Source organism: Sylvia atricapilla, chromosome 5 (genome assembly GCF_009819655.1).
Source record: "Sylvia atricapilla isolate bSylAtr1 chromosome 5, bSylAtr1.pri, whole genome shotgun sequence".
Taxonomy (NCBI): Eukaryota; Metazoa; Chordata; class Aves; order Passeriformes; family Sylviidae; genus Sylvia; species Sylvia atricapilla.
The window spans coordinates 33938076-34010164 of NC_089144.1; the positions used below are offsets into that span (position 1 = coordinate 33938076).

Below are 72089 nucleotides of genomic sequence, written 5' to 3' on the forward strand. Positions count from 1 at the left end.
GCTCCTTGGGTTTGGTTTGAAGGGAAAAGAATTAAGCTGCAGCATTTGAGTGAAACTGTTTTTATTATTGGAATCACAAGGGTTTTTTATAGCCAAGAGAAAATCTACCACGACTGCCACACAGTGTGACTCAATCTTAAATATCAGGAACCTTAATTCTGTCAGCACCAATTGGACCTGAAGCATGTTCACTGCTTTGTTTTGACTTTTATGTAGACCTATTAGCAAAAGGAAACTATTTCGTTTTTGTGATTCAGTGCACACTGTTTTTATTATTTCCTTTAATTCTTCCTCAGTTAAAGTCACTGTGCATCAAATAGTCCTCTAGTATTTCCTTTCTGAGTGTGTTTTGGTGAAGCAGTTGAGCACAGCTAAGCCAAAAACTTGATTTGCTTCTTCAAATCTTCCATTGATGGCAAGAGACGAAGAGGTAATGACAACTAAAACAATAACTGCCCATAGAAATCTGACTTCAGCTATTGTTGAACTTGTTGATCTTTTACAGAAAAATGTAATATGAACTTTAATGGAATATCACTCTCACTGCATCTTCCACCATCGTATTTTAGGTTGTGATTACCACATTTTTCTCCCTCTACTGTAAAATGACTCTTTGGATAAAAGGGGCTGATTGCTCCATTAGCTCTTGGTATCACTCAGCACTTAGGACAACATGCATTTCTTTTGCACTTCATTTGCATTCCTTATACACTGCTAATACCCTGGACAATCTTATACCACTTGATAACCCAGGCAGAAAATATTTTTTTCTGAAGACCTATTTTGTTCTAATTCCTAGAAATAGTCTTGTTCCTTAGGCATTTATATTGAGCATAAATTATGATGACTCTTGAGATGTGGACAATGGTAAATACATTTTAAACCTCTTACATTAGTTTGTCCTGGGAACTGTTGGTAAACAAAATAAATAGACATGAGGTAGATTTCAATTGGAAGTAACTATGAATGTATATCAACACTACGAGATCTAAGAGCATAAAAAAATTGAATGACTAGCTTCCATTTTGTATCATCACCTGATTATTTTTACGCTGAAATTTTAATTCCTGATGGGAAAAAGCATGAAAACCTGAGGTTTCCTTGACTCTATAGGCCATAAACTGTATGTACCAAAACCTTCTCTTGTCAAAAGGGAAAGCAGCATTTAGGGGCAACATGGAGGGAATGAGCAATTCACACGAGTTTGTTAAAAACAGTGGGATATTTTCAGCCATTACTTCTCTGCTTCTTTGTCAAGTGCTCTGACTATTCAGCTTTTTTTGAATTAGTAACAGTGAATGTAGATAACTCTAGTTTCCTCATGTTGATTGTTACTGAGCTTGTGTACATAAAGAAGTTATTCTAGAATAGCCGTACAGAGACCTGTACAAAGAACTATAGCTGTCATCAAATAACTTTCCTGAAGAAATTGTATTTTATGTTAGGAGTAACCACATTATAAACTTTCTGCAAAAATTCCAAAAGACTGTATGTTGGGAACATCTCCACACATATAGTTTATTTTTTAAGAAGCAGATACTGCTCTTACTTTCTAATTGCTCTTATGCCATATTCTGCACACATAAAGAAGGATGGTGAATTGGTGCTTGGCATAAAGATTACTTCGACAATAATATAATTCAAAGGTGTGAGGATGGCATGGAGGAAAGTACCTACCAGAGATGACAGTGGAAGAATCAAGTATTTAATAATGAAAATCTATAACTTTTTGGGGTACCTGAGTGGTTTTTGGATGAGTATAGGATTACTTATGCAACTGAAGTATTAACAATACAGATAGATTTCTGTAGAGAAATCCAAGAAGAAATTATGTCTTTTTTCTTTTATTTCCTGCTATAAAACTTAGAGCCTTAGTGTTTTCACTGTCTCAAAAATATTATATGATGAAGATCCACAGTAAAGCTCAAAATAAAGAGCAAGAATTCCTAATTCAGTAGCCCTAGCTGCAGACATAAAAAATAACATTTGATAACATATTTGACCTCAAATGGCAGTTTCTTTTCAACAGATGCAACTTAATCTTTGAACAGCAGGCACAAGAGTTATCTTGAGGCAGAAACCTCAAACAAGACAATTTTACAGGAGATGTTTTAGCCAGTGGGAAATGCAGAAATAATTGTGACATGTGGCTCTTTTTTCTTCTTTCTTCTAACAGTGGATCATAAATGACCCAGTGCTTTGTCTTGAAAGAGATAAATAGATAGACAGACAGACAGACAGACACAGACAGACTTCTACATCCCCACCTCCCCCCCCAGATTAGAATATGCTTCAGTATAATATTTGCTCCTTTGGTCAGTGCTTAGCAATTGATGTGAAAATGAATTTTCATTCTGGTTGTTTCTAATCACTCAAAGGAACACATTTGTTCTGAGTTACCTATCTGGACCCAGGTGGTTGTTAATGAAAGAGAATCAAGTAGATTTAATGCTGTCTTTGATTACTTCCCACAGTTCCAGAAATATTTTTGCTATCTCAAACTTCACCTGGTTTTCCAATGTGTCAGGATTTTATCGTGCTTGATGCTGAAAATGGCATTCGTGTTGTAAAAGCTAAGAATTTTGACAAGCTGGGGACTCATTAAGGAAATTACAAAATCTATTTTTTTTCCTGACATTTGAAGCACATGAATTAGGTACTGGAACCAAAGAAGGACCCGAGCCTCAGACTTTATATAGTGATAAAGATTTTCTCCCTGCTTGAGGCACCTGCAATACACAGTAACATCTTTTTCCCAACACACTATGTGAGCAGATGTGAAGCCAAAGGACGCCACTCTGGTTTAAAATTCAGTAATGTGCTTAAGTGCTTTGTTGCATTTAAACCAGCCTTGAATCAACCAAGATGGCTCACACAAGCCAACCATGTTCCATGATTCACTGCAGCCTTAAATACCATGGACCACTGCCAACCTCCTCTGACTGCCTTGCAGGGGCACTACTGCACCACCATATGAATCATCTCAAGGAAATATAATTTTGGAGTTGGCTTCTTGAAACAAAAAACTCTTTGCATCAGTTGTGGACAAATAGTTCTGAACAGAAAAAAAAAATTACTCCTGTAAGTATTCCTCTTCTGGTAAAGTCTTGCTCAAGAACATTGGTAGAAATGGGATCTTTCAACTGAAATAAAATACCTGTATTTACAAGCCAACCTTGAAGTATGTACAAACTATTCCTTCAGGATTGTATCATAGCTTCTCAGCTAGATGTCTCAGACTATATACACTGCTGAGGAGTAATGAAACTTCTCTTTCAGCCTCAGCTGCTCATGCTGTGTAAATTTAACATAATAAAAATCTCACACGGTTCTCAGCCTTCAACGGGTTCTCAAAAAGACCCTTTAAACACCACATAAAAAAGTAGAGTGGACAAGAATGAAAGCAACACATGTGAAGGACCTGAGAACAATACGCTTATGTGGTTTTATTCGTGGAATAAACCTGTATCTCAAAAAAACTCCAACTTGGCCACACACAAGACTGGCAGAATACAGTAGGAGCTTTTCCATTTGGTTCTCTGGTCCTTGGCAGCACAGGTTTCAAGAGAGAAATGATGGACTTTTGATCCACTGGTCTGAGAGTAGCTTTTATCTGGGCAGCACTCTGTGATGACCTCCCGATGGAAGATAAGGCTGCAAAACTGGATCTTCCTTCCATCCATGCCCATCACAGCTGTAGAGGGTGTCACTACCCACAGCAGGGCAAAGTGACTGCAAAATGCCAACAGAGCAGCTTTTTCACACTGACTACATGCTGGTGTAAATTATGACATCAGGTAAGGAAAAACAAAGAATGAAGCTTTTTTATTTCTATTGCAGAAAGCACTGCCTCTAGAAACACTGTAGGAGCAATGGATTTCAAGGACATTCTTACAAATCTTCGGGAGACAAAATCATCTTTATCTTGCAGTATGTGAGCAGACAATTGTCTCTCTGCATCTCATCCTTCCAAATGACATTGCTTCTGCAATATATTTGTTCCAGTCTCTCTGAAGCATTGGCTAGTAATGCAAAAATCTTGGAAAAATTACTGATTTTGGCCTCTACAAGATGATAACAGAACAAAGCCCAGATCTAGTACCATTATAGCTGAATATAGAGATGAAATTACTTCCTTACATCACCAGTACCACAAAAGTGGTAAAAAAATTAAAAATCATGTAAGTTACCTTCACTGTGACAGGCAGGAGATGTTTCTAACATAAGCAATATCACTCAATTTCCAATGAATGAAAAGACTAAGAAGTTTTGGAGAACTATTTTAGTTTTGGAAATGACATTACTCTGCATCAGACTGTATCATGTGGGTTGACTTTTGTGGTAGAAGTTATTAAAAAATACCAGATCTCTCAGTGAGAGCTACTGGCATCATTAACCCCCCAAGAGAAAACAAAATATTGGAAGGCATTTTTTAAGACTGTTTTGAAATTTAAACATGTTGTTAAAATTTGATATATGCTTTCCTTTCTGGCATGTAATGATTTCAAAAGTATTATAACTGATTGTAGATGTTTTTGTTTGGGAGCCTCCTCTTGCTTGAATAATGCACATGAGATAACATGAAATTCTTGACTTTTATTCTTGCTTCTTTTGATACTTCGTTTCATATTTGCCTCTCAGATACATAAATTCACAAATAAGCCACCAATACTTGGCAGTCTTCAATTTAATACATATTTATTATGAAGAGAAATTTCACAAACCCAGAGGGTTTAAAAATTCTAATGGTGGCTCTGACATGTTCAAACATATGCTACAGTGTAGATCTCCTAAACTTAGACTATACCTTGCTATGATAATACATGGTTACTAATCCTAGAATTATATGAATAGGCTAATAATAGATGCATTTAAACAACTTTCACACTTTTGACTCCATGTTAACTAATTTTAGCAAACAAATATGTGGTTAATGATTTATATGAATGAAGAAAATCATGTTGAAAGATTCTAAGCCCCACAGTTCAACAGGTTATGGTGGGACTTTTTTGCAATATTCATTCATTCTTGTTTCTGTTCAAATGGCAGTTGCCACCCACAAGGACCTTCAGTGCTGAGCTGAAGAGAACAGTTGTTGGTCATCCTTAATTTGGTGCCTCCATCTCCATGCAAGACTGCCAGAAAATGGGAAGACCCCAGAAACCCCGGCCTCTTCAGCAGATCTGCCTCCCAGGAAAAGTGGAAAAACCGTCTTGGCATAATTGAGCAACAAGTTAGCTAAGTTTAGGTTAAACTTTAATGCGGACAAGGAGTTATGGAGCTTTCTCACATGTTAGCAAATTCATAAGTTCTGGGAGCTGGATCTTGACTTCTAACCTTTCAAAGGTTTCAATTCAAAGCACTTAAAGATTTTGAAGGGGAAAATGGCAGTTCTGTCAGTGCAAACAGTGAAAGCAATCTTACTGGAGCTTTCTAGTCTGTTCCTATGCATGGTACTGTTACCCTTGTTCTCTTCACAAAATTAGGTAACAAGAGGAAAATAAACAGACAGGCTCTAATCAGTACTTGAACTTAGTACTCCTCTGACAAGATTTTGTGCATAATTAATGCTTACTATGTGTCAAAAATACTTCACTTAAAAAAAAAAAAAAAACTAAAAAAAAATTAAAGAACTTTTGAGCTGATTGAACATAGAGTTCTCAGACTCAGAAGAGTCTCTAATAAAGATGAGCAAGCATGTTTCTCCTCCTCAGGGGGACCCGTGTGCTACAGGTATTACATGTCAGATCTAAAAACTGCAGATAGGGATGCCTGAAGAATTGTCTCCTGCAGAGCACATGGAAGCCAGGGGATATTTTTAGGTTCTACTCTGAGAGTGTGGATGAGAGTCTATATTGAGTAATTACTATGAATTTATTTCTCAAACAGCAAATTTAAAAGAAAAGCATACATCATATATTAAGAGTCATTCAGCTTCAACATATGAGTTAAAGACTAATAATAAATCCCTTCAGCAGAACATTCACAGAGTATGGAAAAGATCAAAACATGAGTCAGTTTGTGGCAGCCAACAGGGATACATCTTGACAGGCAGTGGACTGTGTTTCCTGTGCAAGTGATGGTAAGCTGACAACAGGCATCACTTGCTCCAAGAGTACTCACTGAGTCACTTCACCTTGGACAATCCTGCAAATGAGTCAATTTTGCTCCAAGAAATCAGACTCTGCAAAGTTACACTCCATTCCCTCAACTCATTAGTTCCCGTTTAATTTTAGCCCTCTCTGTTCACATCGATGTGTGGCAGAATAATTGTGTTTGTATTTTTTCAACTTTGCAGTTACTGAGTCTCATAAATGCGGGATACAGCACATTCTGTGGCCCGAAGTGAAGCATCTCTAGGGCAAGAATCAAAAGAATTCAGTAGTTGTGTCAGGAAATGAAACAGATTCGCCCCTATGTCCACTTTGACAAACACTGACTCGTAATTAGCCAATGTACTAATATTGAAATCTCTATACTACTGGTATGGTCAAGGCTTTCCTGAAATCGGGGGTCCAGAATAAAGAAAATCCATAATACAGCTACCTCTGGTTCTAATAAGCCTAAAAAGGCAAACACTTAATTGGTATTTTTATAACTTCCGAAATACAGAGAATATTGTTCAATAACAGATGTTCCAATTAAACAAGTGCTTTTAAGTTTATTGAAGACAAGTGTCTCAAGTACAGGAATTGCTGAGATCATTATATGAAGAAATCTGGGTATGTTGACATAGAGGGAAACATAATTGGCTCTGAAGGAATTATAAATTTCAAGTTGTGATAAGGCATGAAAATGCAAATGGTCAAGCAAAAAGTAAAAGAACCTGGACTGATTTTGAAGAGAGTTATTGAGGGAGAAAAAACCCTTGTGCTCTGTTAACCAAGTTCATTTGGCATGAAAATAATACAATGATAAAAATCTTTAAATCTAAACTTCTGGGTCATATTTCAAATCAGATTTCATTTGAAAGAATGATCTTTTTTATTTTTGAGTGGTTGTGGTATGTATTTGAAAATGACCACAGATGCTGCAAAAAGCTGTGCAGTGTTAAGCAATAAGAAGTGAAATTTCTTTTAGCATTATGGTAGAGGGTTTAATTTTTTTTTTACCTTTTAATTAGAACACTGTTATATTTTTTTCCTTTAAGATATTGTGTTTCCTGAAACCTAATCTTATGATGAGGGTGCTATTGGAACTCTGTTCTTTTAGAGAGACAATTTGATCTCATGTGACAGTTGTTTCAGTTCATTACTTACTCAGATGAATACATTCTTTTCAGCACTGTTTTCCTATCTTTCTCCTTTTAAAGCTGATGGAATCAGATACTCAAACACTTTTTTTTTTTTGCTTTGCTTTTCAGAAGTGGCTTATCTGGGTTAGGAAGGCAGTAGATAATGTTTATTCTTCTTGTTAAGTGTGTAGAAATATCTCCTAAATGAAGCCAACAGTGTTTTCAATCGTCCAGAAATTAAACAATTTCAAGTGAAAATCAGCAGAGCAGCACAATTTGGAAAGATGCTTTGGACTCTTACTTGCACATCAACAAATTTTCTGTTTCAGGAAGAAAGAAAACCTTAACTAAAACTTTTGCTTATGAGGTTAAAGACAGCCAGTGATTTATTAGTTCTGAATGCATCCTACTTTGGAAATTGCTATAATTCACTATGAAATGCCACCTAAGTTGAAAAATAAGGAAAACAGAAAATAAGAGGGGAAGAAAAGACCCACCTTTGGCAGAGTATAGTTAGGATTAAGATTCCAAAGTCAAGATTAAAGTTCTACAGTTAACTCACCTTCATGTCTTGGAACATGATAGTTCATACAATGCAACACACTAATAACCTAAAGCCTTGGAACACACATTTACCTATAAGACCATTCTGGTGTAGGTTATGCTACTTTTTAAAACTGTTTGCCTTAATTTAAATACTGTCATACCATTCATTTTTATTTCTTTCATAATTAAATCTGGATCACTTCTTTGAAATCATCTGTGGTTTGTTAATAAAATCAGTCAGTAAGTTTGTAAAACTCTTTTTCCAGGCATCTTTGTGAAAATTCATATGTTCAAAGACAGCCATGTATCTAAGTGATAAACCACAACTGTAAGGTCTCTGGTTCAAATATCTGCTTGCAGCAGTGAGCAGCTTTTGAATTAGAGCAGCAATTTTCCTTTTATTCCCCCAAAACCAGCTGTAAAAAATGATAACCAGCTTTTAACTTGTCATCCAAAAGGATTTCCTTTAAGCTGAGTACAGCTGTGTGGTATAACGCTTTCCACACTGGGATTGAGACTGAGATGCAGCACATTCCCGATACCCTCTGTCCATCGGCGGCCTCACAGCTCCCATGTGAAGCAAAACTGCAAAATAGGGAGGGTTCAAATTCTAGGGCTTCAAATGCATCTCCAACTCCCTCTTCTTCAACATTTGGGGAATGTATTGCAAGTGTAAAGCAAGATAAATCCTTTCAGGTTCCAGCATTTAATTAAGCTTTCAGCTATCTTTCTGAATGAACTGAAGAGCATCTAATATGCATGTCTACAGGGAACAGAGCAGGAGTGCCACTCCTTCTGTGAAGTTGTTTGCTATCAGCTGGAAAAAATCTCAACTCAATTAGTCTCTGTCTGTGTTTAACTTCCTTTGGAACAGTACATCTCCTTGAGCTGAATCCCAATCGTAACAAATGTACTTGAAAAAAAAAAAACAAAACAACTTTCTTCCTCTGTGATGGCCTTTGTTTCTGGTAGTAATTGGGTTTGAGCAGTGGCAGGATAAGGCGAATCTGGTATGGCAAGGGAAGGATGATGACAGAGGATTGAAGAAAAATTTTAAAGGTGTTCAAGGTGGTCTAGCAGACCAGAGCAGAATTGTTCTGGTTTTTTTTCCTCTCATACACTTTCTTATTATAAGTACATGCACGTAGGATTCCCAAAGAGGGAAATAACTTGGCTTAGTGTCTAATTGAAAATAGTAAGGATTTAAAAAGTTAAATCCCAACAGTGGCTCGCAGGGACCACTGGCAATGCTTTACTCTTTGAGAGCAATCAACCAAGCAACCCTAACTACCATGAAGTATTTTCTTTTGTCCGCCTGGTTTTAGCTTGCTTCCGCAGTTTAAAGCATCCATGTGGGCAGAATGTTTTTGGAACAGATGATCTTTCCCCACCTTGTTACCATCCAGTCCCCACTGAGTACCACAGTCGTGAATGTAAATGAAGACCAGGTTACAACATTCTTTTCCTGCACATGTGACAACTGTGGGACACCAACAGAAACAAGTTGTAAGATGCTCAAAAGTCACAGTCACCAAAATGTTTTAGAGTAGTGCTAACCTTGCCATGGCAAAATACGAAAATGTGGCAAATGTCAGACATCTGTACTTCAATTTTTCATGCCTCAGTACTTCGAAGAGAAGCTACACAGTTTTCCTGTGTAAAATATTATCACAAACCATTTTCAGCTGTCACACCCAAGTCACGATTGAGTCTATCTTCATTTGTATTGTTCCAGTCAGCTTCATTAAATACCCAACACAAGCATTCAAGCAAAATGAAGTAAAGCATTTCCCTCTCTAAAAGGTAACCACTAAATTAAGTATTGCGAATTCAAAGGAGTGAATGGCCAATTTGAAAATCAGTCAGTACCGTGCCAGCTCTGCTTCTGAGCCCTTCCCCTCACTGCAGTTCCTCCGCCCACACTGATGCTCCCCATTCTCCTCGGGACACTTTCACTGCTGACTACTCTACCTTCGTCACTCCATCCCTCCGTCTGCAGTGCCAGTAACACAACATCTCTTCCTTTCGCTGTCCCTCATCTTGCTGCCCATTTCTAACCTCCCGCCGAGCCGCTCTCCGGAAGGGCCCCCGTACATGTTAAGCTCTCTGACCAGCACAGCCGCCGGAAAATTAACAGCGTGAGCATGTTCCGAGACACTGGGGCTGGGTGACAGGCCGCGGCGGTGGCACAGTTTACCACCGAGCAAAGAGCACGTTTTCCATTATCTGCTGTGCAAGGCTGCCTGAAAGCTGCAGCAATAAACGCCTTAAGAAATTTTCTGTATAGTTCCAAGTCTTTTTATTTTTAATAATGGGATCAAAAGCCACTTCTTCAGAAGTTTTGATGTACATACATGTAACTGAGGATTACCGCTATTTATGTCCTTGAACTTTAATATGAACCTTGAGGAAGATGTAATGTGCAACTCTTTCCCCAGCTCTCCTAATGCCCCATATCATCTCTCTGTGCACAGACAAATCATAAATTAGCCCCAGAAAAGTAACGAGAGTGACACGAACAGTAATCGTGTACACAAAAAAGCCCCATTCTCTGAAACGGCCTTTGGCTTCTCATGCCTCTGAAAACACATTTTCAAATTGCTTTAGGCAAACCACGACCAATGGAAGCATGCCTTTATTTACCAAGAAAATTATTTTTCACAGCACATTATTTTTCACAGTATTTTCAGCTTTCATTGGATATTTTTCTGAGCGTCAGCTACGACGGGAGCCACCGTAGACCTCTGAGGGGCCCTGGAACAGGAGCTGCGGCTCCTGTCACATTAGGGTACGTCTCGGGCCTGTAATGGCCACGCAGAGCACTGCGCAGCACCTCCAGCCCTGCAGAAGGCGGACAGCACCGAGGCTACAGAGCCTGGCTCGCAGCACCGCCCCAGCCCGCTCTCCCTCAGGAACGCCCGCGTCGCCACCGCCTCCTCCGCGCCACAACGAGGCCCCCTATCCCAGCAGCCACCGCGGCCCGGGACACCCGCCACACTCCAAACTACACGTCCCGGCGTGCACCGCCAATGGCCTCGGCTGGGCGCGAGCGCGGTGCACGCCGGGACAAGCAAGTCCTGGCCGGCCTCACCGACGCCCCCCGCCCCCCGCCCCCCTTCCCCCTTCCCGCCACTCTCCCGCGGCGCCTGAACTTCCCGCGCACGCTCTGCGCCACGTACGCCCTGACGTCACATGGTGTCACAGGGCCGCACGCGCCTCCCGCCCGCCCGCACACCCAATCAGCAGCGCCGGCCTTCGACCCGGCGCCGAGCGCGAGCGGCCGCGCGCGCCTCCCCGCCCCTCCCGCCGCGTCCGCCGCAGCTGCCGCCCCCGCCGCCCCCGGCCCGGCCCCTGCAGCCGCGGGCGAAGTGGAGCCGGCGAGGCCGGGAAGACGCCGCCGCCGCCGCCTTCTGCTCTCCTCCTTTCCCTCCTCCCCGCGCCCCGGCCGGGTCCGTCAACATGGCGAGCGCCTCGTACCACATCTCCAACCTGCTGGAGAAAATGACATCCAGCGACAAGGACTTCAGGTGGGAGCCGCCGCCGCCGCCTTTCCGCGCCCTCCGCCGGCCCCGCGCCCTCGCTGCCCCCGGGGCCGCCTGCGCGCCGGCCCTGGGCCCGATGCCGCGGCGGCCCGGGCGGGGGCAGGTGCCCGGCGGCGGGGCCGGTGCCGCGGGCCCGGGCTGGGCTCGAATCTCTTGGTGCTACCCCGGGAAGAAAGTTCTCGTGAGGGGAGTCCCCCTTCTCGCTGCCCGTGAAGGATGGGGCGCGGCGGTGCAGGCACCGCCGCGGCCTCCAAGCGTGGTGGGCAGAGATTTCCAGCAGCCGGGAGAAGCCGAGCGGCCGACAGGTTTGCTGACTCGCGTGGGGGCAGGCGAGGGTGGAGGTCTGAATTCCTGACCTCGCAGATGCTCAGGAGCCGAAGGGACGAAGCCCTGAGCAACCAGCTGTCGCTGACCCTGCCTTGAGCAGCAGAGGTCGAGTGAGGTGACCTCCTTCGCTTCTTCCCAACTTCAAAAAACATGGTTCCTGTGATTCTACGAATAGGAGCAGGAAGGGACAGCCAGCACGGCAGACTCAAGAGGGTGCAGTGGAGGGCCACGATGATAAAGGGACTGGAGCATCCTCCTTATGGGGAGAGACTGGGGGAGCTGGGTGTTTTTAGTCTAGGGAGGAGAGGAGACCTCATTAATGCGTATAGGTATTTCAAAGGTGGATGCCAAGAGGGTGGTGCCAGACTCTTTTCAGTAGTGCCCAAAGACAGAACTCAGTGGAATGCCCATAAACTTAAACCACAGTGAGTTTTCCTTTAATATGAGGAAGAACTTTGTTACACTGAGGGTGGCAGAGCACTGGAACAGGCTGCCCAGGGAGATCATGGAGGCTCACTCTCTGGAGACTTTCAAACCCCATCTGGACATGTTGCTGTGTCACCTGCTCTAAGTGACTGGATGATGTGCAGAGCTCCCTTCAAACCCAGACAATTCTGTGATCCTAAGCTCACATCCTTCTGGATGCTGCATCTTTTAGACAGTGGGGTTTTGTGCTCCTCGTGTAGTTTGGTACTGCCCCTGTGCATCCAGAGAGAGAAATCCAGTTAAGTCTTATGGGGACAAGACTGGAATTTAATTTTGGGTTCAGGATCTGTCACAGGAGCACTGCTTTTCATTGGATTATTTGCTTGCTTTGTAATAGATTAATAGCAGATAAAATACAAATTATTAGAAAATGAAATAATACGAGTAAACTCTTAAAAAACAGCGGGGGTAATACAGTTACACAGTACCTCTGGCAAAGCATTGGGTTAAAAAGAGTTACATTGTTTTGGTATTCAGCACAACCAGAAATTCAAGTTTGAAGGCTTTACTTGTCAATGAGAGTGTATCAATACAAACAGTGGAAAGGCATAAAATGTACTTGTGTTTTGTTGCTTTGATGCAGCATAACAGTGTTTAGTTTATGATTAAAAGTAGATTACAGTCAAACAAGTTTCTTCTTAATATGTTAAAATCTAAAGAAAATCAGAGGTGGTGATATAGATATAGAGTTAGGTTTTGAATAATCCTGTTAGGTTTTGACAAAGTGTTTTAGCACTGGACATAAATTTCATCTGGGATTTTTGTGTCAGTTTCCTTGAAATTTTAATAGCATTATATTACCTGGAGAGTTCAGATTAGACATTTTGGAAATTAGAAAAGAATACTGATTAGTCTAAAAAGAGACAAACGAAAATTGCCTGATTTCTTTAAATTGTTCTGAAATTTTTTTTCCTCTAAATGTTACAAGATTTTTTACTGTTTTTATGCTAATTTGTTTCTGTGATTAAGTGAAATTTCCATTTTATACTTATGGGGAGGATGACTTACAGTAAGTTTCAGTGGATTTGTGCTAAATACTAATTTTTATGAGTTAAAAACTTTCTATGTAGAACGGGTAGGTTATAACTGTCCAGTGCGATTGTAGCAAACACTTTTTTCTTCTGAGTTACATGTAATTAAAACTTCTTGTGTAGTTCCTTTAGTAGAGCACACTTCAAAAATTATCTGTTCTGGTAGCTTTGTACAACTTTGAAATTCTCAAAGATTAAAAAAAGTTTCTTAACATAGATTAAAATCTAACTTTACAAACCATAAAAAAACGAGTAGTGATAGACCTTTACCAAATAGCTGTTATGGAGTAACATTTTATGAAACTTTATGTGTATTGTGTAATTGCATAATGGATAAAATAGTATTTAGTTCTAGTAATTGTAAATGCATTTATTCTTAGATCACATCTGTTTCAATAGGGACAGTGTAGTTATCTTGCTAGTGTCAGGGAGCAGAGTCAACCATTGAAGCAGGTAGTCTACTCTAAAATGTATTCCTCCTTTTCCTGGATAAACTGACCTGTCCGATGCAGAGCTGGAATATGTACTTCTTGGAAGATGTACATACTTGCAGCTTTATTGTCCACATGGGAACTTGGGCTAAAGTTCTAAAATGAGCAGTCAGGTAAGGTGGCAGTTTACAGTTTGGCTGTGGGAGAAGGAGTGTCCTCACTGCAGCAGGAGAATGACAGCTCTGAGTGCAGGGTGTGAGGAGCTGCTGACATGCCGCCTGCTTTGCGCCACCTGAAGATGTACAGGCAGGGAGAGTTGTGATTTAAAGTCACAGTGAAACTACTTAAAACTATGTTTCTAAATACTAGCCACTTTACGCTAATGCTGCCTGGTCTCCCCACCCCGTCGTGTTGTTTGGGTTGGTTTGCATGTTTCAGTGAAGGAGTCTACCGGGAGAACTCTGTAGTAGTTGAGTGCAGAGGCTGTTGGTGCGCCGAGGATGTGCATGCTCTGCTTAGTTTAGGAGCTAGAAATAGCAGCTGTTGACCACGGAAATGAGGGGAGGTTATTCAGTTTTTAAGAAAACCAGGTAAACACAGCAGTAACTTGGAGACAGTGTTTGAGTGTTCTGCTACTGTGTGACTTGATGTATAGCCTTAAATGAGGTCCTATCTGTTACCTCTACTTAGCAAGTAGCCTTTTTCATTACTGTGCTTAAAAGCTGATGCTTTGCGTCCACAGCCTGTTTTTGTGCACATCTGGTTCCTGTCAGACTGCAGGCTTGCTTCAGTGGGACTGTTGGAGTGAGAGAAAAAGGGGTGAAGTCTTATCTTAGAAACACTTTGAGACTATTAGACTGGAATTATTAAAAGACAGGACAAAGTCCATTATGTGAGGTTGAGGTCCATTATGTGAGGTTAGACATCTGGCATTTGTGATGCATATTAAGATTATCCAGAGTCTTGGCTTTTGTTTTCAGTAAAAAATAGTGTCTGGCACGTCGAGCTGCAGAGATAACCTTCCAAGCATGACCTGAGCTAAAGTGGTGTCTGCTTGAGGCTGATGTGCCTGAAGTCCAAATACCACCCTTAACTAGTGACCTACAGACGCTTGTTTGGAGTTTTGCGTGGGGGTTGGTGTCAGTACCGAAGCCCATGGGATTTGTAATTGGGTATTACATCTGTACTGCTGCTTCTGAGGAGAGAGAGCACTTAGAAAAGAAAAATGGGTTGTGAAACAGACTCCAGAAGGAAAAGAAGCAGAAGGCATAAAGGCAATATTTTTGGAAAGTAATTTTTCAGTATGTCCTTCTGTTGGTGGATATGACTGTTATTAAATAGTAAATTAATTGGTATGAAAGATGATTTTATTTGCTTGATCTCTCAATTAATTTTATTCCTTACTGTGGCACCCTGTATTGTGGACTGCATAAATGTGATCAGCTGTTTTCTGGGCTGTAAACAAGCTAGTCTGTACAAGGCAAGAAAATGAAAACCACATGGCTCATAAGCTTAACTTTTATTTCTACCTTCATTAATTAAACTTTGGGTTTTGTGAATTTTGTGGGAGAATGCATGAGAAACTATATTTTTTTTTCTTGCTTAAAACTTGTTTTAAAATAAACTCAGAGCAGAGATCAGTTGTTTTTAACGAAGTTTTTAAAAAAATGTTGTTTTTTACAGCAGCAGCATAGCTTATGAAAGTACAATTTAAAATCTGTGAAAGTGTCAGTTTTTCTTTGTGGAGATCATGTGGAATATAATGTAAATGCTGGATGTAAAATATGTACCTGTTCTCATAAGAGAAAGATGATAACCTAACTCAGAGTTACTGTCATTTTCAAATAGTTTTTCTTCCTTTCTGTTTTATAAATGCTACTTGCATCACAAAACAGACAACAATAATTCAATGTTAAATATTATTTTGATAACAAATGATGGAAACTGAGAATCTTGAGTCCTGAGCACTGTGAATAATCCATATCCCTTTAGCAATAATTATCTCCTCTTTTGTCAGGTTTATGGCTACTAATGATTTGATGACAGAACTACAGAAAGATTCTATCAAGCTGGATGATGACAGTGAAAGAAAGGTGGTGAAGATGATTTTGAAATTACTGGAAGATAAAAATGGTGAGGTGCAAAACTTAGCTGTCAAATGGTAGGTATTTTTTTTTCTGTGATGTAAAGAATTGTATAATGACTGAACAATACAAAGCACTATTGAAAACTCAAACAACCAGTGCTACACAAAATAATTTTGAAATTGATGTCCACAGAGGAACCCTTGTTCTTGTAGACTATCAGACTTAATTGTTGTAATATAAAAATTTGTGTTTTGTTGACCTTGGGGATTAATATTTGGGGTTTCAGGCACCAAATAGCACATGCATTCCTTGCTGAAAGTATTTGAGTGACATAGTTGTTCTTTGGTGATAGTTCTTGATTGTGAAATAGATACAAAAAGCTTATAGTTCAGTGGTAGTTGCCACGTGGATACTTGATGGTGAGACCTTAGATGATGTGCAGGGAAAGAGTTGTAGTATTGGAGATGTTTTCAAGCAGAGATGAAAACATGAAATGGTAAAGATATGGCCTCTTATCAAATGTGGAACTTACCTCTTCACTAGCATTCAGAATACTGTGCTAATGGTTTTACAAGCTTTACAGGAACTGTAAATGTTTTATGGGATCAGGGTGCATTTACTTGCCTCTCAGAGACTTCTGTTACTTCACTGCTCTCTCTTCCTCACTTTATTGAGCTTTACATATGGTGTGACTTCCAGAGCACCCTTTGAAGAGGGGGTACATTTCTTAAGACTTTTTTTTCTTGGCCATTCTGATTTTTTGTGTGATTTAAAGAGGGCCTTTCTTAAGAGGCATATAATGTTCTTGAGAATGTTTCTTATTTGTGAGCTCAGGTTATTTTTTTAATACTCCATATATACTTCTTATATTCCATGAGGTATGGATTGAAGTAAACGTGGTACACAAGAGCTTGAGAAATTTCACATTGTGACTAGCCAAGTTTGTTTCAGCTTGTTATTCTTTGTAGTTTACCCTGTCAGACTAGCAAAGCAGAAAAAGCCTGTGTGTACCTCTGCTTATGTACTTAGAAGCAGTGCTTGCTTTAGCTTCTGAAGTGTTTTAAGTGATGGTAACCAAAACCTTGCACAGACAAACTGGTGTAGGAATGTCAAGTTTCAAGCCAGATTTTAGCAATATTAGGTATATTAGCACTATAATTGTCACTACTTTTTCGCTACTGTCACCAGGGATGCAGAGTTATTAAATGTGTCTTACCACCTCCTTTTCATAACAAAACAAAATACCCTGCTTCTTTTTTATTCAAACTTCTGGAATGTCTGAATTCCTCATGGTTTCATGGCTTTGAAACAGATTTCTTCTCAATCAGAAGAGCATATTGTTGTGAAACTTGGCTGAGGCTTAGAATTTTCTTTGTGTGCAATAGCATTTTCTGGAAAAGTTACATTTTAGCATACATGTAATACTCATTTCTAATGTACATCCTAAAGCTGTCCTGAAGTTTAGATTAATGCACGTAGGCACATACAGCATGATCTTTAATGGCAGCATTAGAATTTAGGATCTAAAGTGCAAGTAATGCTTACTAAAACATTAAAGAAAGATTGCAAAAGGAAGAGAATTAGAAAATAGATTGCTTCCTGTGTGTATGCACATCCTGCTCTTAGTAACAGTTCTTCGATTTTTAAAGTTTACTTTGGTATATTGATAAAACTCTTGGATATAACTAATGTGACTGAATAATTTTCAAGTTTGGGGTGTTTTTGAGAAATCCAAATAATGTTAAGGAACAGTGTTAAATTTACTTTAATGCGACAACAAACATCATGGAAAAGTTTGCAAATGAATCGTGAACATCCATGTAGAAGGTGGACGTGTACATTCTGTAACACATCAAGTTGTGTTTTATTTGTTTTGGTTTTTGTTTGTGTACCAATCACTTGCAGATATGCTTTGCATACAAAAAAAACCCCCACCACTGTTTTAGAATATTCTCTCCTTAATGCAGGTTCTACTCACAGCAAAGTTTATGACAGTTTTGAGCTTAATGCTGTGGCTGCTTCCTGTTTGCTGTTCTTGTACTCCTTGTTCCTTTTCTCACACTGCTTCTTGCCTGGTTTTGTTATAGACTGGTTTAGGGCCTTAGTTTTCTTCTGGCTTAGTGCTTTCCTTCTGCAATTTACCTGTTGGTAGAAGCATTGGTGGGGGTGAAGGATGGCAGAGGCTGAACACTAGTAAGCTGTAGGTTTTTTTAAGGCAGTTCATGCTGGTATGAAGTCTTCCATCTACTACAACACTGGGTATAAGCCTGATTCATTGGGAAGTTAATTTCAGCCAGCATACTTTTCTTGCCTTTTTTTATTTTAAATATTTTGTGCTCTTCTGTATTTCTGTTTAGGATTTCTTGGCACTTCCAGCTGAGAAAAGCATAAACTGTGTTTTGATCTTTCTTAATATAAATGCTGTGGTGACCTGTAGAGACTATCAGCAGCAACTTTCATCAGACCTTTGATGACGCCTTGAAGTATCAGTTCCCTCTCTCATAGAAAGAGGATTTAAGACAATCCAATGTACTTTCCAATCTGCGCTTGAGATAGATTTTTCCTTGAGGAGGGGAGAAAAAGGGTTGCAGCTTGTTAGAGGAACTTCCTCTACAAGTAAAACAATGGAAAAACCCCTTGCATAAGGGTCACTCTTTGAAGATCTGATTCTCGAGGTCACTGAACAGAGCAGATTTGAAACAACTCGGAGCAACTGTAAAGCAGTATATAATTTTAGGCCAGTGTAGCAACAAGTGAGCAGTGTTCCTGGTTTTGCCTTATCCGCTGCTGCTTTCACACTTGAATAAGAAGAGCTCTATTGGTTAAAATGCTGGTAAACTTTTTTCTTATTATCTCTACAAAGCACACTGGTGATTTTGTTCTTGCTCCTTTCCATTACATTATGCTGTTTTGGGGCGGGATAAGCCATGTAAAAGCAAAGCAGAAGTCAGTTTTTGGGTTCATGAGCATTTGGGTAGCTACCTTGCAAAATGATTGTCCAGTTCATTTCTGAATAAAAATGAAAATTAATGAGCTATATTAGTACTCTTGAAGTAAATTTTTCCTGCCCTAATCTTTGACCCTACAGAAGGGAGCAGAGTTTCATTTGTTAAGCTTGGTAATGCTCTGTTGGCCCAAATTGCACATTGTTTCATGTGTTCAGTGTTGCAGATTCAGGATGAACTGTTTCTCATTTTGACTACTTTGATATTCTGCCATTTAAACCTACACATAGACATTTTTCTTGGTTCACACTGTGACATGTTTCCTGAAACCAGTATGCCAAACTTACCCAAGTCTATCTATGGTGAAAAAGAAAGGTGGGATTAAAGTAAGCGCTTTCAGTGATTCCTCACTTGTGGTACTGTAGTTTCTCTGCTTTTATCAGACTGACTTCTCTGGGCAGAGTTCAATATTGGGAGCTCTGCCTGACGCTGTGAGTCTGAGTCATTAGTGTGAACAGAATGATGCATCTATTGGCTGCTCTGTGGCTGATCCAGTTCAGCAGCTTTACAGCATTTTGTGTGCTTTGGTAATACACTACTGCACATCATGCTCTACTAGTGATTACAATATATTTTTTTTTAATTTGTGAATTTTAATTCTTCCTTGTAAATAAATGTGCTGTTCAGATATGCCAGTTGGAGATTATAATTGATTCTATGTTAGTGTCCAGCTTCCTATTATGGAGCCATGCAATGAACACCTTTTATTTCCAGATGTGTGTAACATAAAGGTGACAGTGTGTTGGTTTTTTTACTTCCACAGGCAGCTGAATGTGAGCTTTATATTTTGAGACAACCTAGTCACGAATTATTGGCTAGTGAAAAGGAAAAGATTGAAGAACACTTAAAACTATCAAAAATGGCCTTCAAGTGTGTAAAATACATGCTTAAGTGCAAAAGCTTTATAGTCAGAACTGATTTTATATGAGAAGGTTATAGTGTATTTTCAGTTTCTGATAAGATTGATTTGTAATGTGGGACTAATAATAAGGTCTATAAATGATATTTACTGATTCTGAAGGCCAGAAAAACTTGAGGGTAGTCTTTTACAAAATTTACTTCACAATTGTTATGTCTGCTTTACTGAACTAATAGGTTGAATAAATCAAACTGAAGATGCCGATTCAGGTAAAATATGACTTAATACTTTCCAGAAACTGTAATTTATAGTGTGTGTTAATATCATTCCAGTGATTTGGTCATCTTTAAAACATTAGCCAAAAAGTGTTTCTGATTCTTAGCTGAGATAAATCTGATTGACTGGCCTTTGCTGTGACTATATTAATTAATAGGTTGCATTTGAAAAATAAGCATATTTAAATCAAAAGAATTCAGTAGTTGTTCAACAGTTCAGGTTTAAAACAAGGGGGTTTTAACCTTGCATACTGTAGTCTGTTGACTGAATTGCACAGGGAAATTAATTTCTCTGGATTACTATGGAGTCATTGTACCTTGGAATTCTATAGGTTTCTGTTTGAGTTGATTTGTGCTTGTGTTTTTAAAACAATTTACTATGCACCAAGAGTAGATGCATGCAACAGTGCTTTGAGTAGCCACAGACTGACAGTCGTGTGTATTTGAAGAGAAACTGTATATAGATGTGTCAATGAATCACGATGAAGGGAAAGCTTGACTGAAGAGTCAAATCAAGTTGTGAAGAAAGCTGTAAGCTTTTTCAGCAACTGGAGAAAATGTTTCAACTGCAGCCAAGGATGGCTTGATGTATTTGTGTGTCAGAGGCAATTATTGGTAATAATCTGTGTTTGCTGATGTTTGTGTACAGATTTATCAGGAGTCTTTCAGTTAGAGGCAGAAAGTCTTTACCAGTATTAGTGTTTAGAAATTATTTTAATAATACATTATTAATTTAACATAATTGAAGCAGTAAAATGACCAGATTACATGGTGGATATGGTCCTCTAAACCTCTCCCTACTCTCAGGGGTTTAATGGCTGTAGAGATAGTTTAATTGAATCTAAAGCAACCAGTACAGTGCTCTTTCCCTGAATTAAAGGGCAGTGTCAGGTTAGGGCATGAGTTCTGACTGCTTTTAAGGAAGGGGGCTCTGTCACAGCTGTTTGTTTCTGCAGAATCTGCTGAAGCAAGTGAGAAACCATCCATTACATCTTCATTTCTGTGCACTTAAAGGGCTTCTTTTTATGCCTTTGATCAGATACCAGTTAGTATCTCAACTAACAGTTTCTTGAAATTATCTGTGTGCTGTATCTTCTAAAAATGTAACCCCAAAATTGTTTTCCTGTTTTTATTTTAAGGTTATCTGTAAATCTCAACTAAATAGTCTGCAAATAGAGTAAATTGCAATCTTTCTGAATTTGTGGCGTTGATGTGATCATAAAGCATCAGTTTCAGATGTCTGTGCCCTAGTTTGACTAATGTCTAACTAGTTCCAAGTTCTCTGCATTAACAAAACTGTGTTAGTTGTGGTAATTCAGTGCCTGGTTTTGGCAAATATGTTTTGCCTTTGCTCTACCTCTACACCCACCTTTCTTCTGCCCCCCACCCCCCAATGTATTTTCAGCAGGTTTTACCATGTGAGTAGGGTGGGTAAGAGAGAAAGAAACCAAGCAGGTTATGGTTTGTGAAGGAACATGGTGATAGACCCCTGATGGCCAAAACGCTGAACCTTATTCTGGTTACTATCATGCAGTAAATTACACTTAGTGCTTGAGTGCAAGGGCTTGCTTGTCCATGTCCCCCACCTGTTTGCATGTCTTGCTTCCTGCTTTTTGCTTCTGCTGGGCATTTTTTGTAATAATTAGGTCTTGCCCCTGTGAATTCTTGGATGTGGGAAAAGAGGGGTAACAACATTGTGGTACATACAACAGATTTGGGGATTTAAGATGTATTTTTGGTTTGTTTTACTGCATAGAGCCATGACCTGAATCCAAATGTTGTATAGAATAAAGAGGCAGTAATTAAGAATATTATTTACTTGTCTGTGAATTACTCGGGCACTGATGGTCAAGCATGTAAACTGATGGCTCTGGCTAGGTTAATTTTTGTTATAAATCTTGCTGTGAACTGAGAAGCAAGAGGGACTCTGGTTTTGAGACTGAAGCAGAACAGCCATACAGAACACACAGCATATTTCTAGCTCCAAATAAAAAAACATGTACTAAATGAATATTTTGCTACTAGATTTATGGAGTCAAGTTATCTGTCTAACCAGATGAAAGTTTTCAGTTTTTAAAATTCTGTTTTGTGTTGCTACCAAAACCAATCTCAAGTTTATGACTTGAATGCAAAATACTGAAATAATATTTTGTTGCAAATTTAATACTCTTCTCTTGTTTTTACAGCCTGGGACCTCTGGTGAGTAAAGTGAAGGAGTATCAAGTGGAGACCATTGTAGATACCCTCTGTACAAACATGCTTTCAGATAAAGAACAGTTACGTGATATTTCAAGCATTGGTCTTAAAACTGTGATTGGAGAACTTCCCCCAGCTTCCAGTGGTAAGGCATTTTGTACTAAAGACTTTATGTAGTTGTATCATTTACTAAGTCAAGAAAATAAAGAAGTTTGGGGTTTTGGGGAAGATAATTCAGTTAATTTAGCATTGTAACTGGTTTCAGTTAGGGTAAAAACATGGAACAAATACCTTTTCAGTTTCTCTTTCTCTGAATGTATTGCCAAATTTTACTAGTATAAGAACTTTTTTTAACTGAAGGATTGCATTAATGTGGAAAACAAACTCAGATAATATGAACTTCAGTATAACAACTTCAGTATAAGCTTCTATTTTAATAGTTGCCTGGTGGAGCACATCTGGCCTGTAGTAATAGTTAATCACATCTTGGTCTTTGGTTGATAATACACATCAAAATAGATCACAACTCCTGAATTTTTCTTTAACCATCTGATTTCTTGTCTCGCTTTCTAGGAATTGTTTTGGGGAGTACCTTGTGTTTCTGGCAGTTATCTGTTAAATTAGTGAAACTCTTACCTCCAGGTTTAAATGAAGGCAGTCTTTCCTCTAAAAGAGACAGTAATTTTGAACGCCTCATCAGTTAATAGCATTACTTTTTTATTCAAGTGCTTTTCAGATATCATAGTGTAGTATATGAAAGAGAATAGAATGATTAAGAAGGCATTTTTAGAGACTGAGATGTATTGAAATAAAAAAAAGCTGTGATTTCAATACCCTTTTTGAAAATTGACATCTAAATCTTATTTCTATCAAGCAGCAGTGAGATGCATAAGCTTTACATAAGCAAGAATTTTAAATAAGTTGTTTTAAGCTTTTACTCTTTTGCCTACACAAAACAAAAGGAGATTTTTGCGTGGAGGTAAAGCTCAAACAAAAACGTAGCAAAGTCTTTCAATATAATTAATATTCCTAATATAAAATTAAACAACATGTTATTTCTTGCTCCCAACTCAAACACAGATTGTTGTCTCTTTTTCTTAGCCTCCATGGTAACACATTAGACTGTCCACTTGTTATGTTCTAATTTTAGTTGTAGTTTAGAATGAACACGATATATAAACTAGATTTACCATCAGTTGGAATGCTATTAATTTTACATTGAAATGTGCAAAACATGACTAGAAGAATTTCCTGCAGGTGAAGATAAATACTAACCACTGTCAGTCCTAACCATGGCATGAGTTCCTTCTCATAATTACTTGAAACAGTGTTAGACAATAAGAGGAAGGGGGAACTATGAGGTTGTTATAAAGACATTTTTACTTGTATTTTAAAATGTTTGCGATAGAAGTTTCCCCCCCTTTCTCAAATGTTTCAGTAGTATTTCAGGTACATACTTTTGAGGTAGCTTGTTGTGCAAAATAATTTTATTTTGCTTTTTTTGCCATTAGTCGTGGCTCTATCTACTTCTGTGCTTTTCTTTACCATATTGTTTATGCCTTTATTTCTACCTGTAGTTTTTTCATTTATTATTCTAGAGTTGTGGCTTTCACTTTGATTGTTTGCCCTTCCAAAAGAGTGTTCTTCTGTTGCGTATAACTTCTGGGACAAGAAGCCCTCCTGCTTAGTATATTTGTACATAGATAGTCTTTCACCTCTAATGCAGAGCATGCATGACATTAGCAAACAGAGTAGCTGTTTAAACCTGTTTTGTTGGGTGGAAAAAGCTTCTTTGTGTAGATTGGGTTGCTTTTCATATTCACAAACATTATCTCTGGTGTTAAAAGCTCTATTTTTTTAATATTACGGAAATGCTGAGGTTTTGTTGTACTTTCAGGTTCTGCATTAGCAGCTAATGTTTGCAAAAAGATCACAGGGCGTCTCACTAGTGCTATAGCCAAGCAGGAGGATGTGTCTGTTCAACTGGAGGCACTGGATATCATGGCTGATATGCTGAGCAGGTAAACATCCCTCCTTTAATATGTGCTGGTGAATGCTCATAAATACTCCTTAAACCTTGAACTTCAGTTTTTCAAATGTTAGAATTAAATTATTCAAAGTCGTATGAAATAATATGATAATATTAAGTATAGATGAAACTTAATTTAGAAAAAAAAATTGAATGTATTGAGGATAATTGGTTGATAGATCAATTATTATTTAGTCTTCTGAACTGGTTTTTTAAGCATATTTTAATGTTTATTGATTTGAGGTTGTATTTTAAACTCATTTCTTCTTTTAAAAAGTTCCAAAAACCTGAAATTTAAAGATTGGATTGGAATCTTTGTGATGTTTGGGAAATATGTGAAGGATTGTTTTACAGTGTATGAACAAGGTTATCTAGATTCAATTGGTTTTGAGTTTGTGTTTTGTCTGTTTTAAGGCAAGGAGGACTGCTTGTTAACTTCCATCCTTCAATTCTGACCTGTCTGCTCCCCCAGCTGACCAGCCCAAGACTTGCTGTGAGGAAAAGAACCATCATTGCTCTTGGTCACCTGGTTATGAGTTGTGGCAATATGGTTTTTGTTGACCTCATTGAACATCTGTTGACAGAGCTGTCTAAAAATGATTCCATGTCAACAACTAGGACCTATATACAGTGTATTGCTGCTATCAGTAGGCAAGCAGGTCATAGAATAGGTAAGAAAAATAAATAAATTATCTCTTGCTTTGAAGTTTTTTAGCAAGAGTAATTGCTTAGCTGATTTTTTTTTCTCTTACCAGGTGAATATCTTGAGAAAATAATTCCTTTGGTTGTAAAGTTTTGTAATGTAGATGATGATGAACTGCGAGAGTACTGCATTCAAGCCTTTGAATCTTTTGTTAGAAGGTAAGTCATTCGTGGATACCTATTTCAAACTTTCTTAAGATCTGTAGTGTGTCATTTGGTTCTAAGCTGTCAAGAGACAGCCTCCTTCATACAAAATACTCTTGCAAGCTTTGAGCTGGAACAGTTCCTATAACTCTATCTTGTAACTTAACTCTTAAGCAGTATGTTATGTCTGTACTCTATAAACTTTCTGCTGTACCATGCCTACTTGTGCAAACAAGAGGTGGGAAGTAATCTAATAATATTTTTGTCCAATATTGATGATAAAAAATTGTTGTCTGAAGGCATATCTGAGTCCTTTGCAACCTTCCAATCTAGCATATTCTGTTTTGAAGTGGCATTGCGCTGTCTGACCTTCCCTTTGAATTTCTGTAGTTCAGATGGATGCCTTGATACTGTCTTGTCTAGTCTCTCCAAAGTACAGTGTGCAACATGAAATCTTTTAGGAATATTTTAGTGCTTCAAAGTAATTTGACTTAGATTGTGTTTTTATATTATGCAGGTGTCCTAAAGAAGTTTATCCTCATGTATCTACTATTATAAACATTTGTCTTAAATATCTTACTTATGATCCTAATTACAATTATGATGATGAAGATGAAGATGAAAATGCTATGGATGCTGATGGCGGTGATGATGATGATCAAGGTATGTTTTCTTTTTGGTTTTGGGGAGAAGATGGGCTTTTGATCCTGTACCGATCTGAGAAAATTGGCATGGGCAGGAATACTCCTGAGTACCAGCATTTTAATGACTTGTGTACTTTGATTCAAATTTGTACTTCTTTTAAACATGGCTAATGAACTCGGAGCAAATGTATAGGATGTTGTTGCTGGAGGTCAGTAATTCTGAGTGAACATAAAATACAAGACAAATATTTTAAAGTACTTGAAAGGTGGAAAAAGGCAGAAGCATGTGGTATGATATAACTAAAGTGAGAACATCAGTTAATGAATTGAAAATACATATACAGCATGGGAAAGGCTTCTAAATACTTTCTACTATTATGTATTGGTACCTAATGCATAAAATCAGAATAGCTTGAAAAAAACTCAGTAGTTTTTGGTAGGATAAAAGTGTTTCAGACTGAAAGGCATAAGGTATTTATTGCTAATATGGTGACAAGCATTGCCAGATGTAATCTTTGTGAAAACTTGGACACACAAGTAATCTGAACTAAGGGCATAAAATTCTCATTACTTGGGGAAGGAGTGAGCTGTATAAGTTGTTTTAAGTCCTGAAAAATCTATTTTGTTTATTTTATACCTTTTTGTTGTTTTTGGGGATGCTGTATGATGCTTCTAGAAAGAAGCAGACAGAATAATTTGTTGAATCTTGATGAGCTAGTATTCACTGTTGCTTTGTTGTTTATGTCATGAATAAAGAAGAATATGCTTTAAATCAGTAGTCAGGCTGGAAATACGATGGGGAGCTCCTTTTCCTATTTGCAGTTTAAATTAATATGTGTTGAAGACTAGTGTGAAAAATTGGCTGAGAATTACAAGTCAGGTTGTTTAGAAGGCTTTTTATATGTATGGTTTTTAATGTAATTTTGAACCTATTTCTTCATGTATTTTATGCAAAGAACCCAACTGCGTTCTTTTAAATTGTTTAAAATGAAACTTGATGCTTTACTTGTCTAGACTTGAACATATGCATAATTTATTTTTTCAAGGGAGCGATGATGAATATAGTGATGATGATGACATGAGCTGGAAAGTGAGGCGTGCAGCTGCTAAATGTCTGGATGCTGTGGTTAGCACACGACACGAAATGCTCCCAGAATTCTACAAAACTGTATCTCCTGCTTTAATAGCCAGATTCAAAGAACGTGAAGAGAATGTTAAAGCAGATGTTTTTCATGCGTATCTTTCACTTTTAAAACAAACTCGACCTGTGCAAAGCTGGCTTTGTGATCCTGATGCAATGGAACAAGGAGAGACACCTTTGACAATGCTTCAGAGTCAGGTTATTTGTGAAAATCTTTGTTATTTTTGTGTCTTGAGAAGACATATTGAAATTGCATCCTGTTCATAAGGATAGTTCATTCAATGTGCTTTATCATGCTTTCCTCACACAGGTCACAGTTTATTCCTGTAGTACTAACAGAGAGAGCAAGCTAGGTAAACTGGCCCAAAAAAAGGCTGCAGTCTTAGAAACTGAAATTGACTCACACAAATGTGCTTATTTAATTTCAGTTGTTTACTCACCTGTAAAAGTTGCATGTTATATGTAATTTAGCCAAATTGCCAAAGCAAAAGTTACTTTGTACATTCTGTATCCAGACATAAGCACTAATGATCAAGATAAAACTTTATCTGCTGCAACATATTTTATTTGCAAAATGAAAAGTATAATGCTGAAAAACATCTTCTAAGTGAATTATTTAAGTGACTTTTCAATTGGTGCTCTTTGCAATTTTTTTAATGCAAGTCACCTTTCAAAACTAAATTACTTTTTAAAGCAATTATTTTCAATCTTTATTTCCCAGTGTTTCTGCAAGTTCTCTAGTTCTGTAGAGAAATCAAGGGGTTAGAATGGACATATTTCTTTATATGCCCCCAGTGATCAGTAATGAAAGAAATGCCAGCTATTGAATCAATTAACAGATGCGTGGTGATTACAGGTTCCCAACATAGTTAAAGCCTTGCACAAACAGATGAAGGAGAAAAGTGTGAAGACTCGTCAGTGCTGCTTTAACATGCTGACTGAGCTAGTAAATGTGTTACCTGGAGCCCTAACACAACATGTTCCTGTACTTGTTCCAGGTATGAGAAACACAGCATCAACTGAAATACTTAGTAATAAATGATATGGGAAGTTCTTAAGTCCCGGCAGTGCTTTTTGCAAAAGCTTTGAAGTGTGGCTTCTGTTGAAAGAAAATGGCAAAATAATCAGCTATTATGTGTATCCATATAAATATTTTAGTCACGTATTTCCATTAATCTTGAAAAGGAGATTGAAGGTTTTTTCTTCTTTATTAAAAAAAAAAAAAGTTAATTTGATTCTTAATTACAAAATCAAACTGCCTTCTTTTCCATCCAAACAGAGAAAAATATTTTCTGTAGATTTTAAAACTTAAAATGTTGAAATTTGAAGTAATGGTGAGAAGTAAGGTTAGAAATGTTAAAGGTTTCAGAATTTCTTTATAAGTAAGAAAATATGTCGTAAACCATTGAATAGCCCATGTGTTTTTATAGAGGAGGCCTAAAAGCTAATTGGTTGAATAGATGAAAGGTGTTTGGAAGCATTCAGAAAGCTAGGGAGCCAGAAGGCATAAATTCAGTATAGCTGCCTTCCTTTGGAAACTTTGAAGTGTTCTAGCAGACTCTATAAATACCTGCCCTAAAAATACATTTTTTGGTTTCTTCCAGGAATAATTTTTTCACTGAATGACAAATCAAGTTCTTCTAATCTGAAGATAGATGCTTTGTCCTGTTTGTATGTGATCCTCTGCAATCATTCTCCCCAAGTCTTTCATCCTCATGTTCAAGCATTGGTGCCTCCAGTTGTAGCTTGTGTCGGTGACCCATTTTACAAGATAACATCAGAGGCACTTTTGGTTACTCAACAACTTGTGAAGGTTATTCGTCCTTTAGACCAGCCTACTTCCTTTGATGCTACTCCTTACATCAAAGATTTGTTTACCTGTACAATCAAGAGATTAAAGGCTGCTGACATTGATCAGGAGGTGAAAGAAAGGGCAATATCTTGCATGGGTCAAATAATTTGTAGCCTTGGTGACAGTCTAGGCACAGACCTGCCTAGTACACTTCAGATCTTTCTAGAGAGACTGAAGAATGAGATCACTCGGTTAACTACAGTGAAGGCCATGACATTGATTGCTGGTTCTCCCTTGAAGATAGATTTGAGACCAATCCTTGGGGAAGGAGTTCCCATTCTTGCTTCTTTTTTGAGAAAGAACCAGCGAGCTTTGAAGCTGGGCACGCTTTCTGCGCTAGATATTTTAATTAAGAATTACAGTGACAGCTTGACAGTTGCCATGATTGATGCAGTTCTGGATGAGCTTCCACCTCTGATTAGTGAAAGTGATATGCACGTATCACAGATGGCCATCAGTTTCCTGACAACACTGGCTAAAGTATATCCTTCCTCCCTGTCAAAGATTAGTGGCTCCATTCTCAATGAACTTATTGGGCTGGTAAGATCACCTCTACTTCAGGGTGGAGCACTTAGTGCCATGCTAGAATTTTTCCAAGCTTTGGTTGTGACTGGTACAAATAATTTAGGCTATATGGATTTACTGCGCATGTTAACGGGTCCAGTGTACTCACAGAGCACAGCACTTACTCACAAGCAGTCTTATTATTCCATTGCCAAATGTGTTGCTGCCCTTACTCGAGCCTGCCCTAAGGAAGGACCGGCTGTTGTAGGTCAGTTTATTCAAGACGTTAAGAACTCGAGGTCCACAGATTCCATTCGTCTTTTGGCTTTGCTTTCTCTTGGGGAAGTTGGGCATCACATTGACTTAAGTGGACAAATCGAGCTGAAGTCTGTGATACTGGAAGCGTTCTCTTCTCCTAGTGAAGAAGTCAAGTCAGCAGCATCATATGCCTTAGGCAGTATTAGTGTTGGCAATCTTCCTGAGTATCTGCCATTTGTCCTACAAGAAATAACCAGTCAACCTAAGAGGCAATACCTTCTTTTGCATTCCTTGAAAGAAATAATTAGCTCTGCGTCAGTGATTGGTCTCAAACCATATGTTGAGAACATCTGGGCCTTACTCCTGAAACACTGTGAATGTGCAGAAGAGGGTACAAGGAATGTTGTTGCTGAATGCTTGGGCAAGCTTACGTTGATAGACCCAGAGACTCTGCTTCCACGACTCAAGGGATACTTGGCATCAGGTGAGTAAGTAATGAACGTATCTATTGGAGCAGATGGCTTTATATGATACGTGTTAATAAATGGATCTAGTTTTGCAAATTGTTTGCTTAAAAAATGTTGTGTTTTGAAGTTTTGCTTCCCTCCCCCAACAATGGAAGGCTAAGGTTTTCTGCTTTTACTAGAAGTTGTTAGTCATACACAACAAGAATAACTTGTTTTCTCCTTTCAGAATAACTTGTTTTCTGCTTTCAGACTTTATATTTCCATTAACAGTGTTATGTTTAAGAAAGAGCTATGAACTTGAAGGGGAATGGGCATGAGCAGCTAAGGGACAAATTAACAAACCAATTGAGACATTTTGACCTTTTTGTGTAAATTATTATATTCCTAATTTTCAGATAAGGACTTCGAAGTTATTAAGAATTAGGAAAGATCTTTGTGCATAATTCAATAATTGGTCTCATATGAAGAACTGTATTCACGTGTTTTCTACACGTGCTTCTGCTGTAAAGGGGAGAATTTTTTTGTAGGCCTATGTGTGATCGTAAATAATCTGTTCTAATAGGCTTATTGCTCAAATTTTCAGTAGGAGATAACATTGCATGCTTATTACAATGTTGTGGTATTTTTCTTGTTTCAAATGTTATATATAGTTATAAATAACATTTCTTGTTTGCTGCTTTTAAGAGTATTAGAAGTCTAAGAGGAATGAGTGGCATTGAGCATGATTTAGATTCAGTTGTTGTTCTGTTTTAATCTTGCATGTTTGCACTTTTGTTTCATATTAGGGTCCTCATATGCTCGAAGTTCAGTGGTGACTGCTGTTAAGTTTACTATTTCTGATCATCCACAACCCATAGACCCACTCTTGAAGAACTGCATAGGTAAGTACTCAACTTATATTGAGAGCTTCTGTGTTTCCAGGCAGGGGAATTACATTTAAAATTTGTTTTTTGTGTTACCAGGAATAAGTATTTTGAAGATAACTAGAATTAGCTGCTAATGATAACTGTTGGAAGAGTTACAAGATATTTCCACAGTAGCAAATTATTTCTGTTAACACTAATTTATTTGAATTCTGAACAGTAAAAATTGTGTCATTAAATATTCTGTGTATTTACTTTGTGATGGGCAATACAAGAAGCTAGTGTTTTTAGTAGGATGGGACCCAAAAGCTGATTTCCTTTCCAATGTTTTTGCCAAATTGTATCAGTTTGATGTAGTAAGATGTACTATTTTTACAAGAAGTGTGGTCTTGAAAATATTTGATATTCAGTCACTTAAAACATGTATGCTTGTGTGAATTATTCTGAACATTACCAGGTTTTGATTTGTAAATATAGTTTGTTATGATTCTGTAATGCTTGTGGTCTGAAAGCATTTGGAATTGTGTGCATTTTTATACAGGGATAAGGTAATCAGAGCTTTAAGTGTAACATCTGTATGGCAAAGACTTTTGCAATGCTGTGGCTTTCTTCTTTTCTCATTTGTATAACAAAGTATTGTAGACTTTTTTAATGTTATGAATTTTTTATGCTAGATTAATTACAGGTCTAAATATTTTTAAAAAAAATTTCTATGCTTCTTAATCTAATAAGAGGGAAAAAATTATGCCTAAAAGCATAAGGTTTGGGAAGAGCAAGATTTTTATTTATAGAGAAATTAAGTCAGTTTACTGTGTGTTATTTTTATCATTGTGTTTTTTTGTTTTTTTGTTTTTTTTTTTTTAAGTAATATATTCAGGAATTATACTTGCAGGTGTTTTTTTTCCCTCCCACTGAAGCTGCCTTGCCCCTTTGGTTTCCTGAAATATTTACTGATTATTCAGTCAAAAAACTATTAGTATCTAGTACTTTAAAAATCACAGTAATTTTGGGTTTTATTACCCAGCTTTTTGGTGGATGTAAGAGTCACTTTGTTTTTACACCTTGTTGGTTTTCTCCTTAGAACATGTTCATTCCTCATGGAAGTTCCTAGTACAGCTTCACAAACATTGAGGATATATTCATGCAGTCTTATTTTAACAAGGCTGTATTATAGAAGTATAGAAAAGTCTAATTTAAAAATGCCGTGAGGTAGGGTGGGATGGGAGAGGTGGTGCTACACTAATATATACTGAGTAGATCTATTTTGTTGTAAATTGGGTATTCTCAGTATATGCCAATTTGGGGGTGAAAAGTCAGTCTATAGTTTCCTTAAGAAGTGTTCTCAAATTCCTGAACTGCAAAAATTGAAATGGATTTTCTAATGCATATTTTGAGAGAATTTTAATAAATAGAGAAAAGGAAAGGTTAAATGTGGTTTTCATTAATTTACATGCTGTATATTTAGAAAAAAGTTTGTGTCATTGTAATGGCCACTTATTTTGATGGTGTTTTTTCTGCTACTGTTTCATTATATGATTTACTATATATCAATTACATATACTTTTTTAAATATACTTTTCATATGATCATAATTAATCCTTTATTTGTGTAATCATGCTGAAATAGCAAGTGTCTGTTAGATTAAGATAATGCCTGCACTAAATACATATTTTTGAAAGTTTAAAACTAACCAAAGATATTTTTAAAGTTGCAGATGAAAAAGATCCTCATAGGTTGCTTTCTGTCTGTGATTGCAGGTGATTTTCTGAAAACTCTGGAGGACCCAGATCTCAATGTCAGGAGAGTAGCCCTAGTGACATTTAATTCAGCTGCCCACAATAAACCATCTTTGATAAGAGACCTCTTAGATACTGTGCTTCCTCATCTTTACAATGAAACAAAAGTCAGAAAGGAACTAATCAGAGAGGTAAGTTAACTGAGAAAAACAATGCTAAATATGTAAGTAGATTATTTTTTAAAAGAAGTGTATTACTTAACTTTTTTTTTTATTATTCCCTGACAGGTGGAAATGGGACCATTTAAGCATACAGTTGATGATGGGTTGGACATAAGGAAAGCAGCTTTTGAGTGCATGTATACTCTATTGGATAGCTGTTTGGATAGACTAGATATATTTGAATTCTTAAACCATGTTGAAGATGGTCTAAAGGATCACTATGATATTAAGGTTAGCTGTCATTTTTCTCTGTGAAAGCAGTGACTTTGTCAAAATAATTCAAATAGTGAATAGACTGAGATAGTAAAAATATTACTTCTTATGCTTAAGTACTTCACTACATTTGCAATTTTCATTGAAGTGTAACTGTTTAAAAGGTTATGTAACATGGTGGGAAATATATCTCCATATATGTGCCAGGCATAACTGTTATTGAATTGGGTTTTTTCCTCACCCTAGATGCTGACCTTTTTAATGTTGGTGAGACTGTCGACCCTTTGTCCGAGTGCAGTGCTGCAGAGATTGGACAGACTCGTCGAACCTTTGCGTGCTACATGTACAACTAAGGTATTGCAGCTTACTGAAGTTCATTATTTTGTGTTTTCTTACAGAAATATAGATGAACTCGTGTTTAAAGAATACCTCTATACTGCTGCAGCATTTCCTGAGTTATAGTTGATGAGCTGCGGTAGGCAGGGTAATTAGATTAGAAATGAAAGCATCTTTATACAAGTGTTAAATTTATTTAAATTACAGATGGAGAGGTAGATTTGTAAAATTCTTTAAAAAAATCCTTTATTTCTTTGATACCTTTTCTTTTGTTCCTTAAAACTTTAGCCGCCACTTGGACAACTTGTAAATCTCACTTCATTATAAATAGTGAAACTGGAATACTGAGAGTTTCTGACTTCTGATGATGGTGTTTCAGACAAGGATTTGGCTGATGAAGGCAGTGTAAAGTAGTACTGGTTTTGTTAGACTTTTTGTCTAGACTTCTGTTACACTTTTTGGCTAGACTTCTGTTAGACCTTTTATCATTTATCCCAACTCTTCTTCATTTATATTAGAGGATTATTGGATCTCTCTAGTTAGTGTCCTTCCATTCCTGCTCTGGTCTTTTTTCACCTGCATGCTCTGACAGTCATTTATTGCCTGATTTACCTTGCTTTTCCATTACCCTAGTCTGCTATAGTTCACATCATGAAAATTGACTGCCCTTAATTGTAATTTATGTTTGTATCACTGAAATATCTTTGAGAATAACAGCAGAAAGTTAAGCAGTTATTCTAATGAGGGTCAGCTTCTTACAAAAGTTCTGTTCTCTGGAAGCTGGGAGTACTGTGACAATAGCTGTTCGAAGTCATTTACTGACCTTACTAGCTAAAGGCGGGCTGTTATAGTTGCTTTGATTTGGTGATTGACTTGCCAGCTTACAACTTTTTTCTTGCCTACCTTGCAGTGTTGAAGCTTCAGTCAATTTGTAAACTGCTGGTAAAAATTCTGCTAGAAAGATATTTGTTTTGTTTTGTTTTTTTGTTTTGTTTTGGGGTTTTTTTGGTTTTTTGGTTTTTTTAAGAGTTTAGATAATTTTGTGAGGAAATACATTTTTTTAAGTATATTTTTAAAGTGGCATAGAGGGAGGATTGAATAAAGTTTCAAACATATTTTCATTTTTTCTGTAGGTGAAGGCGAACTCAGTGAAACAGGAGTTTGAAAAGCAAGATGAACTAAAGCGATCTGCTATGAGGGCTGTAGCAGCACTTCTAACCATTCCAGAAGCAGAGAAGAGTCCATTAATGAGTGAATTTCAGTCACAGATAAGCTCTAACCCTGAGCTGGCAGCCATCTTTGAAAGTATCCAAAAAGATTCATCATCCACTAACTTGGAATCAATGGACACTAGTTAGATGTTTGTCTAATGGGGACCATTATGTTGAACCATATGATGCACTGAAATGACAGGTTATGAGTAAGAAACAGAAAAAGTATCTAATCTACACGTTGTTCCACTTTATTTACCTTTATGGAGACAGTTGGCTTTTCCCATAATTGCTTTTCTAGCATTTATTCCAGAAATGTATTTCCATAGTCCAGAGTTTAACCACTCTTGTTTTAGTGGATTTGGCCACATTTGGGATTTAAGAAGTTGACTCATGGTGTATGGAAATAAATTCCAACATCCATTTGCCCTGTAATGTTTAGGATTAAAATGTCGAAATTTTGTGACCATGATTTTTTTTTTCTTTTATTCATTCTTTCTACTTGTAAACAAACAAGGGGGGGAGGTGGGAATCAAGTGTCCAGGTGCACCATAGTTTTTGTATAACTTTTTATTCTATTTTGTTTCAGCTTCATAAATTGGTTTGGCTGGCAGATGAATTATGTGTAAGATTTATTATATTAAAAAGAGAGTTTGGGCACAGTTCAAAAAGAGCAGACATAAATGTCATTTTTACAGATGTGGGGATTAGAAAACCAATATCCCTGTTGTGCACACTAATTTTGCATGAGCAAGTTTACAAATATATATTGTCTGTAAAACAGCATGTGCAGTTTATTCGTAATGCAAGTTAAAATAAGTTCTACTGTATCAGTGCAGTTTTCAGGTATTTTGACATACAGGCCATTCGTACAGGAAGGGATGAATGAAAGTTTGTTGTCTTAACCTGGCTTTTTAAAATGCCAGTAATATGACCCTGCAGATGTTCTTACAGTAAAAATGGCAGTTTCTGCAGTTTTCATGGGTTTTGATTCCCAATGACTGAATCCACTGGAATCGAGGTGGATAAACCGTAAGATTGGAAGGAAACAAGATGGAGGTAAAATGAGCAGAGAAAACAAGAGCTGCTCAGTGGTTCCTGAACTCGGGATTCAACTTTCCTTTTGTTATAAAAGTATGAAGGAAGTTTCTTCAGTGGATTCTATCTCCTATTCTTTATCTGACAGCTTTTGTTAAGGCACTAATATAGGGTGTTACCTGGACAAGTGTTGCCAGGTCCTCATTTTGTTCTGGCACATGGAACCAGCAGTAGGCTGCAATGATGCAAGTGTCATACATATTCTGGTGAGACAGGAAACAGGGAATGGCCAAAAGGCTGGAGAGAGATACAGAGCAAACAGAAGAAAACATTCTTCTGTGGATACACTGAGGTAATTTAGAAATGGACCAGAAGTGGATAGCTGGCAGTCCCACAATGAACTGGATTTGGGAATTTAGTAACAAAAAGATGGGGGACTCTGCTTCATTACTTGTTTAATGCAACTGCTTAGTTGTCTTTTTTTTTTTTTTTTTTTTTTTTTTTTTTTTTTTTTTTTTTTTTTTTTTTTTTTTTTTTTTTTTTTTTTTTTTTTTTTTTTTTTTTTTTTTTTTCCCCCAAGTCAGATACGAATTTGAATTTTTTTTAGTTAACTGGTATTTTTTTTAGCTAGTTTGATATTTTGGAAACCTGTTACATGGGTATGTGGCATAAGCTGCTGTGGGACTAAAAAAGCATTTTTATGACCTCAGAGACAGTTTACTGTGAGCATTGGGGCTTGGGGGCAAACTCTTTACCTGACACGCTTGCAGCTTGGGAAAAGCAGAGGAGATATTGGTACATTTTATAATAGACAGACCTGAACAAAGAAGTCTGTGAACTCATTCAATAGTAACAATTCTAATGCTGTAGAAATTTTTGAAAATGTAGCTTTCTCTGTCTCCAAAGTCTTCATACTAATGTAACAATTGTCTTCTAGAAGTAGAAATAAATGAGATTAAACATACCAACATATCTAAATGTCATGAAAAGGAGTGGGATGACTAGAGAGAAACCATACAGTAGAAAAAGCACTGTGAATTAGGTATATGCTATCTTACTGTATAACTCATCTACTCTAGTTGCAGCAATATACAGACCTCCTAATTAAGAATCTGTTGTGCTAATTAATTGTCAGACTAATCTTTGAACTTTTGCATTAAGTTTTCAGAGTATATTAAAATGTTTTATAGATCTGAAGTTAGATGTGAGAATGGTATGATAACCATGAACTGTGAGGCTAAAATAGAAGGGAGTAGGTACCAACGGTAAGTGAACAGAATATTCGTAGTTGACAAATCGGTGCTTAAGTGCTACCGTAACAAACACCTGATGTGGTGGAGGCAGATCATCTTCACTTTGTTTTACAGTACATTACAATGGAGCAAGCTTAAGGACAGAAGGGAAGGTTGAGCTATATTATGTAGTGAATGCTTTCTTGCAGAAGAGTAATCTTCACTTTGACCACCGACTAAGCGGGTGGGAACATAAGAACTAAGTCTTCCCTGTAAATTGCAGAAATTGAGTGTGGTTTTCTCCACGTAGCAGTTAGTTATCTTGCTGATATGGGAAGACAAACTCGTAAAGATTGTAACTGCACCATAATTACTGAGATAACTTATTCGTGTTACAAAATCTGACCATGTTAGTTGTTGAAATTCCGCTCACTTTCACTGGATCACTAGATTGAAAGTTTTCTTTGGCTTTCCCTCTGTATATCCAAGTATTTGTATAAGTCTGGTGTGTTTATGCTTTTAGATCAATTACGTTCATGTAATTCTGTTTAAGAAGGTTTCAGGAATACCTGTAGCTGTTTTTAAATGCTAAATATTTGAAACTGAAATAGGAAATTTCTCTCACTAAACCAAAACCAGCATTCTGAAAGGCTGCTCTTAGGATGTTTGGTAAAATTAGAACTTTCTGTAGTATTTTTCATCACTTTGCACATAGACAGTTGTGACCAATTAACAAGCTTGTGCATAATATAAAAATGGTTGGCCAGTCCTCACATTGTAGATTCTTGGGTTAAAATATTTTTGTATCTCAAAAATAGTTCATGCTCTGTTTTTCAGTGAAAGAACTTGCCATCTTTACAAGAGACTTTTTTTCTAAGATTATAAATTGAAACCTATGAGTACTTCAAGAACTCTACACTTCAATCGTGTAAATTTATTTTTTATATAATTTTCCTTCCAAGTATGGCATCTAACATAGCAGTTGACAAAATAAAGAGAGCTGTACTACTTCCAGTTGTATTTTTATGAGGTGTACAAAGCAGCACATAGGCATGTAAACAGCATTGCTTCCCTCAAGTGAAGGATTATTTTAAAATTTTATCAACTCAAAGATAGGAATTAAAAATCCATATCTGCTTCTATTGTATTTGCCTTAACAGATGTTCTCAATAATGAGGCTCAGAACAAGTTCACTCTCCACTGGTGGACTTAGTAGTAGGGATTTAGCAACTGTTCTCATATTTGCTGGTACTTCTCCTCTGTTGCCTCCACTTAAAAAGCAAAGTAACATGTGGCCTTGGATGTGTGTGTGGGTTGTTTTTTGATCATTCTGACTGAAATAATACTTGTTTCTGCCAAATACCAAACAGTTAAACCTGCAGCCTCTGGATTTTATTTCCCTGTTGCTCTAAACTTCTGATAAAGTGTCTATTTTGTTGTTGCTGTTCTTAAAATTAATTCTGAAAAATGAAAAATACTAGTCAGTTTATTACTTTTTTTTTTCCTCCTCTTTGATTCCTCCTTGCTATGAGATGGGAAGATTTGAGCGCCGCACTGTTGAACATGAGCAGGTAGAAATTCTGGCAGCAAGTGTTGCTCTCTGCCCTAGAAGAGCTTTTGGATATAGTTACAACTCTCACATTAAATCCACCTTCTTCATCAGTATCCACTTATAATTTTTCATTGTATCTGAGTTTGGGGAGGGAGTTCCTAAGAATAATGAAGTAAATTAATCTTCCATGAGCAGTGCTGGTGAAACAGGGAAGCTTTCTGCAAATGAGGTATCTGTGAGAATCAGGCAAGTTTGTCTTGGTGTTGACTTCTTTAGATTTGTTTCCACCCCATGAGGCTTTAATATTTCCACATAATCTTAGATGAGAAGAAAACTTCTTCAGAAAGGACATCCATCCCCCAAAACAAACAAAGGGTTTCTGCTGATGTTCACCTGTGTGTTGTGGTTTAAGAACATGACACTTAACCACAGAAGAAATAAAAGCATGTTTCTGAGAACAATATGGACACTGTTCGAAATATGTTAACTAAAATGTTGTGCTGAGAAAGAGACAAAACCAAAGTGAGATTATTTTAATTTTAAAACAATTTTTTCTGTGTTCTGCCTTTGATATTTTTGAAGAATGGGAAATACAGAAGGGAACAAAAAGAGTCACTGGCAAGTGACTGTGATCCCAGAACATAAAGGGGTAATTTCTATTCCCTGCTGCTTCTTCTTCTTAAAAAGAGTATTTTGATAAAAGTGTGTAGTAATTTTGAAAATAGTTTTATTCTGAAGGAGTTTATATTTGGTTTTATTATATTTTTGTTATTTCTTCCATTATGCAGAAATTATTTCCCGTCTTAGGTGGATTTCTCCCACTTGACAATTATGAGTCAGTTTAATAAAGTTGCTTAAGACTTTAGGAAATCAGATGTGTCAGTTCAGTGCACTAAAGATATTCCTATAGAAAAAATTTGCAATTCACTGTTTTCCACCGCTCTTTTATTAATAGATTAAAAAGCTCCAGTTCTGTATAACTGTGGTTTCCATTAAACATCCAGCCTTTCTTCTCTTCAACTGAATAAATACTGGACTCCTGATCATCTGATTATTGTTACTTCGGATGCCATGCTTCCTGAGGATTCTTGATGTTGTAATCTCAAGTCTTCTGGAAGACTTTTTTTTCTTCAGTCATTACTAAGGTTATTTGCTAGAAGGCTCAGGCTTGTCTCCTGTATTGATGACATTTCCATTGTGCAAGAGAATGTTTTCATTTATTTCATGCAGTATCCATTTTATGGACAAATTTCATGCAGAGGTGCATGCTTACACATAACTGAATGTTATTTTTGAGGGAATTTATAGCTCAAGCATTCCCCTCTGCAGTGAAAATACCTAACATTTTCTAGGGACAAAACAAGAGATGTTTCACAGAATTCCATGGAATGTGGCTTCATGGAAATTTTTCTCTTGCCCCTCAGTTTCAGAATGCTCACAACTGTATCAAATGATCTAAAGCTCTAGCCCAGCTTGCCAGTAAAAAGGTGTTTTGAATTGTAACAGCTACATTCTGCATACTGATGGAATGTATGGTAGGAGCTACTTTGATTCTTTTCTCTCCACAGCTGGCAACTTTGAAGAGTCAGCCACATTTGACAGAAGGGAAAAAAAAGAATTTGGATTTCCCATCATCAACTCCTTTTCAAAGTCGAACAACATTACCATATTTTTTTCCAAATGTGGAGATGATCAAATGAGTCTTTTTAAAGAGGAATATACTAGAGTTACTGAGTTCTACGGAGTTCTTGTTTCTCCTAACACTGTAGGTTGAAAATCCATGACTCTGGTTTGAAATATGACTTGTTCACAAAACCCACCTCATCATCAAAATTGAAGTGAGATGCAGATGGGCAGCAATGGTTGATTTTACCTTGGCAGGAAGCAGCCAAAATGAAATACTAAACTCTGTTTAGCTGCTTTCGTTTTTGGTACCAGTTTGGGCATATAAAGTGAGTTGAGTTCAACTCTAATAAAAGGGTAGAATATGTGTAACTCTGGGTAGCCAGTGTAAAGATCAAAAAGTTGTTGGACATGGAAGATTATACACTGTTCTGACAGTGACCTTGCCTTAGTTGTAGGTAATTTTCTAGGGAGATGACAAATTATTTTTGCAGCTCTTTACTCCAAACTTTTTAAAATAAGAGAAAAAAGCCCACAGTTGTGTGATTTTGTAGTGGTTTTGGTATTTGATTTCTGAATATGAATTCATTTGAGTGGCTTTCAACCTTGTGCATCCAGTCATTCTGTGGTTGTACAAGAAAAAACGAGAGATTATGCATACATGGAGAAAATGTTTTTAATGGTTTGAACACATGTATTCAAGTTGAAACAGTTGGATTCATCAAAGGCCGTGTAAGGACAAACAATTTTCTGAAATCATAAAAATTTCTGATTGTCTATGAATTACTTATTTCAGGTCTGTTAGGTGGCTGAACATGGCTGGTTCAGGAAACTTAAAATGAGGACAAAGGCAGGCTATCCCATGCAAAGGTGAATCTCACATACATAGGTGAATCTTCATTCTGGTGCTGTTTGGCAAATATTTCATATTTGTTGGTCTATTTTTCTTAATACTGGTGTCACTAGGCATTTATTGCTCCAAGACTGCATAGCCTAACTATCAACATGATATTTGACGTATTACCCAAGTTGTCTTTGCCAAAGCTATTGGAAAGGGTGCAGAAACAGTTTGGCAACAGGCTGGGATTTTTTTTTTGTTATATGTCAGGACATGGGAAGGTGGGAAAATAAGAGGTCCATTGGCAGGTTCAGGTACTTCTATAGATGGTCGAGAGGAGCACTGCAGAAGTATAATGAGCATTCTTCGGTCAAAGTATTCTTTGTTTGCTGTCCTGAAGTGTATACCAGGAATAAACAAATTCTAATGTGACTGGCCAAATAAACCTGGTAACATCCTGCATGTCTGTAGGATCAGACCTCCCAGCTGAGAGAAAAAGTATCTCCTTGAAACTTGCAGAATAGAATCAGACCTGTCTGAAGAACCCCCAAAGCTTGCCCTTGCAATATGGATGTAATTTTGTATGCTTTTAGCTGCATCATATAGGAAAGGTACATTCTGTACTGCAGAAAGCAGAGAGCTTATTCACAGTGCTGAGTCCGTGTGCAGTGAGGGCCCATAGCTGAGTGGAGTGTGAATGCTGAGCAGAATATGCAGCTGGGAAATGGGGACAATGTGGCGCAAAAAAGTCTGTCACATTATCATTCGGTTCATATTTCAAAGGGTCATTAAGAGGAAGTACAGAAGCTTTGTTTTGCTTGAGGTAGCAGAGTAATGCTTATTGGCGGGTCTGTCCAGTTTGCAAGGATGCAATATTCTACTTTTTGCTTATATTTTTAATTGTAATTTTAGTAAGTGCACAATTACTTTTCAAGAGGAGGTTTGTCCTAAAAATTATCCTCATAGATCTTCTTTTGGAGAATTCACCTCAATATAACTTAAAAAAAATTACTCTGGTTGCAATTAGTAGCTGAAACTAGGATTTAATATTTTTAATAATTCCAATAAATTAAATCTATTTCCAAGGAAGAGCCTTAAAATGCCGCTATGGCATCTAATGAAGTAAAGCAAACAACCACAATGCACAGTTCCTAGGATCAGATGAAAGATTCTGCAGGAATCAAGTCAGATTTTCTTCCTACCTCCTACCCTTGAGAAGTGCTGAAGAGAAAGTGGGAGAGTACTTAGCCTATGTTCATCTCCTTTATTTGAGTTTTAACATGGTCTATTGAATAAACATGATTTGAGATCAAGAATGCTTATGCTGCTTCTTTTAAAATAAAAAAATACACTTATTTGCAGACTCACTTAGCAACCTGTTTCAGTTAGCTTCACAGGAGACCACTTCTCTATTTTCAGAAAGTGACCTGCCGGTGTTGTAAAGTACAGCTAATACTTGGAGCTCATCAAGGAGAAATCTCTCTGGATTTTGCTTTGAGAAGGCAAAAAATATAATACAAGATTTAAGTATTTATTGCAGTTAGCCTTAAATGTCACAATGTTGCTTCTGAGCTTCTGTACTGTTTTGTGGTTTTGGGGGTTTTTTGTAAGAGAAATGTTCCAACACATGCACTTTAGGATTGTAAAACAGTTGTCTCTTATTGTCAATGCTTGTTTGCTTTATGTCACTACAAAACCCAGTCTTGCCTGCCTTGTTTACATCTTACATACTTTCCTGTAGTTTTGTTCAGATTTCAGCCTATAGCAATAAAAACACATTCATTTCTGACACGAGCAGATGTTAGAGAAACACAGAAGCCCTAGGAAATGTCTGAGGTCTGCATGCAGAATAGTATGTTTGACTACAAAGATGTCATGTGTAATGCACTCCATTTTGAAGACCAGCTATTTCTTTGACAAAGTAGTGGAAATAGGTTTATTAAAAATACAGTATCTGAGAACAACATCAGAGGCTTCTTTGATAAATCTGTTTTTACAGCTTCTTGATCGTGTGGCTGAAGAAGAGGCTATTCACTGTAAAGTCTGTCTGCACAGCTCATCAGTGTCCTTTGCCAAAGGAAGATCCAGCTGTTTGTGCCTGCCTGAACCAGTAAATACACTATCCTGTGCTGGTGAATATAGCACAGTGCTGTAGGTTATTTTTGTGCTCAAAACCAAGATGATGTCTTGTGTATAGGGTATTCCTGTAGCCCCAAGTTACCCTTTTGATTGGGATCTTTGAATAAAATTTTAGTGCACTGGGATTTTACTGCAGCGAGCCATGATGCCCAAGACTATTATGTTACATTGCTTAGATCATAAAAATCATTATAATTTTTCTTTTGCATTTTTCATAAAGAGCCTTAAATATCAAGCCCTGAAGCCTTTTATTGAAAGAAAAGTGGTTTAAGTAACTGAAGTATTTTTTTGATTCTTCTCTCAGTTGTAGAGTTGGATATGCACGGTGTGTACAGTCCCGCTCAATGGGGTAATACACAAATAATGTTACTACTCCTGGAAACAGCTATTATTTCTTCTTGATAATGCCAGTAGTAACCCCAGGACGATCAAGTATATACTTTATGCCCCATAACGAAGTTTTCAGAATGCTCCATGAATATAGCAAAGTGCCTAGGACTATTAATATCACATATAGCTGCAAGATTGAAATACCTGCTTGCTAGTAATTCTTGATTAATGTGTTCTGTTTGTTCAAGTGACTCTGTAACACTAAAATCTCCACTGAGTATCTGTGCATATGTGTGCACATATATCTGAGAATGGGTTCTGTCTGGGTTTTCCATCTTTTGGTGTTTTAATTTTTTGAAGTTACTGTTCCCCCTGGATGATCAGAATTGTGTCTGTGGAAGTTACATCAATCATCTGATTAAAAGGACAAATTTTTATATTTTTCCAATGCTAGGTGTTAAATCATATAGTAATATTTCTTTTTTTAAAAAAAGCTAAAATTAACTCTGACAATGACCCTTGTATGTTAAAGTAGTTTTATTGCTAATAGTTTCCCAGTGTTTTTGTAAAGCAGTGAAACAAAAACCTGAAAAAGATTGTTGGAGGTATTTTGATTTCATAGTGGGGTGTTGTTATTAGCCTTTTAGGCCTCAGGTTTTATACCCTCTAACCGAATGATACATGTACCTCTTGGACCAGAAACCCTTTCATTTTTATCTGAATCAGTGAATGGCCAGATCTGTTTGAGCAGGCTTGTGCTCTCTCAGTGCTGAATCTGTAATAATAAATCTCATGTTGCCTCTTAAAAGTGGAGTATAAGCTAAAATCAACCCCTCTATTCTTTCCCAATGCTCATTTTTGAGGTATATCTACTAAGAAAAAAAAAAGATTAGCATTTTTTGTTTTGCCTATCCAGTTGCTTCAGGTTGTTGCAGTGTCATGGCAGAATGTATTGTATAAATAAACTGGTTCTGTGGGCACAGTGAATCGGAAAAGTTCAGGAGCAGTTGCAACAAGTTGTTTTTTTCCAGGAGATGGCGCTGTAACCTCATAAGCAAACACCGAAGAACTGGGAGGGGAAATCCAGAGTTCTCTTCACGGGTAAGAAATTGCGGGGATTTGAAGAATGGATTTGAAATGGATCTAGTGAATTTTGCTTTTCTTGACAAGCTACTGAAGCTTTCTGTTAAGACTGGCTTGCTTCAAAGTTCTATTTCAATCCTTTGCGAGCTATTTCTAAGGTTCACTTCTGTAGTGTATATTCCATCAAAGTTTGTGCAGGTGGGTGGCCACCAGGCAATGCTCCTGTAGCCAGATGTCTGCTGGTGGTGCAGTCGGGATGGCTGGGTACTGCTGCAAGGAGTGCAGTAAATCCCTCGGCCTCACCAGCTGAGTTACGTGGCTGAAAAAGCAGATTTCGTAGCATGGTTCCATATTTTCTTTCTACCTTGCTAATAATTTCCCTTCTTGCAGGCTTTCAGCAGTCAGCTGTAATGGAATGGTGCCTCTTAACACGAGAGACCTCACAAAACTAGATTTTGGATTCTGGTGAGCAGATGGATGTCTCAGCAGTGATTACCTTCCTCTGAATGAGTGCATTTGCTTCTTAAGTGGTAAAATTTAGGGATTTGGGCAACAGCACACTGACTTTGCAGGTCTGGAGTTAACACAAGAGAGGATGGCTACATTTTTAAGTTGTATTTCTAATCTAAGTTGCCCTGCCAAATGATTTTTTTTTTTTCATGGGCACATACTGTTTTACTATTTGACCATAAACGAAACAAAATATGCAAGAAAACCTCAATTCCTATGGTAATATTCTCTGATGCTGCAGAACTGGAGTTTCTGTTCTGGAAAAGCTGACCAAAGGGAAGAAAACTAGCAATCTAGAATTTAAATTCTAATGAACCACAACTTGTACCATAATTGTAAGAAAAGCTAGGGTAGGTAACTGCCCAGCAGTTGTCCCTGGAAATGTCTGTGCAAGCCCAACAGCAGGTTCAGGAGCTCCACAAACTCTTTTGAGGTGATTTTGGCAGATCTGCACATCATGCTGCAAGTAGTGACATAAATGCTGCTGTATCAGATGCTCCTAGGGATGGGATTCTACAAAAGTCAAAACATAAGATTATTTTATTTGAAATCTACAAATCTACAGATGCAAATACAAATGCATAGATGAAAACAAAAACCACAAAGCCCCAAAAACCTGATAGTTCCCATAAATCTCTCTACTTGGTGCTGAACATTGAAAAGGAAGTGATTAGTGTTTTGAATGATCTGTCCATACTGCAGTAACTGAGCAGAAATGACAGGAGGTGGAGGCTTGCTTTCTGCTCCAGGCAGCAGTACAGGCAGAAAGAAAGCTGTCAAGTCCAGTGTGAGCACAAACACTGACCAGAATGTCCTCTCAGATGTTCTTCTCAGCCACTGCTATGAGAGATAACAGAATTTGGATGTCTGGCTGAAGTTTATTTTATCTCATTTGAAACTGTTTATGTATTTTCAGTCTTGCAGAGGGTTTTGTTTTATTTGTTTGCATTTAATTTCAGCCTATATCCTGGTCCTCAAGCCCTGAGAGATTTTCTCTCAGGTGCCCACAGCTCACACCAGCACCAGACCAAATAAAAATCCTGGATGCCTTTATTGTCTCACTGAGGATCTTGTTATTGAGGAAGAAGGCAGAGCAAGCATTGAACTCAGGTGGCAGGGAAAACTGCAGAGACATGGCTGTGGTCTGACTTCTCGCTGCCCGCTCCCAGCTAGGGTCCTGAGCATGTTTTGCCCCTTTCCATTACAGTTTCAATGCTCGTTTCCCAATTTCTTGAAGGAGTTCATTCCTTCTCGGTCAAGGAGACCTTGAGAGAGAAGGTCTCATACCAAAATGTACTGGCTTGGTAGATTCAGCCAGGAGCTGAAGTAGATACTGATTTTCTAACTCATGCATCTCTCCTTGCTATTTTGCACTGTTTGCTTAAGATCAACAAGCCTGTGCTCCTCAGTGGCTCCACCCGTGATGCTCAGAGCATACAATGTGCCCATCAGCCTCCTGTTTTCCTTTGGGACTTCCTGTTCAGTTCAGCACTGTTTGTTCACAGCTGTTCCCCTGCAGAGGGATTCCTGAGCTCAGCAGGATCTAAAATTGTCACTCTTATGCTGACTCAGTCTCTTTGAGCCCAGAACTGTCGCTGGTATTCCTTTACAATGTTCTCAGCAAAAGTACTTGGTGTCTTGGCTTCTGTGGCAGATCAACAGAGTTCTCTCATCTGATAGGATGTGTCTCTCCGATCTACCTTGTTTTTCTGAATTTCACCTAAATCTAGAGTTTCATTCACTGAGTGGTTTCTCTTGCCAAGTACAATGAAGGGAGCAACTTCAATTTCTGTCTCTGAAAAACAGCTTCAGAATGAAACTGAAACAAAGTTTGTGAAGATTTTGAAGATGATACAGTTTAAAATTTGTTTCTTCTCACGTGTATGGAAACTGGGCTATGTGTGCTTGCTTGGGATCTAAATGTAATAAAACTCAGTGCTAATCTGCCCAAGCATTATAGCTGAAAAACTGCTGAAGCAAACTGCAGCTCAGAGTTAGATGTGTTTCCTGAGGGGAAAAAAAGGAAAGGAAAACTAGCTTTTGTATACATTTCAAAACTCATTACAAATACTGTCTTAAGTTGACCTACCACCTGGATGTGCTAATGCTCCAACTGTTTAAGCTGCCATCAGAACTTGCTGGTTTTGCCAGAACCTAGTTTCAACTACAAGTTTTGCCTTACAGGAACAGCCTGGATTTAAGGTATGAAAATTATAATAAATTTACTAAGATAGTGACAATTCTTTTTGTATGAACAGCTTGTCAAGGACAACTCTTACAGTGCTCTCAGAGTGAAAAAAAACAACTGAAATTTTATCTTAGTTAAAACAAAATTAAAGTCAGTTTGACAGAACTGTCTTTTTCTCAGTCATAGACTGATGCTCTAAATATCATCCCACTGTCAAGATGAGGGAGGCAAGGGGTGCCCCCACTGCTCCCCAACACACCTTGACTGGAAAGGAAAACTGGAACATCCTGAGGCTTGAGAAATTTCAAAAAGGAAAAAGGTATTTTTTTAAGTATACACTGCTTGGCTGTTCAGTACTTACTATGGAGCAGTTTTGTGCTAATTAGCATGTGTGCTGTTTCTGGAAGAAGCAAAGCATATAAAGCTGCAGAGAATGTCATAAAACTGACATGCTTGAGTGCTCTCAGAAGTAAATGGGTAATTTCAGATGTACAAGCAAGCACTGAGGAGCTATTTTTCAGGCTTCAAATGTACCCCTGTATGTGGAAGTCCAATATGAAATGGCAAATAGTGGAGTGAGGATAAATTGTCCATTAAAAAAAAACCCTATGTCTAGCTGACAAAGCAAAAACTCTCTTGCTAATTTCAGGTAATGTTAGAAGTCAATGAGATGAAAACGTTTGAAATTTAAAGTTTTTCTCATGACTGAAATTTCAGTGTGAAATAGTTTGGTGCCACTGGTTAGACCACCACAATAGAATGCAATTCAGCTAGGGGTTGAATTGAACACAAGGGCTGGTTTGGTTGTACATTGACAGGCTGTCAGCTCCTTTCACACAGGAACATGACTATTGCTTTAACAACAGGAAAAGTGACTGTTTAGCCCTTGCCATCTCTGGCAGGGCCTGCATCTCCAGCTTCAGGAACAGGTTTGCTTCCATAATGGCAAAGAGGTTACATTGCATCATTCTGGCCAAGATGGGCCTTTATTTGGTTTTTAATGCTCTGCTGCCTGAATTGTAGTTTCCTGGATGTGAATACTCACCTTGAACTTTCAGATCCAGTTTCTTCATGATATTTATTCTAGTGAACAACTGAGAGCATAAATCTGGTCTGAGTTACCTTGTGCATAATCCAGTTAATTTCTCTAGGTATGAAAAAACACTTATTTTTATAATTTTCTAAGTTTCAAATTACATTGGCACACATGAATATATCTATTTTGGTTTAACTTTAGTGTGTTTTTAAGCAAATTACATCTCAGTGTGTCCACAGAGGCCAAAAACCCAAAATGCATATTAATGAATAACAAAAGGACATAGCATCCTCTGTGATTGTCATGTCAGTTAACTTCTGAGAATAATTTTTTCATATTATCTCACACTTTCTAAATCATTTGCTTTAGCTTCAGAGTAGTTATAGGAACTGCACAATTTATAGAGAAAAAATACTGTTCTCCTTTCTGTCCCTGCAGAGGTTATCTGGCTCTGCTCTTACAATCTGGTGTGCTTTATCTACTGTACAGCACTGGCTTGACAATAATGATTTTCTTTCCAGAGCAAGGAAGCATCCCAAATTTGGGAAAGACTTACTATCACAAGAGAGATGGCTGAAGAAGAAACAGTGAGATGGTGTGCAGCTGCTGTGGAGCCTCAGATAATTGCTTTTAAGGCTTTAATAAATACAAGTGTAGGGTTGTGGTTAGAAAATTCATATATAGGGCTGGGGAAAGCTGTGAGAATGGATCATTCCCTGATCCATCCAGACTACAAGCTAACCATGAAACACTACCAAAGAAGCTACCCTGTACCAGAGGTATAAAATTCTTTGGGAATGGAACATCAGGAATAAGTCTCTGGACTTCTCTGGGCAACATGTTCTAGTGCTTGATCTCCCTCACTGAAAAACAAAACCAAAAACCCAACAAACAAAAAACTTCAGACCTTTTCTACTTTGTTCATCTGTGCTTCAACTCGTACCTATTGCCCCTTGTCACTGTACAGAACTGAGAAGAGCCTGACCTTGTCTTCTTTACTCATTTCCTCCCCCGTTCAAGTATTTATACTCATGGGTGAGATCCTGCACAGAGCTTTCTCTTCTGCAGGTGGAACAGCCCCAGCTCTTACCTTTCCCCCTCACAATGTCAGGTGCTCCAAGCCCAGAATCATCTTCCTGGCCCTTCCCTGGACCTGCTCCAGTCTGTCCATGTCTCCCTCACACTGGGGCACCCAGGACTGGATCCAGCTCTCCAGGTGTGTCTCACCAGGATGGGCAGAGGGGAAGGATCACCCCCCTCTCCCGGCTGGCAGGGCTGTGCCTGATGCAGCCCAGGAGGCTGCTGGCCTTCCTGGCCTCCGGGGCACATTGCTGCCTCCTGCTCACCTTGGTGCCCATCAGCACCCACAGGCACTTTTCTGACAGTGCTTCCCTTTAGGTGGTTAGGAGTGAAAATGGGCTGCCCTGTCCAGAATTAAATTCCATGCAAGTAATGGCAAAACTGAAAGAATCACACTCTATGCCAAAATCAAAGATTACAGTTTTTTCTTTAATGTAAAGGGAAATATTGATTAGTAGACATACTGCTATACTTTTCTTGCTAGGTTTTTCTCTGCTCTTGCACAGTCACTTCAGAATATTATTGTTTAAAAATCCAGAGAGCTGCTCCATAGGAATTTATCAAAGTGCACGTGTAAGTGAATAATGAGTGGGCTCAGCCTCTCCTCTAGATGTCACTGACGAGAGATAATATGATATATATTCCAAGTCAGGATCTTGCAGCTGATTTAATGTCAGCCTTTAAAGAAGGAAGGAATAGACTGTAGTTCCTTGTCAAAAACCCCCACATACAGAGATAAAAATTATTTTAAACTAATTGATTAATTTTGAGAGGTGCAAAAGAAAATATGAGAAATTGCCCTTTCCTATCCATGCCCAAGTGAACAACGAGAATGGCCACTAGCCAGGTGCAGGTGCTAATGAAAGAAAAGCCAGGTATTTCCCAGTGTTGCCAATGGCTGACATATTGTTGCCATGGGGTCACTTACCACATATAATTTTATGCCTTTTTTTTAATAGAAGCATATTTTCTGTTTCTTCTTACGTGAAAAAAAAAAAAAAAAAAGGATTGATGGTACAAATTAAATTAAAATATATCCTATGTTTATTTGGACAAAGATGATGTGAGTACTGGAAGAGATGTGGTATTTTTCTGTCTTAGTGTTTCTGCTGGAAAATGCAAAAAATCCAGAGTAATTATTTAAAGTTCTAGACAGTGAGCAGGAGTGAAAAGGAAATATAACTTTTAATGATTTTTTGTGGGTTCAAATATCTGCATGCATCATAATAATGTTAATGTCTCTACAGCATTTCACATTTCTATCAATTTCCAAAACAGAGATTGCAGGCACTAGTGAGAAGATCAACTTCGTCTTGTGGAGCGTGAGTCTGGTTTTGTTCTTTCTTTGATTTAACTTTCACTAGTCTAAAATGAAACTGTAGATTAATCTGAGGTGAGTTTCCCTCAAGGTGCCTCATTAGAGCTGTTCTGCTTTGTTCAAATGTTCTTGTTTAGGTAACAAATACCAGATAAAGCATACCTCCTCGAGGATGCTGGCTCAGGCATGCTGGACTCCTGAAGCAGAACATGTGTGTGGGGAGAGCTTTCCACACTCCAGCAGTGCTCCTTATGGCCACCAGCAGCTTCACTACACCCCTAAACTTCATTAACTGCACTTGAAGTAATGGCTAGCCCACAGGTTAACATGGATGCTCCAGGAATACTGCAGTCATTGCTGGCTCTTTGCAGAAAAAAGCTGTTGCCTCATTTCCAACACTGTTTGTGCCTCTCTTAGGCCAGAAGGTCGTTCCTTTCACACTTTAGCTTTGGGGACTGTCACATGTTATTTGAAAATTGTCTTCTTGCCAGCCAGGCACAGAGGACACATCACTTGCATGTGGGGCTGACAATAGTTATATAAAGGAAAGTAAAGGCTGATCCAAATTGGTATCACTTCCACCACAAAATGGGGCAAGTTCTTACAACAGTCACTCTTATAAACATTTTACTCTCAATGTTCAGTTACACACAAGTTATCTGTGTTCCTCTTGCTGAGTTTAAGCCTGTTATATTTACTGGCATTGGGATAAGAGTTTTGTTATTTTACCTTGCTTCTCCAATCCTTCATAATGGAGCAATTAATTTTAAGATGTGCATTTTGCAGAAAGAATGAAGAACTGGTACTATGAAAAATATCACCAGAGAACACAACTTTTATATCTGCTGAAAAAGCCTGAATATGACCTGTAATTGACAGTTTCTTGAAGTGCTGCATCAAGTCAAAAGCTACTGTTAATATTAATTCAAGTGTTGGCAAAGACATGGGGATTCTGTACTGCAGCAGACAAAGCATGATAGTAGAATATAATCAAAGATTTCTGTTGTGGTATAAATGACAGCAGCAGTGCACAATGATTCATGTTGCAACCCACACCTTTAGAGTAGATGAGTCAAAATTTCTCCTAGATGTTTTATTATGAGATTTGGTTTATTAACTTCAGTGCATTAGGAACAGAGAGAATAGATCTGATACTACCATGAATGAAGAAAAACTCATTTAGGTATATTATTGCACTTACCAAGTTGCAGTGTGCTTCAAGTGAAAGTGCTTTTTTCAAAAGTGCAAATTCTGTTTTGTATGAAAAAGTGGTTGAATTCTTTGCATTGAACTTTCTGTTAGATCAGTCACTACATGTAGAGGAACAGTTGTAAAGACCATTATACTTCAACGAAATCAATGTAGTGCTCAGCTGGTTCTAAATAACAGAGGTTGAGAACTATCATAAAAAAACCCCATAAACATTTTCACAATTTCCACTTGTAGAGTTTTACATATTTCTTGTCACACACTGCTATGGTATCTGCTGTACCCTGTGCTTTTGTTTAGAAGATCACAGAAATATTTAGGTTGGACAAGACCACTAAGATCCCCAGTCCACCTGTTAACCCATCACTGCCACGTTCACCACTAAACAATGTCTCTAACTGACACAGCCACATGTGCCTTTTGAACATATCCTGGGATGGAGAATCCCAGGGCAGCCTGTTCCAATATTTGGTCACCCTTTCAGTGAAGAATTTTTTCCTAATATCCCACTTAAACATCCCCTGGTGCAAGAGGGAGGCTATTTCCTCTTACAGAATAGTAAGATGTGTCAATGTGGTGTAAATTGTAAGATTGTCAATGTGATGAAAAACTAAGTCTGAGAATGGAATATTTGAAAAGTTGTTAATCTTTCTATTTTTTGGTTCTCTTTGTAGCTGCAGTTCTGAAATATTTTTTTTATCTGGCTCCATTAAAGAGTATGTAGCAAGCTAAGTGTGCTGGAAAATCCATGTCCCCCAGTGGGAAACTGGTTAACTGGCCAGCTAACTGTGCATTTTTCCATATCAGCTATAACCCTGCCTAGCTAATTCCTTCAGAAGTGCTGATGCACCAGGAACATGGATTTCAAGAGCTGAGGTCTGCTCCCTCATCTTGCCATGAAAAAGATTTTGCCAATCAATATCACTCTAAATTTAGGAGCACTTTGACAGAGAAGGTAGTTTTTTACTGCTGTACAAAGAGTTACCAGTTTCTAGAAATGTAATGTTATTTTTCTGTAGCATTAGGTGAAAAGATGTAAGGGGATAAAGGAGAATTTTGAACAGGAAGGTCGCTGAGAACAAAAGGCCAGGAAAACCATGATATCTTCTAACAAAGCCTGCAAGGGGTCATTCTGCAGGAATATTTTGCTCCTGTGCACAAACACAGTTGAAGTATCCTGGCAAAGGTATTTTCAACATCACCCAGAGCACCGTGTCAGGCTACTGACAATTTTATGGAGGCTTTCCTAGTGCAGCAGCCCACCCTCCCACTGCTGTGTCAGACAGCTGCAGAGGGGCACCGCCTTGGGCCCTGTACAAAAGCTGCAGTGTGCCCCTGGTGGTGTGCAGACCCTGCCGGGACCACCCTCAGCCCTCCCTCGGTGTGTGCCTGGGCACTTGGGGGGTTTCACAAGCACTGAGTGCTGAGCTCCTTGCCTGCAGCCTCCCACAAGTCTGAGGCTCCTGCGGGGCTGCTTTGCTGCCAGCTGGACTGTTGTGAGTTATTTCCACCTGTCCCCAGCCCCAGCTGGCACAGGACAGGTCTTGGGGTGTCCCTGGACCTCACCCTTCCTGCTTTGAAGTAACAATGCTTTTTGCCACGGACTGCAGACAGCTGGGAGTGAAGCCCTGTTCGAATTTGCATTTAATCAAGAGCTTTTTTCTCTTTTCCTTTTCCAGCTTTGCTCTGCATGTTGTTTTTCCTTATTTGTGTATATTCAAAATATGCCATAAAAAGGATCTGTTAGTGTTCAGCACTCTAAAAATCAGAGCTTTGTTGTTCCCTGGAAGCAATTTTTGAACTTTCTGTGCCTGACAGTGCCAGTAGATTTTCCAGAGCCAATAATCACAAAATGTCAGCATTGTTAAATGGGGACAATAAATTTTCAAACAGTTCCATAACATGATTTTACCAGACGTTAAAAAGGTCAGGCAGGAGATGTAAATAAATTCCCATCTCACAGCTATATGCCTCTTTCATTAGAGAATAAATTATCATTAAGATAAACAGTCAAACAGTTATTATCCTGTTTTGTTACGGCCCTATATTTTCCTAGTTAGCTGGTTAGGCTGTCCTTCAAAGATAAGAAGTCTCAGTAAAAGTACGTAAATTCCCCTTTGGTAGAAAAGAGTCTGAAGAAAACAAATTTTGGAGAGAATCTTGGATCAAATCTAGGCTATGTAGTTTGGCATCTCCTTTCTGTGATTTTCTGGAGCTCTCTGGGACCAGCCAAGCAGACATCAAAAGAAAGGTCTAAGCAATGAAGTGAAGAGCAAAGCAAATCCCTTATTACCTTTCTTCTTGGTGTGTAGGGTTTCCCCATGCACCAGCATTTTAACCAGCTCTGCACTTTGCTCTCTCAGAGCTGGAGTCAGTGAGAGCACGCTTTGAATGTGGTCTGCAGATTCATTCCTATGGCAGACTGGATGTCTGGATTTGGATCAGGAGCTTCCCTGCACCCACTGGAGGGCTGAGCCTTTGCCTGCCTTTTGCTAAGGACTCAGATGTCCCAGGGTGATTGCTGGTCAGGTGGGAAATTGGCTGTGCCCTTTGTTCACAGATTCACAGAGTTGGAAGGGACCTGCAAGGATCAAGTCCAGCTCTTCAGTGAATGGCCCAAATGGGGGCTGAACCCACAACTCTGGGGTTATCAGCTCCATGCTCTCACCTACTGAGTGCTCCTGCACACTGAGAAGGTTCAGCTGGGAACTTCCCTTGCCACATCAGCATCAACTTGTCTTTCAATAGTGAGTGAAAATACTGAACCCTTCTGTTAAACAACAGTTGGTCACCAGCTGTATTTCACCTCTGGTTTGAAGCATCACTGGAGGACTTGTCAGTTCGCAACAGAGAGTGCAGGAAAAAGGGGTTAACACCAGAACAGTGGCTGCCAGCAGGGTGAGCTCCATGCAGGTAAATCCATGTAGGGAATCTCACTATATTGTGCTGGGGAAGAAGGAGCTCAAGCACTCAGACACATCTGTGTGGACGGGTCTGATCTCACGTTCACTGCAAACCTCTTCAGACCCCAGGTACTGATTTATGTGGCACTACTTATAAACAATCATGTTAAACAGCTCTGTATCCTTCTATCTGAGGGACTATAATTTTGTATAGAGCAAGCTTTGCTACTTGGGAAGTCCATAAAATGTAGGGGTCTTCCTGTACCTTAGAAAACCTTTACTAAGTTGAATCAGCCATCTAAATTAACTTATGAGGGGAAAGGGATACTGACATATTTTAACCACAATCTCTGTAATAATTTTCTGTAGAATTAAAATGTCCTTTATGGGAAAGAGGGGTCAATGGAGGAGAGATCTCAGAGGAACAACATGGTCCTGCCACCAGCATCTCCTCTCCTGGGGATCAGTAGTGTATTGCAGGGAGTGGACTTTATGAGTATGAAGGAAGAAGGGAACAGAATGTAAGTTTAGATGAGGAAGAAATGAAAAATGTGGGCATAGAAAGACTTGGGAAAACAAGGATAAGAGAGTCAGGAATAAAGGAAAAGATGGACTGATTCAAAAATGAAAGGAAGGGACAGAACAAGTGTAGGATACACTGAAAATGAAAGAAATCCCTCCCAGAGCAGGAGGGCCCATGTACACCAGCTGGCTCTGCTTTGTAGATGGCAGTGGAACATCCCATACCATTTGCCTCTGAACTCTTTGAAACCCAGGCTGGTTCTTCTGGGGAAACTGGGTCTCACAGCACAGAGGGAAAGACAAGTTTGTCATTGCAAAGGCTTAGCTGTGAATTACTCAGACTATCAAGATTACCTCTATCAAGTCTTTTTGAGCAGCAAGGAAAAGATGAAGAAGGGCAATTATTTTTCATGGATTACAGGGTTTCTGTCTGCCCCAGAGGCAACCCTGCTGAGGCCACATGAAGATTTACACTCCAGTCATAACAAATTAGATTTTTCAGTATTTTTCCATATGCAATAAAAAATGCTATGTATAACACCTTACCAAATAAACCAGAAACTTTTTATGGACATGCTGTAGGTGTCTATTAAAACATACCATGCTGATCTTTTACCTTGATTTGAGTTGTGTAGAACATCCCATCACCCTGTAGGTTGAGGAATGTTCCAATGCTGATTTTTCCAAAGGAAAAACTCCTGTGAAATGAAAAAAATCCAACCAAATGAAGCCTGTGGACTTAACAGGCAGATGGTCTTGGATGCAAATATATTTACTTCGGTGGAATAGAAAGTTGAGATCAGGAATTAAATCTTGCCCAAATATTCCTGTGGGACATGAAGTTGAACAGAGAGAACTGATAGAGCAGAAGGTTTCTCAGAACTGGTAGCTCAGTAAGAGAAAGAAAAAGAGTTTGTCAACATTTTTAATGGCCAGAATCACTATTTGATTAATTGATTAATTACCGTGTTTGCATGGGATGAAATAGCCCATGCTGATATAGGATGGAAAGGTGATGCTTTGATGCTACAGGAGCTATTTTGCCCAGATGCTCTGGGTGACATTCACATGAGGCACCTCTACAGACCAGCCAGTGTGGCTCTGTGCAGGCTGATGCACAGGAGCACACTGCCCTTGCTGGTTTGTTTAACGTGGGCTTTGTGCCAAGCAGTGGCCCAGAGCTGGAGTTGTTTCTGTCCCAGGGTGTCTGGTTCAGCTACATGAGCCAGCTGCTGCTCAGATGGTGACCACCAGCTCTGGGGAGAGACCAGCAAGTCTACCTGCCTGCCCAGCCCTGCTGAATCAGTGGCATCAGGGGAGCCACTGTCAAAGGTGCTTTTCTTACCACTGGTTTGGAAAATAGCTGTAATTTTAATAACTGATTCCCCTGAGCCAGGCCAAGCTGCCCATGACACCTCACAGAAAGCTATCTTGGAAGAATTACACAGTGCCCTGTTGACTCAGCCCTTCCATCAGGTGTGTTGGGATGTGAGCACCAGCCCTGCTGTTCAGCACAGACAGGAGCTTGGCTCATGTCCTACCCAAGTGCTGCAGCTGGCAAATCACTGCTCATAAATAGCTTTTCCAAAGACAACCACCTCCCTCTATAAGGAAGATTTATTTGTGGAAAATGTTTCAAAGTGTGGTTATATAGCATCTGGCATAAATTGCCCACACAGAGTAACTGGACAGTTGGATGATCAATTAATGCTGGCTGCTCTCCATCCTATTGTTTCGAAGGTGTCAGGTAATGGATGGTTCATGTGCTCTATGCATTATATAAATAATTTAGTTTACGTCTAGGAAAACATTTCTTGTCCATGCAGCAGAGAATTACTGGCTGTGTGGCTCAGAGATGCCTCTAAACCATTTTAGTAAAGTGTAATGAATTAGGATACAGTGAAAGAATTTATTTTCTTCATCATTGCTGTTATTTGATTCAGCTAGTGTAGATATCTGTATGAAATTTTATTGCCTGTACAAATATTACAACATAAATTTTAGAGTAAGACAAGAAGAAATTATGTGAGATCAGAAACAACAGCTGTACCACTGTAGGAAGGCTTCATGGTATGTTTGCTTACATTGTTTCAAAGAAATAGGAATTTCATACTGCTTTTGCTCAGATAACCTATGTTTTATGTTTTCAAGCTATTATAATCAGCCAAATGACCTAAAGAGGGACTTTTCCCTAAAAGAGAGCACTGAAAACGCCTCCCAATGCTTGATCACATTTGAAGTCAATGTTGAAATTCTGCTGAGTTACAGAACAGAATGATTTTCCCCCAGATGTTTCTGGTTTTTGCTGAAGCATGTGGCTACACTTCTGAAAGCAGTTAAATTACTATTGCAAAGAAGTTTCCACCCATTGGGATGCTTAGTTTGCCTTAACTATAGTTTCTTTGGGATGTATTTGATGATGTGACTGTAACTGGAGAGTCTTTAGATTAACATCTTGTCAAGAAAAGTTGATTTCCCTCAGAGTTTTCCATTGTTCGCCTTTACTTTGATTAAGAACCCTTTTTGCATAGGTCAGCAAATATGAAAACTCTTCTTTTTCATTATTGGATCAAATTAGTCACGTTTCCATCCCAGTCTTCTTTGTTAAAATGCATAACCTTTATTTTTACGAGCAGTGCGTCAACAAGGCATTGCCATTTCACACTCTAAAACACCTTAACCACCCCCAGAGCTACACTATCTAATTCCTCTGTGTAACTACAGCATATAGTAGAGGGGGCTGTTATACCCATAAATGAATTGCATTATCCATGGGGGATGTTAAAAAGGTAATGAAAAGTTAATGTGGTATTTGCTTCTTTTGTATATACTCATTAAAATGATTTATAACTGTGATGTTTATCTAAACTCACAATTAGAATGTTAGATTAAATGTTTACTTTTGATGTGGTACATGTAATTTTGTAGGAAGCCATAATACCATTTCAGCCTGGTGCATAGGGAATTGAGAGAACAACTTAAGTTGTTTCTCAGTTAATTACTGTTCTCATTTGCCTCACCCCCTCTCTGAAAATGGCTCTTAATTAGAAGGGCCTGGTACAGGATTTGCTGATGCTTAACCATCTTACAAATTTGAATTGGTGGTGTTTCCATAGGAAACAAAATCTACTGAGCGTTTCAAGTGCAGACTGGTGATCAGAAATTGAGTGAAACGACACCAAGCCTGTGTTCCCGGGGGGATTGTTTGTGCCTTGTGTGAAATGAGCTGATGGAGGAAGCCCAGGCTCTCAGCAGGGAGGTTTCTGTCCCCCTAGGACAGGCTGGGAACCTCCTGACACCCCACAGGCCTCCTGGGCACAGGACCCCTAGTCTCATGGGCACTGCTGAGCACTGGTGTTTTCACCAGTAGAAAATAACCTGCTTTTGAAGTCTGACAGCCTCTTCTCAAATTTGGGGCTGCATGTGCCTGGTTCAGCAGGTTGGTGAGTCACAGGTGGGATTGAGCTGTGCTCCATGAGATGTTGGGTCATAGATCTAAGGGGATAGTGTGGCACTGTCCTACAAATGTGTGAGACCAAGCAGATGTGTGGTGAGACATACACCTCATGTGGGAGACTTGAAGGGTCTGAAGGGTAGCAAGAGGGCAAAGTGTGGGGGAAGGCCATGGGCATGGCAGCCCTCTCCATGTCAACCTTGAGGCACTGGAGGTAGGGGTTCATCCTCTTGCCAGGCACAGCCATGGACGCAAGGGCCTTAAGAGAACCAAGAGCAGAACCTAATTTTGGAATCTAGCTCAAGTTGCCTCTTTGGCTTTGCAGTAGAGCTTGGTGGGGATGAAGAGCTGCCGTCCCTGCAGGGTGGATGGCTACATCTTTGTGAGTGGTGGAAGATGGAGATGCCCCACCCCAACTCTTTGACAGAAACAAGTCAGGGCTGTTTTCTCCAGCAGCTTTAGGAAAATAACACACAGAGGGTAGTGTGTAGGTAGTTTTATACAAATTTTGGATAATTCGGTGTTACGTGCTCCCAGAAACAGGGGGGAGATAAAGCTCTGTGCCGTTCCTTGGGAAAGCAAAAGCTAAATTCACAGAGAAAAATACCTAACAAATAGCAGACTAATAAATAGAGGCCATGAGGAGTTCTGTCAGCCAGGAGGACCTGCAGCAGCTGCCTGGGGCTACTCTCAAGGGCCTCTGCACCAGTGGAGCTCATAATCTCGAGCATCTTCCTCTACTCACCTGGCTCCCACTCACCCCTCCAAAGGTGATCGCACATGGGACAAAACCACACTAAAATCTCTATACACAGATGTAGAAATAGCTCCTAAGCAGGCAACAGCTCTACCCCATTTCTGGGTTGTTTTTTCTCATTTTACTCTCCTGCCCGCTCTGTGTATGTGCAGAAACGACCAAAACTTGTGGCTTCTTCCTCAGGGAAAACAAAATCAGGTGCAAAGAGAATGCCTAATTTCCAGCACATCTTCTGTCCACACAGTCCAAAAATCATTGACCACCTCTGACTAGTGTGGGAAGCTGTGCAGCTAGCTGGATCTTTGATGGTTGGGCTGGAATTCCTATGAAGTGCATGGAAAAAAACCCAAAATAGCTTACTGTCCTGAATGATGTTTCTCAAGGCACCAATCTAGCCCCAGCAGTGGTGAAAAGCCCATTCTGTATATGACAATATGAGCAGCTGGGCACGCACCCTCTGTCAAAGCAGAGGGCAGCAGGCAGTTCCTGTAGCCTGTGCAACAATAAGCCATACAGAGGGCTGGGGAGATGCAGACAAGTGAAGTGGATCTTAGGACAGTGGCAAAGGCAAGGTTATTTCCCCAGCTCTTTCTGGGAGGATGTAAGTAGACAAAGAGGTGCTATATGGCAAGAAAACTGAGGGAAATGGAAAGGAGCAAACTGGAGGCCAGGAACGAAGTGGAGCCGTGTTAAAGAGGTGAGGAGGGAAGGATAAAGCAAATTCTAGACTGAAGAAAATCCTTCACCTGGAGGGATGCTCCTTGACTTTCACCTCCTGGTTTTAAATGATCGCTTGAGGACTGCAAGTGGCACACCAGTGGTGTTGAGCAGTGTGGCAAAGGTATAAAACTACCTCTGCCTTAAGTAGGGAGTTCTGCCTTGGCAGTGATGAGTTGCAGTTAAAACTTCATTCTCACAAGCCTTTAGCTATCTCCTTCTGTTTTAGCTTCTTACTTAGGATCAATGAAGAACAAACATATTGTCAGCAGCCTTCCCAAAGCTGATAGCAGCACAAAGGCAGCACCAGTGTCCCCTCACACGTGGCCATAAGCAGCAAGTCTTCCCTAGGGTGAATTCAGTTGCAATAACAGCTTGTGTTCTTCACCCATATTAAAGGGATGCCCAGCAGCCCTGCCAGCATTTGTGTCAGCATTTTCTTTATAAACTTAGTTCTCCTTCTTGACTGACAAAGTGCCAAATGCATGTGCTGTTGCCTCTCAGCTGAACAGAAAGATGTGAGAAACAGTGTTTTTCTGCTCCTAGTAACTGAAGAGAAGTGTTGGCTGAGTTTTGGAAAAGTAGATCAGATGCTGAAGTTCATGTCACTGAAGGTATTTTGGAGTGTATGGCATCTGAGTTAATCCTTTTTCCCATACAGGAAAAGATAAATTTGAAAGTTTGGATGTGACCAGACTCATGGGCATGAATTGGGCCACACTGAAAACAAGCCAATCATCATTACAGACATTTGGTTGCTTTTGTGCCTGTGGACAGATTCTTCATTGCTCTAGTTTAATTCCATGCTGTTTCAATTGCATGAAGATGTGCTCATATAGGCACAACCTGCTTCTCTTTCTTTCCACTGAGTGGCCTGGAATAACAGTTCCTCTGCTGGTTCCCAGCTCTCAGCAAGATGGATCAGAGCACAGCCAGGAGGGAGGATGCTGCAGCCTTGCTGTGGCCTCTTCTTGTGCCTGGGACTGAAAAAAACGCTTGCTGGTTCTCAGGAAAATATCTTCCTACCCCATCCCATGTCCTGACTGGGTGTCACGGCACTAGACATGGTTTCTAGTTTGCATTTGCCTCTTTCCTATGTCTCCCTCATCAGGTTAAATGCCACAGCATCAGCTGTGTATCTTCTTTCAAGGGCATCATGGAAATTTTGGGGCTACTATCTGATCTTCATTCCTCACTTCATTTGACCAAAAGTGGGTTTTATTTTTGCCAAATACCGTTACTATGCAACATCACAGCAAATAGCTGGGTGTGATGTTGGATGGGGTTTATTGCAACAGCTTTAACTATGATAAAAAACATGTGCTTAATGTTATTTTTAGACTTGTGTGTGTTAAGAGGTCATAGAGTTTTAATCTAAATACAGCTTTGTATAAACACACAACTCTCAAGCACCTTAATACTGAGATCTGTATGTCTCCCCAGGTTCAAGCTTGCTTACACAATGGAAAAATCAGACTTAAAGCAGAATTGAAGAAGTTTCTTCATATTCCATTGCTGTTTTTGTATCTCTTCATGTAACACCTTTTTGGTAAGAAAATCGTTGTGGTGACTAATGGGTCTGGTGGACCAGTGAGTTGAGCTTCTGGGAGGTAGGGATCACTGTGGTTCAGGCTGAGGCTTGCAGCTGGCCTCACCCATCCATCCAGGGGCCACTCTATACTGGTGCTCATATTGCACTCCTGAGAAATCCCTTTTATCTCTTTGCCTTGTCTTCTGTAGGGAACATGATGGGTATTGCATGTCCTCTCTCCCCAGTTTTTCCTCTGCCTCCTCTCCTTTTCATGTGTGTGTGTGCAGACCTGCAAATGTACACATGTTTTTTAACCTACACTTGAATTTGTGTTTAGCAGTTGCACTCCTTCAAGTCAAGCAGAACTCTCACATTTTTCTAGCAGACAGCAATCTGTTTGACCTTTCTTGAAACTTTGGACTTAAGCTCAAGTTTCATTAAGCCTAATGAACCAAGACTTTGCACTTGGGTTCAAAGATCCAGTGCTAGCAGGTGTGTAAGAATATAGAGGCGGCTTAGGTAGCATCAGAAGGGATGGCTTGAGAGGTGGGCCACAGCAATCTTCTCCTATTTTCTCTGCCCTTCCACAGAGATAAAACCTCCAAGAACAACACTGGAGGAATTCTCTTAGTTTCTTTTCCAAACAGCAATTGATTTTTAAATCTGTGGTTATTAATGAACTTTTAAACAGTGGCTTCATTAATACTTAAACTGCCATGAAGAGAGAGAGTTTTTAACCTGGAGTTGTGTTAATTTCTAGCTGACATCTCTTGGCTTCTCTGCAAATCTGTTGCTTGTCTCTCAGGACCATTCTGCCCTCCCCTGTATCAAATGCAGCTGCTCTTATTGCAGGTCTTTTGTCACTGACTGGAGAAAATTTTCCCAGTAATCCTGTTGGAGGCAGCAAACAACAAAGAAATGGCTAAAACGGAGACATACTGCCTATCCAAAAGGAAAGCCTCAGCACTTCAGTCACAGCAAAGCTATTTGTAAGATGTATGCAAATGCCTCTAGTATGTGGCAGCAGGAAGGTGACCTGGCACAGGAGGTCACGATGTTTAACCCATGCTGTATTCACCTCCTGCCCAGCTCCAGCTCTATCTGCTGTCCACAGCGCGGCTCCCTTGTCATGGCTTTTGTTATTCTCATTTCTGCGTCTGCCTAGAGTCCTCGGAGATTTTAACTTAATGAAATCATTCCCCGTGTTTCAGGAGGAGCTTGGCTTTTCCTACTTTTCCATGCTGCTGCCACACGCCTGAGGGCAGGCATTTCAACTTGTCCTTCATCGTGAATGCAAAAAGAGGATATCTATGTCACCAAGGGGACACTGCTCACATTGAGAATCTTAGATGCTTCCCTAGCACAGCTCAATTCCCCAGGGGACTGGCGTCCATGAAGTTCTGCTGGCAGAGACGCCAGCCCTCTTCATGTCACACTTATATCTTTGGCATTTTAATGGCCTCTTGGGATAACGTAAGGACGGTGGTGGAAAAGAAAGGTTGCCAGGGAAGTACTGTAGTCTGAGCTACAGAAGACATTGAAAGAAGGCAGCATGTCAGATGATTGTCACAAAATTATATGTATTTTTGAGTAAAATTCAGAGAAGTCAGTTTTTACTCACCAAGGGATTCCAGTAAGAGGCACTCAGGTACACAGCACTCACCAGAGATGGTTTCCACTTCTGCCAATGGAATAAATTATTTTTCCCTCAGAGGACTGTATGGACGTTCCAACACCAGGAAGCTCCTCACAGCACCTCACAAATCCCCCAGTGCTGCTGGTGATGATGCAGTCTTTATGAGCACTGTGAGGATGTTTCAAGAGATGCAGAGCAATATTTTTCATTGGCGATCACAAAACCAAATTCATCCCTGCTTACATCACTTCATCCCAGAGGTGGTCCACTGGGAAATGAAGACAAGAATCAACACTCTAATCCTGACAAAGCAACTCTTTTTGCCAACAGCCACAGGATAAGAGGTAAAGGAAGGCAGGATGTGAACCATTGCTGATGGCCTTCATTTTCCTGGCTGCTAGGAGGAAAATCCATCTGTCTTTATTTCCTTCTCTTTCCTTGATCTTGGCTGATCAGTAGGGACAGGTTTTGACCGTGGCCTGTTTTCCACCAGCTCCTCTCCTCCCTGATAGCTGAGTGCCCAGCGCTGCTGGCACTGGCAGCCGTGGGGCATTGTGAAAAGAACTGCAGTCAGATTTTGATCTCCATTGCAGCTCTAAATGAATAACAATTTCTTTCAAAAGCTTCTTTAAATTTGTTCATCCAAATGAGGTTCATTACAGAAGAGCAGATCCTGGACATAGTGTACTTAATTCTGAGTCACCAAAACTCAGCTGAGAGGTCTCCAAGTAACCCAAACTCAGTTACCCCTGCTTTGAGTGGAGTGTTGGACTTGATGACCTCTGCAGAGTTCCCTCAAGTCTAAATTTTCCTATGAGGCTTCTCAGTCCTTTCTGTATGGTTCAGTGCAAGTGGCACCACCAAGCTTCCACAGATGCTCTGCAAACAACAGCAAAATACTTTGGAGCTGACCTCTAAATTGCATTTGGACATGATAATTCATCCAGAACTAGCAAACTATGGGATATGCTGTTGGGATACTTTTTCAAAGACAAGAGTCTGCCACAGGTGTTTGTGACAAAAACAGTTTCAGATCTAAAGCTGAAGCCTTAGGATCTTTCTCTGACTCTTGCTTCTGCCCCTTTGTTTTTTAATAGCACTATTATTCAGGAAGAATTGTAATTGCTATAAACAGAACAGGTTTCTTCTATTTCTATGCCCTTTCATTTAGTCAAACAAAATTTCAAGTTCAGCAGCACCAGCAGATTGTGCACCCCAGATCCTGATGGTCCTGGCCTGTAGGTTTCAGCACAGCTCTTTTATGACCAAGCACCCTTTGCTAGAGATCTATGGCAGGCCAGTATGTTTGGAGAATGGGCCTGGCTCAGTGCTCTGGCAGGCAGAGCCAGGAATAAGGTCAGATCTGCTGATTCAGGATCCTACAAACATAGCTGATCTCATTCCAGTGGAAATAGGTCACTAATCACACATGGCCCGCATCCAAAAACTAGCCAGGAAAATTGAATATCTGCTGGCTGAAAACTCTGTTTTACTTGAATGCACAAAAAGAAAGCAGTCTGCTTTAATTTGCTTAAAACAACCACCAGATTATGTGACCAGGACACGAAGACAGTGATCTCCCTCCACTGTTATTTTTCAAACAAGCAACTATTTATTGTTCTAGCCCATCCTTCACTTCAGTTCTCACACGTTAAAATAGTGTGTAGTTCACACTTCTGTTTTTAACCTCAGTTGCAGCAAGAAGGTCTGATTTCTAAAGAAAAAATTAGCATTAGCCTATATGTTGGTGACACTGATTTCTTTCATAGGCTTCTGTTTAGTGGAACAAGTAAGTTAATATTGCTATAATTAAATCTTTGTAAGTAAAAATAACATGGCAATTCCTGTTTTGGGGTTTGTGGGTTTTTTGTGGGTTTTTGTTTGTTTGTTTGTTTGGTTGGTTGGTTGTTTGGTTGCTTTTGGTTTTGGTTTCTTTTTTTGTTTTGTTTTGGTTTGGTTTTTGGGTATTTTAATAAGACAAAAACCTTCTTTTCTCTTTAGATAATTCTGAATTTTCTTTTTAAGCTGGTTTCCCATGCTGACATCCTGAATAATTCAATGGGAGAGCACTTAGACTGCAGCAGGGCTGAGAGTTACTGATGTGGAATAAGTGTACCCTGATGTTACACAATGTGCATGGTGGGAGGGAAAGTCCAATCAATATAAACGGATCCCTTTTTCCATTGAATAAATGCTGACTCTCTCAGCCAGCAAATGGGGAGAATATGGATGTTTTACAGAGATAAGTTCTACTAAAATGTTAGATCTCTCTCTCTAACAGATCAGTTCAGGCCCATTTCTTTTGCTGATCATCACCTGGTAAGTGGGAGTGGTCTTCTTCACCTTCAACTGGGGACTGAGTGGTGACATACTCATGTGAAAAGCATTATTGAAATGTGAGTAATTGTTAGAGTGGTCAGAAATAATTGCTTGTACAATTGAACTGAAGACCCAAAAGAGGCTGGTAAAAAAAATTGCACATGCAAGTTTGTAGAAACTTTTCCAGCACATCTGGTCTTTAATATTCTTAAGCTACATTAAAGGAAAGGTAACACTTGAGAGCAGGTAATTCAGGAACACAAGAGCCCTGGAATTGCCTGTGTGTCATGCTGCAGGAGGTAGTTGTAAGGTCATTTTTGTGCTCCTTCCACTGGCACTGGCCCTTCTCATGATCTGGAGGAGAATGGCCCCTTGCTCCTCCTGATCTCCATCATCGCTGTTCCTGGCCGCATTCCTTGTGTGCTGCCCAGGGTTCAGGTGCTTCCCTCAGAGACAGCCATGCCATGCTAACTTCCCAGGGAGGTGCTTCCCACCTGGAGAGCTCCCATGTTTGGCCACACTACCCAACAAAGAGATTCAGAGCAGTCCCTGCCAGGGAAGACGGGAAAGCAGAGGAAAATGCTGCAGCATTTTCCCAGCAGCTCAGGGTTCAGTAGTTCAAGCCCTACCTTCTTTCTCTCTCACCCCATGGCCAGTGATCTCTAGTTGCAAGTAACAGGAATAGAGTTTGTGGGGCGCACACAGCCACATCAGATTATGAGACATGGTCCTTTTAACCTTGAGAGGATTTGTAGAGGCTGAAGCTGTGGCTGTGCTGTCTCCATTGGGAAAGCCAGAGTCACTGCCATGCATCAGTGACATTTCTGTGCAGTGCTTAACGCTGAAGCTAACACAGGAACAGACTGTGTCATCACCAGACAGAGCTTAGCTTTTATTTACAAATAAGAGGTTGTGTGACTGTGAGAGTATCTCTGAAGGCAGATGATTCTGGTAGTCCCTTAAGGCTGATATCACTGATTCAGCCAGCAGAGACAGCTTTTGATGGATGTTACGTGCCTGACTGGCTCTTGCTGGAATCTCACACTAAGTGAAAACAACTGATTTCTCACAGGCTGCACAACTGTAAGTGTAACTTTACGAGAAATGTTCATCAAGCGTGTAATATAAGCATATTTTGAACTCACTGATTTAACAACAAGCTGTAGATGGAAACCATAAAATAATTCACAGTGAGACAAAGGACTGAACAATTCAGATGAAGAATTGAAATCAGATCTGATACTGATTTCAAATGTCTTAATCTGTCAAGTCATATTCCAGAGTTAGATCCTTACCTGACAGAAATTAAACCTTTCTGCCTTACATCATCTGAAGCATACCTATGGTAACATGCAGTACCTGTAACCTCTTCTCAGGAGTAATCATGCTGCAGCAATAGAGGGATTTTCAGCAAAGGAAAGCTCACAGTCCCTTAGGAGGGTCTGCAGGCTCTCTAGGAGCAGGGCAGTATGGCCTTGGGTGAATTAATGGGTATTTTCTTTGGCATGTGCATACATAAGGACATATTTAGGCCTCCTGTTTATTTGCTTAGACAGGCAAGGTTTAAGAGGGAGCAGTGGAGGAATGAACACCAGAAATGTTTGAGCCCAATGCAAGGTAGGAACAAGCTGCCCTCAGGAAGTGCCTCCTGAGCAGCTGAAGAAAGTTAAAGAAGGCAGCTGGAAACAACAAGCCCCAAGCAAAATAACCCCAGTGGTTGTCCTGTGGGGCATATCAGAGCAAACCTCAAATGACACCCTGTAAATAAATCTCCAGCACTGACTGCTAAATGCATGTACATCAAAAGTTAAACCCTTGTCCATGGACTCACATGGAGTTTATCTTTTCTGCCCTCTTTTAACCCAAAACAAAGTTGTTGCACAAGACTGTGAATCAGTTCTAACATACCTCCTGTGCTGGGTTGTCAGCCAGTTACTGGCAGCGCTCACTGAAATTTTTTTTGTCTGCAATATGCACATGTTTCTGCACAAGCACATTCACAAGCACTTCAGATTCCAACTTAAACTCACAAATCTGGGAATTTGTGGGTTAAATCTGGGAATTTGTGAGCTAAGTTAAGTTCAGTGCCCATAACAGTTGTCTCATGAGGTGAAATGATTAAAGAAATTAATCCTTTAATGAACCTTTGATGAAGGGACTTCTGTTCCAAGAGGAATGTGCTGGATTTCATGCTTTCAGCATTCCATCTCACTTCTTAATGTTGCTATAAGACAGAGCAACTTGTTTTGTAATCCTAAATAAAATAATAAATGTTCTGCCTAATACTGTATCAGCATGTAATTCTGTAATACCTGTTCTCCAAGAACCTTGAAATGCCTTATAAATTCTGTCTTGACTCCGCTGCCATGATTTTGAGGTAGGTAAATGTTGTTATTTTCCTGTTAGCATGGAGAAAAGCCATTCTACCCTTTCTGAAACCATGAGTAGTTGTGCAGGGAAGGGGGCTGGGCTCATTCTCTCTTTTCTGATTTAGACCTTGTACCTGGGAGTTCAAAATAGGTGATTTATAAACTTCAAGGGGAAACACTACAGTTTGTCTTGTGACAGATATTTGGGGCTTTCAAAAAGAATTAGGAGGATGTGGTTCAGTATCAGAATGCAGCCCTGGTTCGCACCTGAGATGTTTTGGTTTTCTGAAATTCTTTTCCCAGGGAATTTTCTGTAAACAAGAGAAGTGTTTTTGTAACTGTAACTTTGTTTACATTCTTTTCCCTAGGAGGGACTTCTTCTTGATGTCCCTTTGGTCTGACCAATGTGATTGAAGAGGTTTGTCTTTGTTTCATCAATCAAATTGGTCAGTGTAGAATGGTATAAAAGGGAGACACATCCCAAAAATAAAGGAGTCATTTTCAGCCTGGTGAAGTCGGAGTCTGTGTCGTTGTGATGTACAACAGTGTCACCAGAATACATCTCAGGGATTTTTCTACTTTCTTTTGTAGCCTTGAACAAGGTAGTTTGCTGCCTAAAAGACATAAATAAACCTAAGTGTGTATTAGAACATAAATAGTATTTTCCAGTTCAACAGACCCTGGAAAGATTTCCTCTAATGTAACATGATGTCAGCTGGGCTGGCAAGGATCAATTCACTAGTGGTTCCCAGGTTCTGGAAGCAGTGATGCTGGGATATATCTGTGTACTGAGGGGAAAACACCTCACTACTTTTTTCTTGATGTTTCCTCAGTGTCCAGACAGATGCTGGTTTCTTTGTGGCGCAGCTTTCTGCTTCAGACTGCCAAAAAATGTCCTTCACTGCAAGCCTGCAGTTTTGCACAGAACATCCCTATTTTCATAAGAGACAGAGATTTTGATCAAACTTATCCACTTGCTTTGTTTGCACATCTACTGCTTTCTGTTTCAGGAGAACCAGCTAAAGATATGGACTGGTGACAAAATTGTTTGGTCTTATCAAAACAAGCAGCTTTTCCATTGAGATATTAGAAAAGTGATTAAATGAAAACATTTGCTGTGTTGCCTTTTTGAATTTCTAACTGGGTTTCACTATGCTTGACACTGGTAGATGGACAACTAAAACAATTCTGAGGGCTCCTTGTGCTGCTGGCTGGTGGATGGGGATGCTGGCTTGCAGCAGGCAGCCATACCAGCTGGGCTGTGCCATGTCCTTTGCTGCTCTGGGTCGCTGCAGGAACTGCAAACACAAGAAAATTTTACTGAAAAGTTGGCCTCTGGACTAAATTTGGTACGGTCATCTGTGTTTTGCATGTTCAAGAGAAATAAATTTTAGAGGTATAGATTTTTTGGGGTTTTGGGGTTTTTTTTGTGTGTGTTTTGGTTTTAGTTTTGGGTTTTATTCAAATTAAAGAAAAAGGGGAAAAACAAGCAAACAAACCCATGAAACAGGAATATGGAAACATTATTGGTGCTGGTGAGCTCTAGTTTATGTGCAATGACTGACGTGTCTGAAGGGAAACAGGCAGGTTCCCCCACCCCCAGCCCATCCTTCCCCTCTAGAAGGTGACATTGCTCGAAAGAGATGCCGAAGCAGCCGACACCAAAATGACAAGTGGCTATGTAATGTCGCACCACTGGGGAGCAGAGGGCAGAGGCAGCCCAGCTGGGAAGACAGTGGAGTGGTGCAAGCCCAGCTCTGCCTCACTGGATGTCGGCAGGACAATGATCTGTCTGGCCAAGAATAGCAATGCCCAAACTGCTCCTCTTTTAACTGGGGCTGCTGTGCTTTCATAACAGCTCATGACAGGTCAGTTTTTGCAAAGGGAATTTTGACTGTGGCTGGTCCAAAAGAAGGAGGGGTGATGCCGGGGGACTGGAAATGACAATCATATTGATAGTGCTGGTGGTCACTGAGGGAATATGAGTATTACTTGTGAGCAACAAGTAATTTCTGCCTCTGCACATTTCACTCCCACTGCCCCCTCCTCTCCCATGGGCAGGGGCCTTGGGCTCTCTGGCCTGTCACCCTTCATTGACCAACCAGTCTGCCTAAAGTGACTGTAGGGTGGTTATGCATGTTCCCAAAGGCACCAGCAGCCGTTCCTCCAGTCTGCGCCACTGGAGACACAGCCTGAATCTGGCCTGGGGCAGGCAGGAAGCTGTTGTTGGCAACAGGAGCCAAAGGCAGGGTTTGCCCTGAACCCAAGAGAGTCTGTTCTAAGAAAAGCACAATGACGTCCCTGGGCACTTTGGACAGATAGCAGAGACTGGAAAAGAACTAGGAGCATAACCATAATCCATAGGAATAATTCAAATAAACAAAAGAACTTTTTGAAAATTTTCTGAATTTTTCCTCACTTCAATCTTCACTGTATTTACTAAATCATACTGTAGTCATGAAATGCCAGATAGCAACATTAGGATCTTCAGAAAGGCCCTTCCATTCTGAAGCTGGCTCTTTCAGCAGTGGCTGATGAAATGATGCTCAAATGGGTTACTGCAGTTGGCCATTGCCAACAGCAGAGCATTTTCATGTTGAACTTACAGGAGGAAACGCATTACATTTGTTTGCTTGTTTGTTTATTTATTATGGAAGTGAGTTGTTTTTCACACACTTAGTGATGTGGTTGTGAGGAAATGATTATCATTGTGGAAGAGTTGCTGTCAAAGCCAGTGTCTGGGAGGTGTGCGGTGGAGATTACACACATCCCAAAATGTGAACACAGTTTAGCAGTGCACACTTCTAGCTAGGATGACAAAGACTTTCACTTTGCTATCCTCTCTGAGGGGATTAAATGTCAAGCTGTAAAGCCTTTTGACTTTGCTTACAGCTTAAAATGTGATTATTTCTTTTATGTGCAGTGGAACAACTACCATGAGCAATTTATCCTTCATAAAAAGGTATCCAATGTCCTAGTGATTAGAGTACTTCTCAGAGAAACTGGGGTTTGGATCCCTGCTTTGGATGTGATCAAGAGAAGTGAGAGTCTTGAACCTGGACACCCATTACTTCTGTCCACTTTGCCATCACCTAATATCTGATGTGAAGTCCAGATATTAATTCACACAGAGCCCTGTGACTGCAGTCCCGGAAAGCATTCACAGCCAAAGATCCTTAACAGTGTTAAGTATCTAGCTGCCCAGAGGGAGTGCAGCATTTGTTTTTAGGTGGCTGACTTTTGGAGTGTTGCCAGGTGCTGCTAGGAGAAGCAGGGGTTCTACGGAATGTGACAGCAGTGAAACTAGAAATTGGAGTTTCCATCCTCCTCCAAGGAGCAACACTTCAAAAGCCATCTTTGAAGCCTTTGCTTAGAAACTGTCTGAAATAAATGCTGGGATGTGCTTTCACTTCAGCAGGAGTCATGGCCTACATGTGTTCATACTTCACACAGGTCTGGGTAGCAGGGTCCCAAAGGTTAAAATCTGTTGCTGACACCCAATAAAAGGAAAGGTGAGGCCTCTGTAGGGATGCAAAGAGGAGGGCTTCACTAGCAAAGCTAGCAGATAGATCAGTACAAACATGCTGCTGTTCACATCTGCCAAGTAGGGGTTGTGGTAATGAGCACTTGTACGAAGGAAGAACGGGTTTTATCTCAATGAATGGGCAGGGAGAGCCATCTCCTGGCTTTGCCATTGGTTTGACCTGTGCCTATCAACACAGTGCACCCCAAAACTGAAGCTCAGATGCCCAGGCCAGGTTGGGAGCGTGTAGGCTGATGTTATGAAGACTGGGAAGAAGGAGGCCCCATGGCATCTCCCATGGAGACTGCATGGGCAGTCACAGCCTCATGACATAAAACTTAAAAAGTACCACAGCCAGATATTGTGCAAGACTTTGTTCCTAGAAGCCCCTTTGTAGTTCTTGGGCTTAAACAGTTACCTCACTAAGACCTCTGTATGGCCGTAAATGCTATTTGTGCTCCACAGGTGCAGTAAATATTTGGGTTTGGCTTGGTTCAATGTGACTGAGGCACACAGAGGAAATTACTGAGAAAATAACAGGTTAGTGTGTGACAAGCAAATTGTGCTTAAGCAACAAGGCAAAACAGATCAATTGTGGACCAAAATGTCATGGTGAATGTGCAGCACAGGCAGAGGGACCGGAGCAATGGGGTGGATTTTATAAATCCCTCATTTATTTGGTAATGGACCTTCCAACCATATAGAGGCAAGCTGAAATTCCATTGCAGTTTTTCTCCTTTTCTCCTACATTTTCAAAAATCTTGTATATTCTAGAAATAGATATGACAGCAGTTTTTTCAAATGGACATTTCACAGTAAAAACTTGATCTGAGCGCTTACCT

At 39.4% G+C, this 72089-nt stretch overlaps 1 protein-coding gene across 1 annotated transcript; it reads left to right on the top strand.

Annotated features, from left to right (window-relative positions):
* The first annotated feature begins 11127 nt into the window (after nucleotides 1–11127).
* CAND1 (cullin associated and neddylation dissociated 1) lies at nucleotides 11128–35947 on the top strand. Its single transcript, XM_066319131.1, has 15 exons — nucleotides 11128–11307; nucleotides 15615–15758; nucleotides 22010–22164; nucleotides 23917–24040; nucleotides 24463–24719; nucleotides 24804–24909; nucleotides 25412–25557; nucleotides 26585–26877; nucleotides 27536–27677; nucleotides 28284–29777; nucleotides 30546–30641; nucleotides 32381–32550; nucleotides 32647–32811; nucleotides 33040–33147; nucleotides 34263–35947. Exons 1-15 carry the CDS (start codon nucleotides 11240–11242, stop codon nucleotides 34485–34487), a joined length of 3693 nt encoding a protein of 1230 aa, XP_066175228.1. The 5' UTR covers nucleotides 11128–11239; the 3' UTR covers nucleotides 34488–35947.
* Nucleotides 35948–72089: the final 36142 nt, after the last annotated feature.

Bases quoted from the DNA above. Each gene is read 5' to 3' on its own strand.
- CAND1 (XM_066319131.1), top strand. From the start codon at position 11,240: ATGGCGAGCGCCTCGTACCACATCTCCAACCTGCTGGAGAAAATGACA. The intron at 22,165-23,916 runs GTAAGGCATTTT...TTGTACTTTCAG, and splicing joins ACTTCCCCCAGCTTCCAGTG to GTTCTGCATTAGCAGCTAAT. The intron at 24,041-24,462 runs GTAAACATCCCT...GTCTGTTTTAAG, and splicing joins ATGGCTGATATGCTGAGCAG to GCAAGGAGGACTGCTTGTTA.